Below are 72,089 nucleotides of genomic sequence, written 5' to 3' on the forward strand. Positions count from 1 at the left end.
TTAATCAAAGTATGGTCTTAATCAGGTTAAGAGTGCATTATTGTTGTCCATGTAAACACACTGATTGATCTTTGGTATATCTTTATAAGGCTACCTGTAGTCCTTTTTGATCAATGCTTTTTTGAAAGAGGTTTGTTTGTCTAGTTTAAAAAATATGAGGTTTTGAGGTTTGTTTGTCTAGTTGAACATTTATGTGAACTGCTGTTTTAAAGCCTTAATCAGTTCTCAGTCCGTTATAGAAACTGCTTGCATTTTTTGAGGGGAAAAAAACAACAATGCAATTTATTTAAATTACACCTTTCCATGCTCTACAAAGACCATACATGTTCACACATCATATTCTTACTGGAGTTGAGCAATAAATGCAATAAAACACTTTTCTATAAAAATGTCTACATTCGCTGTTACTTTCACACTGCTGTCTAGGATCCTGAAAAGGCAACATACTATACAGAATGGGCTTGTTCCAAAACCAAATTTATTTACTTAGAATTTATTCAATATTCCAGACTTTCAGATAAAAAGTAAGATATTTTAGTAACCTGGAACTGCAAGTTATAACAAATTATCAAAGAAACAAACACACAAATTAAGTGTAGATATTGTGCTCCTTTATTTTGTGTGCTATAATTGATGGTATTGTGCCGTTTGACTACTGAGCGATATGTTCTGTCTTACATCTCTGGCAAGTTCTAAATTCAGAACATCACACATTATATCTGTGTACTTGGTTTGTATAGTTTGCATTCTTTATCCAACTAGATTTAGATGCTACAAATGAAGAGCAACAAAGTTGTTACTTTGAATATTTACTATACAGTACATAGAGGTTACTGAAGTCAGAGTGTAGAAAAACAAAGAGCAGTGAGTCCAATCTTTAGCATTAAGACCGTGCTGTGCGAGGTTGATTTTTAATCACTTATCATCTAAAAGGGGCAGTAATGTAAACTATTGATACAGAATCTTACTAAAAGCTGTATCTGCACATCATCCTTGCAAGCAAAAAAAAAAAAAAAAAAGACAGTACAGAGGTTTCAGATCAACACCAATGTGACTGGCATGCAAGACTATAACACCACTTCTATAATATAACACCGATTCCAATAATACATTCAGTGCTTTACCTACGGTGAAAATGGCCAATTCAAAAAGCAACTGAAGGCACAGAGGTCAATAGGAAGTGTGTATGTAAAGGTGCACTCAAATGATTTTTCTGTTTGTTTTAACTTCTACATATACAGTCATGTGGAAAAAATAAGTACACCTCATGGAAATTGTTGGCTTTTTTTTTTTTTTTTACATATTTGGACAAGCAAACATTTGATCGTCTTTGAAACAGTGCCTATTAATAAAGTTGATACACTATCAAATGACATAAAATTGACATTTTGTAGTCATTTTCACAATTTAAATGAACAAAAACCAGATTGGTCACATGGAGAAAGTACGTACACTCCATAAAATTAGAATCAGGTGTTGAAGATTGGGTGCCAGTGATCAGAACCTGCTTAGGAAGTGCAGGTGGAACTTGTCTCATTTATACCCCTCTCATATCTAGTGTCTGGAGTTCCCTTTGCTATTGAAGTGTGTGGCGTCATCATGCCAAGAAAGAGTTCTCTAAGGCCTTCAGAAAAAAAAAAAAGGGTTGTGAATGCCTAGGAGTCTGGCATGGGATTTAAAAAGATCTCCAAATTATGTGAAATGCGTCATTCCACTGTAGGGAAATCATCTACAAGTGACACAGATTTCAAAAGACTGCCAATTTGTCCAGGACTGTCTGTGCCAGCAAATTCAGCCCAAGAGCAGACCGTCTGCTGCAAAAAGAAGTCTCCAAGAAGCCCAAACTTTCATCATAGGATCTGCTAGTGTCTTGCAACTGTTGGTGTCCAAGTGCATGCGTCTACAATCAGAAATGTACAAATTTGATCTGCATGGGAGGCGTACCAGGAAAAAGCCTTTGCTGTCTAAAAAGAACATTAAAGCAAGAATACAGTTTGTCAGTGGTTATATGTGCAAAGACGAGGTCTTTTGGAATCATGTGCTGTGGACAGACAAATCAAAGATAGAGTTGTTGGTCACAGTAACAGCAGACATGTTTGGCACAGACCAAAGACAGCTTTTCAAGAGATACCAACCGTGAAGCATGGCGGTGGAAATATTATGGTTTGGGGTTGCTTTGCTTCCTCAGGAACTGGACAGCTTGCATTCATTGATTCAACTATGAATTCTGCATCATATCAAAGAGTGCTTGAAGATAATTTGAGGCCATCTGTACAAAAGTTGAAGCTGAACCAAAAGTGGACCTTTCAACAGGATTATGATCCTAAGCACACCAGCAAGTCCACCAAGGAATGGGTTAAAAAGAAGAAATGGGGGGTTATGGAATGGCCTAGTCAAAGCCCAGATTTGAATCCCACTGAAATGTTGTGGGGGGATTTGAAACAGGCAGTACATGCAAGAAAACCCTGTTGCAACTGAAAGAATACTGCATGGGACAGTGGTCAAAAATTCCAGCAAGTCGATGTCAGAGACCAGTGGACAATTATGTAAAATGGCTACAAGAAGTTATTTCTGCTAAAGGGGGTAATACTAGCTTCTGAGGCCAAGCAAGGGTGTACTTACTTTTTCCACAGAAGAATATCAGAATGCTGTTAGATGAATGAATGAAAGCTATTTTTCCTTGTGATGTTGTTCAAGTAGATCCACTTCATTAATAGGCACTATTTCAAAGATTATCAAATGTTTGCTTGTCCAAAAAAAAAAAAAAGCCAGCAATTTCCATAGGGTGCACCTATTTTGTTCATATGACTATATTTAGATGCTTTACTGATGCTGTAAAAGTTCAGCGTGCATAATGAGTCTCTAACCTAATTTAATATGTATGGCAGACTTTAGGGTGTCCTGTTTGTTTGACTTTCACTGCATCTTTGCATACTGATCTGAGTACAACAGAATACAATCTCTCAGCTACTGCAACCCAGATCAGAGCAGCATCTAATGGTATACATCAGTGTATATCCAGTATAGGCGGCCAACACATCCATTAGCAGAAAAAAAGTTCAATTAACATTTCAGAGAAGCTCAACCATGTAAAATGACATTTGAATCCACAAAAAAAAACCCCAAAAAAAACAAAAACGTGTCATAAAGCATCAGTGCATAATGCTTTGTTAATTGGTAATTACTTATAACAAGTTCAAATGAACAATTCAGATGCCACATCTAGAAATAACAGCTATGATCAGGGTAGTGTCTAAACATGTACACTTAGTGTGAAATAATACAGCATAGTTATATCAGGTGCAAATCTCACTTTGTAACAAGTGTTACAGGCAAATAAAATAAAAATAACCGAGGCATCTTGTGCCAGCCTATATTACTGTCAGTCTTGGTCCTTTTGATGCATATGCGATATACAGTACAGTACAGTACAGTACATAGATGCTGTTTGGTTACAAATCAGATGTTCTTTCATGGGCTGTTGAATGCCATATATTTCTAGGACATCGGCAGATGCTTCTGCAGGACTCGACAAAATCTCTCACAAGATCAAGCAGCCACTCCTCTTTTTCCTCTTCCGGACTTGCAGCGCTGCCCTTGTGGCCATTTCAAACACTTCCCTCACGCCGTCCTTGGTCTTGGCTGAGCACTCCAGGTAACCGAAGGCACTAATACGGTTGGCCATGTCGCGGCCTTCCTCTGGCTTAACAGGCTCCTGCAATCAGGGCAGAACAAGTATAGGCCAGATGTTCAAGGACGTTTTTCTCCACAACATTTATAATATTTTGCGCACGGAGTGATTTTGGAAATTACCATGTTGTGGCCTGAAATGCATATAAACTTAATGCATTAAGGATCTTGTTTGAGATTGGCTACAGTATTGCTTAAACAAAATCACACACAACCAAAATTGTGTTTAATCTTTATTGTTCTGAGGGAATTGCAGCTAATATAATCTGTTGACTCATAAGATTCTTATTAGGATTATAGGCTAGGCATTGCATAGCCTAGTCAACTAAAACACTGCTGTAGGGATCTGCTGAATAGCACACGGTGGAAAAAAAACAGAAAGGCAGATGGTAAAGAAAGCAGGCTACAATGTACCTTGCTAGTCTGAAAATATTTCAGACTAGATGAAACCAGTTCTACAGTAAGACTACACAGAAGTCTTTAAAAAAAAAATTATTTTGCTTTATTGTAACTTTATCACTTTGAGATCACTTTGTATGAAGTGTAGAATGGTGTGCTACAATTTTTTTTTTTTAAATCCCACTCCTGCTTGCTCCTGAAGGAATTTCTCCTTTCTTCAGAGTTACATAAAAACCCCTTGCACTGGGTCATAGTGAACTCGGTCATGATCAGCGCTGTGCAAAAGACTGCATTCGCTATCTAAGCCCACTCAGCTAGTTTACAGACCGGTGCATACCAGGTCACCAAGGCAGCATTTAACTAGTTTTCACTATGGCAAAATGACTATTCCGCTACTTTTTGAGTTACTAGTAAAAATAAAGAAATTGTGCAACCTTGAACGTGGGCTTAATTTAGGTCTAGTGCTACAGCAGAGTAGCCAGCCACAATAAACTCTCCTGTGAAAGAAGTACATCACTGAGCAGTGTACACACTTATTGCATCAGCCACTAACTCCTAGGTTTGGCAGGCAGCCAGCAGTTCTAGTGCAATATGTGCTTGAAAGAAGTCAAACGATGTTCATGCTTCACAAAGCAACAGTAATACCATCACCTAAGTGCTTTTGAATGGGGCTACTTAAGCCATGATGAGGCCCACATGCAGGGAACCTACCTGTTTCATCTTGGCCAGCTCTCTCCGAGTGTGGTCATCATTCCGCAGGTCTTTCTTATTCCCCACCAAAATAATGGGAACATTGGGGCAAAAGTGTTTCACCTCTGGCGTCCACTTCTCTGGAATATTCTCTGAAGAAATGAACACGCGTACACGATTTATAAGCATGAGAACAATAATTCATTCATATTAAGACTTTAATGCAATTTCTGTCATGATCATTAATAGATATTAAATTATAACTACCACTATTAAAGTTTCTCATGTTTATCACACCAACAGGACATATATACTCATGGCTTCTGTGACTTATAGTACTTATGAATATGACCTGCTCTTAATATAAAAAAGCCATCTTGGCAAGTGAAAATATTTTGAATATAGTCCAATATATCTACTATAAACTATTATAAGATTACAATAAACCAAATAGATAAATAAAACTTTCTATACATTTTTCCAAGATAATAATCTTTTTATTCTGGCAGCTAAGGCTTCTAATTTTAAGCATTTATTTCTAGAAAGAAGCAAAATTAGCTGCCCATAGACTAGCCTGAAATGAACAAAAGCATCTAAATACAGGATAAGTGACATTACATTTGATTCCACAATAAGATACATTACATAAATCTGCACATATTCAAGATAGTTCACTTGCCAAGACAATTTTCTGTACATAGGGTCTTAATATGAAGCTAACAATCATGAATGTAGTGTTAAAGAAACACTAGACTTCTATGGGTACGTGCCTAAATGCAACTCCACAATGTGACGTATGGTCAGGTCCATAGGAATTTGGGCAGTGACCATTTTCATAATTTTGCCTCTACACCACCACAATGGATTTGAAATGAAGCAATCAAGATGTTATTGTGTGAAGTGTAGACTTTTAGCTTTAATTCAAGGGGTTTAACATAAACAAATATTGGATTAACTGCTCAGGATTACAGCCATTTTCGAGTAAGTGGACAAACTAACAATCAGAAATATTAGGATTATTTTTAATACTGAAATTGAATACTGAAATCTGGAACCCATGGACATCACCAAATGCTGAGTTTTTTCCCTTGAGATGCGTTGCCAGGCCTTTATTACAGTTGCCTTCAGCTGCTGTTTGTTTGTGGGTCTTTCTGCCTTCAGTTTCTGCCTTTTTCACTTACTAAGCATGCTCAACTAGGTTGAGGTCATAATACATATAATTAAGAAGCTCTTGGGTTGCTTTCACTGTATGTTTTGAATCACTATCCATCTGTACGGTGAAATGCCATCCTTTCAGTTTAGCAGCATTTGAGTGAATCCGAGTAGAAAGTATAGGTCTATACGCGTCAGAATTCATCCTGCTACTTACAGCAATCACATCAATAAACACCAGTGACCCAGTTCCACTGGCAGCCATACATGCCCATTTCATAACACCTCCTCCACATGTTTGACAGATGATGTGGTATGTTTTGGAACATGAGCCCTTCCTTTCCTTCTCCATACTCTTCTCTTCCCACTATTCTGGTACAAGTTAATCTTGCATCAGAACTGGTCAGAGTGTTTTTTTTTTAAAAGCAAAACCGAACACGGCCATTTTGTTCTTGAGCATTACCAGTGGTTTCTTTTTAAGAAATGTACCAAATTGTTGATTTGGCCATTCCTAAGGTTTCTGGTCTCTCTCAGATAGGTCTGTCTTATTTTTATCCTAATGATAGCCTCCTTCACTTGCAGCGACACCTCTTTGGACCGCATATTAAGAGTTCCCATGAACAGCTACCAAATGCAAATTTGATGCTGTCAAATTCAGTCACAATTACTTTTAAGCCTGTGAAAATGGAGGGACTCTGTATTTTTTAAAAAAAAAAAAAAAAAAAAAAAAAAAAGGCTGTAATTCCTAAATAGTTAATGCAATATTTTTGTTAAACCCCTGCTCAAAGTTTACACTTCAAATCACATCTTGATTGCTTCATTTCAAATCCATTGTGGTGGTCTACAGAGGCAAAATTAAACACTCATTGTCCAAATACTTATGGACCCAACTGTATATTCATAGTATAAACAAACAGTCACAGAACAAAATCAACACAAGGTTCAAGTATCCCACCATTTGAGGAAGAATTGGTGATGAGTAAAACCATTATTTTCCACAACAGATTTGATATAGTTTTTTTTGTTTCCAGAAAAGTCATCAGGGCTATGGTGACTCACTAAACCAAGTCAGAGCTTAGACTTCCTGCTATTCACCCAGACAGACAGAATTTGACAGATGTGTTTCAGCTCCGATAAGAGGGAGAAAATGCGTATTTAGATGATCCACGAGAGCACTTGTACAATTAAGATGTTCACCATAAATCTAGTACAGCATTAGCACACAGCCGGAACTGCCATGAAAAACCTGCACGACTCAGCTGAGGAACTTGTACATTAACCCTAGCTGAAGGGGAAAAACAAAACTCGAAGGCAGGGATTCCATACATGCCCAAAGCAGAAAACAAGAATCTGATGACCTGTATGTGAGAGACTTTTATAGATAAAACATACCTAAACTGTCAGGACTGTCGATGGAGAAGCACATAAGGATGACATCTGTATCTGGGTAGGAAAGTGGTCTCAATCGGTCATAGTCCTCCTGACCTGCTGTGTCCCACAGTGCCAGCTCCACCTGTCAGTCAAACATAAAGGAGCCATGGTGAAGACCAACAACATAGCAGAGTGATACCTGCACTGCCACGTGTTCTCTGAATTCCTTTCATTTTGATCATAGGTGGTGTTTATAATGACAGCATAATTTGGCACTCTGATAAAGACTCAAACACATACTAAGACACGAGGAAAGGTGTGACATTTCTATTATGAACAGATCCGAACGAAAGCAGCTAACTGGAAATATTTCCAAGTGCTTAGGTCTCACAGACGTCTGCCATCATACTTGCAGATAGGAAACATGTCCACTAGGGGGCAGAAAATGAAAAATAGATGAACCAAAAGCAAAAGTCAGCTATGCATGTACTGTAAGCCAAGAGCTTCTTAAGCTGTAGAAAGACAAAACTAATTGATATTCCAAAATATTTATAGATGCTGACAAGCTGAGCTCTCGACCCTTCTTTGTCCTTCCTCTCTCCCATCACTGCACATCAGCACTTTGTTTGCTTAGTGCTCATTATAACGCCAACTCAGATTTATGCTGGACCTGCAGTAAGAATAATGAGTTGTATTGAACAGAAAAGCAGTCTTTACTGTCTATTAATGCTGTGCAGGACCATGAGACACAATTTATGCAATTTATGAAAGATGGTCAATTTCAAAGTCTTAAAGTAGTTGGAAAAAAAAAAAAGTTTAGTTTCACATCATTTACAGATGACTCATTTTAATTATATTGTATTGTCTTTACCCTAACACAATTTGGGCTAGAGAGGGGGAAAAAAAAAACCGTTCACATGTCTGAAACAGCTGAAAATTTTCCATGAATTGGACCCATGACTACCCTGTACCTCCAATTTTTGAGGGGAAAAAATCCCAAAGATTTGTTTTCAAATGACACAGTTTAACTGATTTTTAATTCTTCTAGTTGTCAAGTTTGAGAATTAAAATGTTAAACACTAGTCACTTTTCATAATGTTTTTTTTGGAATTGTCACAAGCTTCTGCCAAAATGCAGTGTTAGATGCTTTGTCGTTAGAACTACATTGTTTGTAGTCATTGATGCTTTTGTGAATGCTGGTTCAGGTGCTCTTGTGAACACTGATTGCATTCATGGACTCTGTTAAGTGTTGGGACATACCAGTCCACAAACTGGTTGACTCTGCCATGTGGTTGAGACCTGGCCATAGATACACCCAGAGGTGCCACCATCTATGGTTTAGGACATGCCTGAAAACTATGCTTTTCTGTTTTCTCAGCCAAAGCAACAGTTAGACCAAATGCAAAGTGCATAGCTGTATCTTGGTTGTGTTAATAGTATTTACCTGCTTACCAAATAATAATAATAATAATAATTATTATTATTATTATTTTTAATCTAATGATGTTTGCATGTAGAAACTATCTTTGTGTTGAAAGTTCTTTGGTTTCTTCCTAACGTAATGACAAATGGACTTTATATTTGTGCAATCTTATATTTTTATCTCAGGGAAACAGGACATGGCTAAAGGCAACAAGATGTTCTAATGAAAAGTTTTTTGTTTTTTCTTGAGAATGGATGATCAGAAGAATCAAAGTGTTCCCTTGTGGGTAAAACCTTAATAGGAGCACTGAGACTTTGCATAGCTGAGTCATCCTTTGGGAGGAAACTCCTGGGACTGACATAGGAGCAGCTTCAACCATACATATCCTAATCTTATTCTTGATAAGGACAACCATAAAACTTCAGACCGTGGATGAGCTTTTTTTTTTTTTTTGGAAGGCATTGTGTATGCAAGCAGACATTGTAAGCAGGTTACTGAGACAGATATAGGACGCCTCTTTTTCTGCTATGTGCACAAGCTTCAGCACCAAACATTAAAAAGGTAGCAATAGGGAAAAGGAGCTATTTTTAGAGACAGTGTGGAGGAAGAGTATACAATGCTTCAGTTTGGCCAGAGGGATTTAGGCTGAGATCAGAGTTTGTTGGAGTTCGGGAATGTTCTAGATCTCATGTATGCTTGCTCTTAAGCAGGGTAGACTCTGTGGAGTTTGGCCACACACCAAGAATGAAAGAGGCAAAAGGAGACTCCAGTGTGCCACTCTCCTAAATGTACAGACAAAATCTTGTACAGCAGAAACAGCACTTCGAACCACAGCTCTCTCACACGCACACACAGGAAGTGAATTGACCTGTTTATCAACCCATGAGGGCCACTGGGAGGGGGAATATCCACACATCCATATTTCCAAATCAAGCCAGGAAACAAGCAAGTACAGCCATTTCCTGTTATGGCCATTCTTTGCCTGGGCTTAGCACTAGCCAGGGTAAGACTAGCAGTATCAGTGTCCACTAATGGTGGAATATGACTAATGACTTACCACTGACCAACACCTCAAGTCTGCTGGGAACTTCAAGCATTGTTCAGGATTTGCAGCTCGGTGCTATGTGCTCCAAATGCCTTTATGTAAGGATCACACTAAAATCACAAACTCCGCTCTGAGATTTGGAGAAAATTTAAAAATTGCACCAATATGAAAAAGAAAGATTTGCCATTATCTGGATGTTATGGCCTACAGAAGTCAGTTCTCATCACACCCCTCCTAATGTGCAGGATTGTTTAACCAGGTAATCTGTTTTATGGTAATCCCTGAAGTATATGAACATAAAATTAATGAGTTATAATTCAAACATTACGAACCCAGAACCATAACATAAGCTCGCCAACAATTTCAGAGGAAGTCATACATACCAAATATTTACTTATTCATTTCTGCTTCAATCTAGAACATGGCAGTGTGTCATATTGAATACTGATGGACAGATTTCAAAAAGAGAACAGTATTTGTATTTGGTTGTCCTGCTCAAGTCTTGCAGGGCCAGATGTAATCTCGAACAAGAATACACGTCTTAGTTAACCATCCTTTTAAAAGACTTGACTTGCTCGAGGTGTTGCCTCCGCAGATGTTAAAAGGGGCATGGACTAACAAGAAATCAGGGCAGTGAAGCCAGTGGGTATGGCTCGTTTTAGTTTGACCAGATGTGTATTCTTGTTCGAGATCCTGTCTAGTCCTGCAGTAGCTTTAATGACCTGCCAAAACTCACCACTACACAAAATGACAAGCTAATCCACACCAACCTGTTTGCCATCCACCTCAATGTCAGCAATGTAGTTCTCGAACACAGTTGGCACGTAGACTTCGGGGAACTGATCTTTACTGAACACTATTAGTAGACAGGTCTTTCCACATGCTCCATCTCCCACGATCACCAGCTTTTTCCTTATGGCTGCCATTCCTAGAAGGGCAAGAACAACATATTACTTGTTTGTATAAGCAGATTTCACCAGGTACAACCAAAAAATGGACAGACTTTCATTTTCCGTTCCACGTGGGAGTCCAGACGAACGTTTGGAACAGATATATACCAATATAAACCGAAGGTTGAAGCTAAAGCATTATGCAAATCACTCCCATTATAGACTACGCAGTACAATGTGCAAAATGTCCTGCCACTTAAAACTAATGATTCTCTAATGCCCGCAGTCTTTGCTGATGAGACCAGGAATCCGCGTGCAACAGAACATCTGAGCATTTCTGCACTTTCTACACACTGAAGCCTACAGTTGTATTTGTGATTCTACGGAGCATTTAAAGAACCACCTTGCCTATGTTTAAGATTGACAGCATTTTCATAAGCACTGATGTGTGTGGGAAGAAGATGCACAGTCACAATGAGCACCAGTAAAGAAACACTTAAGTCACCCACTCACTACTTCTTCCTAAGATCTGAACACATGCAAACACACACACAAAATTTAAAATCACTAGTCACTTGTGTGACCAAAATGCACTGTATACAATGCTTCATCCACCCACAAATGCAGGTTTTGTTTCCGTCCAACAGAAAGAGAGCAAGTAATGAAAATCTTCCACTCTGCACTGGAAATAAAGACAACGAAGAGGCACAGTCTCTGTACTACTGGTTCTCAGCACAGAATGCACTCCCACAGATTTAAAGTTCACAGCACAATTGGATTCAGTTTAAAATCAAAATGAGTTCCATAACATGCATTTCCTAAAAAAGAAAACGAAGTACAGACAGATTTTGAGATACTCAATAAAATGCTTGTTCTTCACCCTTGACAGCTAACCTGATAAAGCACAGGGTTATCAAGATGGACCATAAAGCATAACCTTTAAATTGAGACAGTATCAGTGTGCATCACATCAAAACATTAGCCAGATGCAGCTCTGAACCACTGTATGACTTACATCTGTCAGAAAAACAACTTGTGAATACACAGATGCTTATCAGAGCAATGAGAAAAAAAAAAAATCGCTGACAACGCCTCTTCGAAGGCTTCAACATTGAACACCCTACACGTTTCAAACCAGCAATTTTATGAAATGTGAAAAACGTGCAGCTCAGTTGACACCTGTATACAAAACAAACTCACAAACCTTGTATATACAACCCCAATTCCGAAAAAGTTGGGACAATAAAAATTTAATAATAATAAGAAGTAAATTGAAAAGTCAGTTCACCCTGTACTATATTGAAAACACATTATTTAATGTTTTACTTTGTGATTTTATTTTTGAAAATATACACTCATTTAAAATCTGATGACTGCAACACACTCCAACAAAAGTTGGGACAGTTGACTCTTTACCACTATGTAAAATCACCTTTTCTTTTAATAACACTTAACCAACTAGTGTATTCAGTGCCTGAACGCTTAAGTTTAGCAAGAGGAATTTTCATCCATTATGCATTTCTTCAGCTGCGCTGTATGGGGCTCTCGTTGCCTTATTTTGCGCTTCAGAATGCGCCACACATTCTCAATCTGAGACAGGTCAGGACTGCAGGCAGGCCATGCTAGAACCCGCACACTCTGCTTACACAACCATGTGCTTGTAATCCGGGCAGAATGTGGTTTGGTGTTGTCCTGCTCTAGATGGCAGCATATATTGCTCCAAAATATGTACAGATCTTTCTACATTAATGGTGCCCTCACAGATGTGAAAGTTACCCATGCCATGGGCACTGACACGCCCCCATACCATGACAGATGCTGGCTTTTGGACCTGACGCCGATAACAGCTTGGATGGTCTTTTTCCTCTTTGGCCCGGAGAACACGATGGCCGTTTTGTCCAAATACTATTTGAAATGTTGACTCGTCGGACCACAAAACACGATTTCACTGTGCCACCGTCCATCTCAGATGAGATCGAACCCAGAGAAGTTGGTGGCGGTTCTGGACAGTGTTGATATATGGCTTCTGCTTTGCATAGTAAAGCCTTAATTTGCATATGTGCATGCAGCAGCAAACAGTGTTGACTGAAAGGATTACCAAAGTATTCCTGAGCTCATGTCAGGATATCCATTACAGACTCATGATGGTTTTTAAGACCGTGACGTCTGAGGGATCGGAGATCACGCGCATTCAGAAGTGGTTTTTGGCCTTGTCCTTTATGCACCGAGATTTGACCGGATTCCTTGAATCTTTTAATTATTATATTGAGCACTGCAGAAGGTGAAATGCCCAAAATCCTACCGATTTGTCTTTAGGGAATGTTGTTCTCAAAGTGTTGGATATTGGCGAGCCTCGACCCATCCTTGCTCTTGAAGGACTAGGTCTTTTTTGGAGGCTCCTTATACACCATGATTAGCAGATTGCCTCACCTGTTTCACGTCACCTTCTTATTTCAACACGTCACACTGCTATTAGTCCTAAATTGCCCTAGTCCCAACTTTTTTGGAACAGGTTGCATGCATCAATTTCAAAATAAACAACAACAACAAAAACTATGCAGTTGATTAGGTAAAACATCAAATACCTTGTCTTTATACATTTTTTTTTTTTTTAAATACAAGTCAAAGTACAGTTACAAATCACTCCTCTTTGTTTTTATTAGCATTTTCCATACTGTCCCAACTTTTTCAGCATTGGGGTTGTAGATCGAAACCCCTATGCTTCCAACAGCCAATAAACGTACAGTCTGTACAATTTTGTTTCTGGAAATGATTAACCGTTTACGACCATATCCAGTTGTTGGATTGTACTAGTTTCATAAAACACTTTAGACATACGAAAATCCTGCAGTTGGTTTATCACGTCTGCTTTTGGTTTGTGAACAAGGCTAAAACAAACAAACAAAAAACATACTTTTACCATTCTTAAAATGTTTTAGTAATCCATCTTGAACTGATGTTTTATTCTTTGTTTCTTCTGCAATGCCAGATGGTATTGTAGAATTTATGATTTTTCATTAATATAGATTTGTTGCTCAAATGCGTTATGCAGGAAACAAAACAAGCACACAGATTTGGGAGTTCCCCATCATTTCCCTGAATCTGTCAAATGACAGTGTATCTGGAAATACATTCTACACAGTTCACCCACGTACGGCAGACTTTCGTTTGAGTCATTCCAAATATTTCACTTCTGTTTGACAAAAAACCTGTAAGAGATTCAGAACAAGCCAGTTATTCAGGTCTGAAAGGAAAACACAAGCCATTTTTCAAAATAACCTTGCCACATCATACTTATAGGAATCGTATTTCTGTATTGCTTTCCCTGCTGTTTAATATCAAATTAAATCATACAGTTCCCTCAAAAACTATTGGAACGGCAAGGCCAATTGTTTTTGCTGTAGACTGGACATTTAAGGTTTGAGATCAAAAGATGAACATGAGAAGAGATTAGAATTTCAGCTTTTATTTCCTTGTATGTATAAGTAGATGTAGATGTGTTAAAGGACATAGAACACAGCACAACACCCAATATATAACCCTGAGAATCTACTCTTGGTTTTAGCCTTCAGAAATCACCCGTGAAGACTGCATTTGTTGTTAGGACTTGTTCAATGTCCTGCCCATGTTGAGTTCAAAATATTAATACATTGAAATTTAATTACGTTTTACAAAATTTGCACCCATAATGGTCTATTAACAGATTCATTTTTAGTTCAGTTCAATTAGCTTTCTATAGCACATTAAAACCACAGACATGGCCACAAAAAAGCTTTTACAGTAATCAGGATGGAGCAAGACAGATGACGGTGGCAAGGAAAAACTCCCTGAAACCACACAAGGTTCCAGAGAAACCCCTCCTCTTCTTGGTGTCACTAGAGGGTGGGAATTTACAGTCGAGAGTGAAGGCACAAGTACTGGGCTAAATGTTGAAAGTATGTACAGTATGCGCACACTGAAGAAAAGTCCTGGGATGAACAAAGCATAGTCTTCATGATTTCAGCAGCAGTTCTTGGGTACAAGTCTACAGTAACCAGGTGAGATTATCCAGTGAAGTATGGGTGTGCATGGGCATAAAATGCTTTTGGGAAGTGCAAATATGTAGGGTATCCACATGGACCAGCAGGGATATTGCTTATTTCCAGCTCCAGGCAGCACACTAGAATGCCAGTTGTACAAATTTCTCAAGATTCCCCTATATTCACTGGGAGCAGACCATGTAATGGGACAAATCAATATGTCCAACTGAACACTGCAAGCAAAGCAAGCTGGATCTGTAATTATTGCGTATATGGATTTGTTGTACATAACGCTCAGACAAATTCATATTTAACAAATTAACTGTAAATTGCTTTACAAGTAAAATTTGTATTGGTTGTCTCTGCCCTGTTTCCCATGACCTAAACCTAGATACAATACAGCATTTTGGGTTTAGCTTGCCTACAGTGACACAAACAATAATCTTTATTACATGGAGCAGTTTTGAACTTTGAACATTCCCTTGTACCATAGAACAATGAGTGTCATACTGCAAAGCTTTTGGGAAACACAGCCTTGGGCTCTGGGAGGGAGATCTTTAATGATCCATTCCGATTACCTTAATTCTTCAAATGAGTTATTCTTGGACACAATAGTTTTACAACAGATCAAACGTATACAGTTGAGTCTAAATATTTGCATAACCTTGCTTTAAATATGATCAAATCATTTATAAAAGAGAAGTTAGGTTTTACATCCATTATCTGCACCACTTTTCCTACACTGGGTCATGAGGAGCCCGGAGGCTATGTCCCCTGGAACTTGGGGTACAGGGCGGGGACACCCTGGATGGGTCCAACCCATCGCAAGGCACAATCACACACAGTTACACACCCTTTCACACATTGGCAATGTGTTTACAGCACGTCTTTGGACTAGGGGAGGAACCTGGAGTGCCTGGAGGAAACTCCCGAAGCTCGGGGAGAACATGCAAGCTCTGCGCTCACAGGGCGGAGGCATGACTTGAACCCCCAACCCTGGAGGTGCGAGGCAAATGTGCTAGCCACTAAGCCACCACCTCGATGTCACTTATTATAAGTAACAAACATGATCAGAACATGCATGAAAAACACATTATGTTTCTAAAGTTTATATAAATAAGGACTCTCCCCACACCCCAATTTCTGCTTACTGCAAACAGCTTGACAGTTTAGTCTGTTGAATCTAGTATATGAAATATTATTTAAATGTATTAGACATTTCAACTGGCAGCAAAACACTTTTCAGCTTACTAATAAAAGATACCATCTGACATGAACTTAAGCCACACTATAATATGGATGTTTAAAGACAAAATCCCTTTAAATGAACATGGATTACACGTTTTACAGAAACTAGAAGTACATTGTTTTCAACTATAATTGCTAGAAATTACTTCACATGCTGTACAACGCCTACAAGAACCAGGAGTAGAGAATCACTGGAATCAACTCAATCTGGATGCTGTATAGTCATGATTTTTCTGTTGTTTTTGTCCAGACTGACCCTATCTAGACTGATACTATTTATCTAAGCTGGTCAGGGTGTGTGCATTAGATCACTGGTTCCCAACCCTGCTCATGGAGTACCCCTGCTGTGTTTATTTTGTCCCCGTCCCCCCTGCTGCTACATTTCACCTGATCCTACTATCTACCAATTAACAATGCCTTCCTGATTCAACATAGGACAGGGAAAGAAAGCACTAACAGGACTTCTGAACAAAATAGTTCACAGCTTGTCTACAGAGGCAAACCCAGGGCTGTGTCCTGACCGAGTGTGTGGATTGCTTTTCCATTGCTTCAATCTAACCACAGGTTATGGGCTAGTGATTTGAGTAAAATACTACTAAAGATTCAAACAAACAATTCTGAAGTGATACTGGAATCTCTCATTTGATGCTAAAATGCTGCCACATTTCTCTCTCAGTAAAGCATTGCAATACTTCAATATTTAGTGAAAATAAATTAAAGCAAACTTACGTAATGGCTGCCTACGTGTGCAAACAGTGAAGGGTGTGAATACTTTAATCCTTAGTATAAACACAGAAGCGCTTGCGTGAAAACTTCACCTGACACTTAAGTAGTTGTGCATTTTCTGTTGCTCTATACTCTACACTAGAATTCTACTAAAATCGTTTGTGCTAGTGGAGGAGCAATTCCAGCCGCAGGCATTAATCATGACGTCCGTGTTGCTGTGTTTTAACAATCGATGATCTAGGGTAAAGGGCAGGAGCACACTGGGAACCAATGAATAGGAGTTTCTTTACTAGGTACTTTGTAGTATTTGATTATAAAGAACCCAGAGACTGCCAAGAGTCAGATACAAGACTTGTGTAGTGGAGGGAACAGACCCTGCAATGGAAAATGTGTATTGCAATGTCTACTTGCTCGCAAGGATTTAATGATGCCACATAGCTCAATTAATGGCCACTCCAAATATTCTCAATATTCTTTGTAGTTTCAGTTTAATATCCTTTTGAGACAGAACAAATAAAAGTTAATTGTTTGACAAGATTGGCCGGGTTTTAATTACAACTGCATGACAGTAAATACAACTTGTATGTAAAAGATCCCATCTAATAAACTACTATGGATGTTGTGTGTGTGGTCCCCTCTGAAAGTATTGGAACAGCAAGGCCAATTATTTTATTTTTGCTATACATTGAAGACATTTGGGTTTGAGATCAAAAGAAGAATGAGTGATAGATCAGACTTTCAGCTTTCATTTCCTGATATTCACATCTAGACGTGTTAAACAACTTAAAACATTGCACCATTGGCGGCAGACCACCCAGTTTTTAGGTGTACAAAAGTATAGGAAGATACTCATAATGTAAATTAAAAGTAAATAACACTTAATATTGGGTTGCATATCCCTTGCTTGCAATAACTGCATCAAGCCTGCCTCATTGACATCATCAAACTGTTGCATTCTTCTTTTGTGATGCTTTTCCAGGCTTTTACTGCAACTTCTTTCAGTTATTCGTGTTGGGGGGTTTCTCCCTTCAGTCTCCTAGTCAGGAGGTGAAATGCATACTCAGCTGGGTTAAGGTCTGGTGATTGACATGGCCAGTCTAAAACCTTCCACTCCCCCCGATGAAGTCCTTAGTTGTATTGGCAGTGTGTTTTAGATCATTGTCTTGCTGTATGATAAGTTCCTCCAAATTAATTTGGATGCATATCTCTGCAAGTTGACAAAAGTTTCTGTAGATTTCTGAATTCATTCTGAGTTACATCAATGAAGAGTAGTGAGCCTGTTCCAGAAGCAGCCATACAAACCCAAGCTACGGCACTACCTCCACCATGCTTGCCTGATAAGCTTGTATGTTTTGGATCATGAGCAGATCCTTTCTTTTTCCACACTTTAGCATTTACATCACTTTGGTAGAGGTTAATCTTGGTTCCAGAACTTTTGTACCATCACCCCTGCCCTGTGGAGGTTGCTGGTGATGTCACCGACTGTTGTTCTTGGGGTTTTCTTCACAGCTCTCACAATGTTTCCATCATCAACTGCTGTTGTTTTTCTTGGCCGACCTGCTCGATGGTTTCTTGCTTTTCAGGACATTCAAAATTGCAGTACTGGCTATGCCCAATGTTTGTGCCATCTTTGATAAATTTTCTCAGATTTAAATTGGCTTGGTTTTCTCCTATAGACAACTCTTTTTTTCCTTCATGTTGGTTTATTCTTTAACAAACAAATACTGGCTTCACAGACAAAACCCAGGGTTAAATGAAGACATTCAGAGTGCTTAACTATTTAAATAATCAATCGAACATTGCACCCCTGGGTAACAAGAAACTCAGTCACATTACAATATTTTTCATAACTTGAAAAATACAAACAAAAAGGTGTCATGTTCCATGTTGTTTAACATACCCAGATGGAAATACCAGGAAATGAAAACTGTACCGCTGATCTATTGTCTCATTTATTTATTTATTTTTATAGCTCAAACCCAAATATCTTCAGGGTATAGCAAAAACAAAAGAATTGGCCTTGCTGTTCACAGTGCTTTCAGAGGGGACTATATGTCTATCACAATATACTGAGTTGAAATTAAGACTTTCAGCTAGGGCTGAAGTTAGGGCCAGTTATCATCTGTCCACGGGCCACATTTAGCCCTGGGGACAGACTTCGGAAACGCCAGGATGAAACAAACACTGATTGAAAGAGACTAAGACACAGTACTGCTCAAAGAGCTTTAGGCTTCTGTGGATGTTTGCGAACTTATTTCACTTGCTATTTTCATCCAAGCTCAACAGGTCCTTGTGTGTTCCCAATACGTGTCCAGCATTCATAAATAAGGACATATTTCACGATTCCTTGTCTGGAACTGGCTCCAGGTTAGAGTTACATAATTATTCCACAGTGCAGGGCTTGGAGGACAGCTCCATGAAAATAAACTGCTCTGAGCCAAGGAGTGTTATTGAAAATTAGGACTTCAAACTAAACACAGCCAAACAGAATTTAACAACATCTGGCTGTCAGGTCAATAGTAAATTAGGAGCTCTTATCAGGTCAATAGTTTGGAAGTTGACCTAGTTTTTCCTCTTCCTCATGGCTTAGGGAGCTAGCTGGTTGTGTGGCCTACTCCTCTACAACGACAAAAACAAACAAACACTCTATTCAGTGTTTCCAGTTCAGTGACCGCCCATGTTTCAAACTGATTCATAACATATCATTCTCAAATCTTTGTTTTATTGCAGTGGGGGAGCTATCATCTTCTCGGGTACTTGTGTGACTCGACGCAAGTTAGTTGTTAGAGGCAGTCCAAAACAACGCCCTGTGACTGCGACAGGTTAGACCACGTTTGCAGTAAACAAACCCTCTCCTAACTACATTGTGCCGGAAAAAAACATCTACTCAAAGCGAATGTTTGTTTAGACTACACCCACAATCGACAGCAATGGCATTGTAAATGATTAAAAGTACATTTGCTAGGTTAAGATCAAACAAGCAGATCCTTGTTTAAGGCACAGGGACGAGGCGGTAACGTTAAACTCCCAAACTGTCTCTCCACGCTGTGGTTTTAGGTGAAGTTGTTTTCCCTTACCTCACCCTGAAACATTAGCGTCCAGGGTAATTGACTGGTAGAATGAACAGGTGGTACAGAATTAACAGGTTAACACGATATCGCCCAACTCTACTCATTACCAAAGACTAATTACAGCGAAAAGAGAATAGACGGACGGACGGACGGACGGACGAAGCAACCAATGAGCTTTCAGATGACCAAAGGACACTTTCAGATCAGCGCGCGATCACATAGCTACTTCCACATACCACCGCCTTTCCAAAAAAAAAAACCTTATTCCCAAACAACATCCCCAAGTTCCATAGATATTTTAAATCTGGTTCCTCAAACTCATAAAAGTGAATAAAAAAGAAGTACCTTATATCTGCCGTTTCGTGATGTTCTACTGTACGATTACACTTCCCCCTACCCAAGTTTCGTCGCAGAGGACCACTGAATATCTGGACTCTGCTCTATTGCTAAGAAACGAAGCTGACAAACACTTGCCCCGCCCACATCATGAAAAAAAGGACTTACTTGTCTTAAATCCCTATTGGCTGAGGAGGCGGTTCAGCCGTTAGGAATTTTTCAGCCCCGCCTCCTCGGCCGCTGATAATAATGACATCATTCCTTACCGAAGGCAAGATGAAGCTTCCTGAAGTAATGAAGCTTTCATTTGCAACTGTTTCGGAAAAGCTTTTCAGCACAGTGCAAGCTAGTGGCATCTGGTGGCAAAAAGATGGAGTGCACATAGTAATTTACTGCATGCTAGTGAAGGCTGAAACGGGTGTTTTTTGGTGTTCCATCTAACAAATGTGTACTAATGCTAGGAAAGCACTTTAAAATAAACAAATAAATAAATAAAAATATATAACTGGTATCACTGAATAATGCTTTGTAAAGAAAAAACGATGTACTTCAGCGTACTTTTATTATAGGTTACATCTATTTATAGTGACTAAAACACACGTAAACCTATTCATTTTTATTTAACCCAGCCCTAGCCCATACCTTATAACTTCATAAGTGAGGGTTTAACTGAACTGTTTGGCATGAGGGATTGTGCGTGTTGATTTTGTCAGTGAGATTATTAATACCAGGTGCAATGTGGTTTAGTGGTTAGCCTCACACCTCCAGGCTTGGGGGTTCGCTTACCGTCGAGGTAACCTTACATGTTCTCCTTGTCCTATGAGGGTTTCCTCCGGGTACTCCGGTTTCCTCCCCCAGTCCAAGGACATGCATGGTAGTCTGATTGGCATGTCCAAAGTGTCTGTAGTGTATGAATGGGTGTGTGATTGTGCCCTGCGATGATTTTGTACCCCGTCCTGCGCCCTGATGCTCCCTGGGATAGGCTTCAGGTTCCCCGTGACCCTGTAGGATAAGCAGTATAGAAGATGGATGGATGGATGGATGGATGGATGGATTATTACTACCTCTTCGTTATTAATTCCTATACATAGACAGCCATGAGAGTTTTTTCCCCCTGAACTTCAGAACACTTTCTCTTTTCAGGTTCCATAACTATAAAACATCTTTATATCAGTAATTCAATCAAAACGCTACTTCCGTTTCCAAAGTAGTCATGTGGTTATGTGCCGACATGAAGCTTCTGTCGTCACTGGTCAAGTGTTTATGGCAGTTTGACTCTAGCTGATACGTGTTTTGATGCTCTTATTTCTGAGGAAACTGAGAATTAAACAGGAGGCCAGACCAAAAGATTAAACAGACCACACACAGATGTATACTTCACTAATAGACACCAATGCTCCCCCCCTTAAAAAACAAAACAAAACAAAACAAACACCAGTCTTTTTAACTTTTTAACTGGAAATAGGTTAAAAAAAACACATGAATAGTGTTCATTTTCCCCAGTGAGTAGGATTTTTAAAAAAAATTCAGAAGGAAATGGACCAAAGAAAGCTCAACATGCTGTCACTGTTAGCTATTGAGTCAGAGCTTGTTACAGAGCTGAACTTTGCACAGATTTTCAGCATTAATTTGAGGGTATTTACATCCAAATTGGTGTAGGAATCACATTTGACATGTGGTCTCCCACTTTTTAAGAGACCAGAAGTAATTGGACAAAAAATTATTGGAATAAATTAAATAGTCATTTTTAATACTTGGTTGCAAATTCTTTGTAGTCAATGACTGCCTGAAGTCTGGACCCTATAGACATCACCAGGCTCTGGGTTTCTTCCCTGATATTCCTCTACCAGATCTTTACTGCCTTAAGTTCCTGGTTGTTCTTGAGAATTTTGCCCTCAGTTTTTCCTGATGCCAAAATGCATGTTCAGTTGGATTCCTGATCAGTTCAGTTGGATTCAGGTCAGGTGACTGACTTGACCATTGCAGAACATTCCACTTCTTTTATATAAAAAAAAGTCTTGAGTTGCTTCAGGTCATTGTCCATCTGCACTATGAAGCACCATCCAGTGAGTTTTTGGTTGAAGTATTGGCTGAATCTGAGAAGATAATATAGCCCTATACAATTCAGAATTCTTCATGCTGCCTTTGTCATCAGTCCCATCATCAATAACTACAAGGGAACCTGTTGTACTGGCCGCCATACATGCCCACGCCATAAGATGAGGTGGTATGCTTTGGATCATGAGCAGTTCCTTCCCTTCTCTTACATATCTCTTGAAATCAGCTCTAAACATTTTATCTGCTTACTTGTAAGTGAAATAATGAAGGAATAAGAAATAGAACTAGACTACATTTCCCATGCTTGTAAACACAATAGTAAACTCCAGAGGCCATGGCTTCAGCTCCCACCAAATACAGAAGGGACAAAGTGGAAGATCTGCTGCCCACCAGAATAACTCACCAAAGGTTGCAGTTTAGAACTGTGATCAGAGCATTTAAAGTAAACAACCTGTTAGTATGAGGTTCAGTGAATGACTGAAGCACTGCTTCTTTTTCACCATTTCAAACTGGACATGTTAGGTCATTAACCTCAGTCTCCTGGAAAGAAAAAAATTAAGAATACTTTTCCCCTTTTTTTGTTGTCAGATTGCAATGATGAATAACATAAATGTAACCGTTTAACCCTCCTATTATGTTATGGGTCAATTGGACCCAATTCCATATTTGAGATGTCTGAAATACTGATTAATCTCTTTTTCTCTTTGAAATGACTTTCCTCATTTGGGGTCATGAACTTATATGCAAATATTTCTTCTTATGCCTTGTCTCGGACAAGCCATAATAAAGGTTTACTGTTTTAAGCTGTTCTTTGCTGTTTGTGTGTGTATTTAAACTGTGGAAGTCATTTTGACATAATGGATGTGACTCTCCTCCCCCCAACATAATAGGAGGGTTAAACACATGGGTTTATTTAACCTGTTGACACACGAGTTCCAACATTGTTTAGCTTGGTGTAATACAACTGGGTAGTAGGTATCCTTATGAAGTCAGCTATTGTTTGAATTGAAGTGCTGTAAACAGTCAGTAATATACTTATAAATGATTTGGGCATATGGCGGAGAATTAACGGTCTGTGCTGTTCACTACAACACAGTGTGCAGTAATTACAGTGTGTCCAATTACTTTACAGTAATTACACTCTATACCTGAATGTATAAAGTGCGTTAAACAACTATTCCTAGTGCAGAATCTTCAATATTGAATATGACAATGAGCTATCTGTTAGCATCAGCTGAATTTTAAATAGCACATTGAATCTAATTCATGGCAAAGAGACAGAAAATAATTTATTCAAAGATGGGAGATTTATTTTGAAGGAATCACAGTTGCTTAGGTGTTACAGCTTGACAAATGATAAAACAGTCAGCAAATCAACTAAACATGTTATAGCAAAAAACAAAGTTTGTTAGCAGTCAGCATCAACTCAAATGTTCAGATATATTCACAATCGGTTGTTCAAGATAATTTAAGCATGGGGTATTGAAATAAAATTCAGGATCAGGACCTTGGTTCTAATGTTGAAATGTGTTTGCATTAAAACATTATTGGTGGGAAGCTAGCTGCCACCTAAAACCCTTTTCAACCCATTTTTACAAATATGGTACCTCATGTGAAAGTTATAGTAATAATACATTATAATAATGAATTCATCATGAATGGTAGGTTTCTAGGTTCCATATAAGTGCTGATCTTGGACTAAAAGCTGCTTTAATAGGGATTCTCAATATATAATAAGCTTCTATACTTGGCTCAGAAAAAAAAGCTACAGTTTAAGTGAAAATTAGTGTGCACAAATAATGCATCTGGGTTTGATTATAATCAAAAATCCACCTCCTTGCAAGTTTTAGGTTCATTGTGAACATGGCTTTGTGGAGAGTTAGGGAACCTGGGTTTAGTCAAATGTGCAAGAGTTGAAATGATGGCCTCTATTTTCCAGAACTTTGTCAAGGTGTGGGTTACAGTAGTATATCTCATTTACATTCATGGCATTTAGCAGACACTAGAGAGACTTACATTTTATCTCATTTATACAAATTAGCAGTTGAGGGTTAAGGGCCTTGCTCATGGTCCCAGCAGTGGCAGCTTGGCAGTAGGGATTTGAATTCACGACCTTCAAATCAGCAGAGTTGGGTATAACGTGTTACTTTGTAGGCCTATTCGTGTGATTTTTTTCTGATAACACTGTAATGTAACGCACATTGTACATTTCAAATATATGTAATTTGATTACAGTTACTGATGACAATAAAATTACGTTACTTGCATTAAAAAATTTGTTAAGAAAACAATATTAAGCAAAATGCATTTTTAAAATAAATCATGTTTTGCATGGCTGCCAGGGGCGTAACCTGGCCTGGGCTGTAGCCCCGAAGATTTTTTCCTTAGCCCCGATTAATTCTCCACTTGGAGTGGTTTGTCACTACATAACTGAATGTCATTAAAAGAAGACAGCGGTGTTGTAATTTTATATCTTCAGTGAATGGAGGCAAGACCAATTAGACGTGGAAATATGTGGAAATAGTCGAGTCTTATTGGCTGACAGTCTCTCAATTCTTCCAAACGCTAGCTCACAATGGATATATGCTGATTTTATTTTATTTTTTTAAACCAGTAAAGGGGTTGACATTGAAGCAGTAACATCCTCTCATGCTGAGCAGGAAAGCAAGGTGTGTAAATGTCTGTATGAGTTCCAGTTTACATGAACATGATATGAGCAGAGCATAAGGAAAGGTAATGTACTTTGCATGGCACCGTAGCAGCTAAACCCATAGCTTAGTTGTGCCCTTGGCTAGCGACACCAAACTAGCCTAGTTTGAAAAGTTTTATATTTTATCGGTCTGTTAGTCCTAAAAACAGTGACAACACCCAAGGCATGTTTTATGATGAATCCAACTTTTTCTGATCATTTCATACATTCACACACGCTAAAATTACTGAAAGAACTACGAGTTACACATTGTAGTGTATTTTTTAGGTTTGATAGGTTTTGAAAGTAACTTGAAAGTAAAGTAATTAGTAATCTGATTACCTTTTACATGCAGTAATCAGTAATGTAATCAAATTACAATTTTAAAGTAGTAATTAGTAATCTGTAGTGGATTACTTATTTTTTTTGGAGTAACTTACCCAACACTGCAAATCAGTAGTACAACGTCTTAACCACTGAGCTACCACTGCCCACAAGTGCCACAAGACAATTCTACACAATGGCCTCAATCACAATAATATTATTCCTTTTCCAAAGGAGAAGTGTTTGACCCTGTCATTGTCAGGACTAATGAGAAAATTGTGCTTCCCTTCTTTTCTTGGTGATCATTAGTTTCTAAATAAAGCTACTGCAAAGTCACTGAAATGCATGTGTTCAAATAGACACATTCTTTGGAGACATTTAGGGGAGCTGCGGGAAATGGATTAATTTGCTAAGTTTTAATTACAGGTTGATAAGTTTAAGCTTAAAGATAAAGTGCTTACATCTATACATTCTCAACCATCACGATTTCATCTCATATCACCAATGCTCCATTCCTCTGTTTTCTTCGGGTCATGTATAAAAGACCCTGTTTATTTACCTGGCACTAATCTCTCTTCTTCTCTATCTCTCCAAATAGACTTACAGAGTATATGTTTATATCACAGCGGCTTTGTGTGTTCTGAAGTCTTTCACAGTAAATCTGTGAGAAATGTTGAATGAGAAGAGTGGCACTTAATGATGATGTTATCCCAGGCTTGATAAGAAGAGGTAAGAGTCGACACGATTCCTCTGAAAAGTCAGAGGAAGAGGAGCAATGCATATGTCTTTCCCTTCAGCTCAATTTAGCATGGATTTTTTGGTATTGCACCCCTTCCTCAGCCGGCACGAATTAGCGCCGTGTCCTGATTTGCTCACCAGAGAAGAACTGAGCTGCCTTGTCATGTCTCTGACTCTGCCCCAGCCAATGGGATGACAAACACTGTTATGTCATCACCTGATCCCAGTCTGTCATTGGGCAGCCTCCAACCCCGCTCTTTCAGAACACCACGAGACCTCATTAGGAGATCCTGAGCCGCCAAAGTATACCTTTCACAAAGAGAAAATAAGAATATATAAAGTAGGAATATATATATATATATACAAAATATATAAAAATAAGAATATATTTTCAATATATAAATTTGATAATGGGAAATGATGTTAAATGGAGAAATGAAAACCACTGACAGCTACTGATGCATCACACCCACTCAACTGTGCTTTTAGTCTTTGCAAATGCGGGGTTTGATTTTATGCCTCCACCACTGAATGGTGAAGGCATTACTTTTTTCGGGTTGTCTATCTGTCTGAGATTATTGTTAGCGTAATATCTCCAGAACGAGTGGTTTTATGTTTGCAGTGTTTATATGAAATCATCATTGGAATCAGCAGATGAACTGATTAGATTTTGGTATTGAGCCAAACAAGGTAAAGGTCACAGCAAGGTCAAATGTCTGAAATTGTTTTTTTCAGTAGCTTCTTTCATGTTTGAATTACACTGTATGATCAAATGTATGTGCACCCTTTGCTAACCGGTGCATAAAATCAAGCACATAGCCATGCAATCTCTATAGACAAACAGTGGCATGAATGGGTCATACTGAAGCACTCAGTGACTATAACATAGCACTGTTATAGGATGTCATCTTTGCCACAAGTCAGTTTGTGAAATTTCTGGCCTGTTAGATCCACCCCAATCATCTGTATGTGCTATTATTGTGACATTGAAGTGTCTAGGAGAAACAATAGCTCAGACACAAAGTGGTAGACCATGCAAAGTCACAGAGTTAGGCCACAGAGTGCCACAGAGTGCCAAAGCACATAAAATTCACCTGTTCTCACTCACTACAGAGTTTCAAACTGCCTCTGGAAGCAACATCATCACAAGATCTGTGTGTGAGGAGCTTCATGAAATGGGTTTCCATGGCTGAGCAGCTGCACACAAGCCTAAGATCACTATGCACCATGCCTAGCATCAGCTGGAGTGGTGTAAAGCACACTACCACTGGATTCTGCAGCAATGGAAACTGGAGATACTGGAGTGATGAGTGGAAGAACTCCGGTGGTCCAGAGTCCTGACCTCAACCCAAATGAACACCTCTGGGATGAACTGAAATGCTGATTGTTAGCTAGTCCTTCTTCTGACCAAATGGGCACAAATTCCCATAGACACGCTCCAGAATTTTGTAGAAAGTCTTTGTAGAGTAGTGGAGACTTTTATAGTCACAAAGTTTACTCTCTGACATAGTAAACACCTGTCTCTCCCTCTCTGTCCTCATTATGCAGTAGGCTGTGCTATTGCATATTATTTCAGTTTGAAAAGTGTATTACTTTTCTGAAGGAGTATAACATGTTGTAAAGGTTTATTTCTCATGTGTCACCTGCTCAGTGGTGTGGTCAATTAATTTTGAATTCACAATGAATGAATATTTAACGAAGTCAGGCTTAAAATAAAAATAGTTCAATCTTTATCTTGCTTATACATGTATGTATGCAGTTTAGGAAAAAGAGCTGAAAGGTTAAAAGTACCTCATTGGGTCATTAGGCTCACAGCAGGACAGAAATTTTGTCACTGCATCTGCTACTTCTCTGTCAGAAGTCACGTCCCACAATCCATCAGTGCCCATAATAAGGACGTCATCAGGGCCATGCTTGTGCTCTGAAATATTGTATACTTTCACCTGAACATACAACAAGAGAGCAAAAGAGGAAATTAGTACAAAGCTAACACAATCTTTGCCTTGACTGAGCATGTAAGATGTTGTGTTACATATTTTAAAAATCCTAAAAACCTTTGATTTAAATCATCCTGAGTCAATAGATTCTCAAAATTAATTAACAGAAGAGACCAAAAGATGGCACAAGTGGATAAAGTCAGTGCCAAACACTAAATGATAACTTTACAACCACAATTATAACCTACCTCTGGACAGCAGGATAGGAATGGTTTGATATGAATGTTTGAATTGTAAACTTTCAGATCATGGTCTCCTAAACCACGTGTTACTCCAATTGTGGCCATGACTCGGGCCTATGAACACACACACACACACACACACACACACACACACACACACACTTATATTAAAAAAACACAGTATGGTAAACATCTCAGGAGGAAATTGACAAGTAAAACTGAATGAGCAACGGAACAAATATAAAAGTGCAGCTGCAATAACTCTATATAATTTCCTTTAGTTTGTGTTCTTATAAGATATGAAGCACATTAAACTAATAAAGGTTATTACAGATTGAGTATATAGCTCCTTTAGATTGATTACCTTTTTCCCCTCTCCATAAATGAGGGGGAACTTGAGGTCATCTTCAACAATTGTTTTATATGCCCTGTAATCAAGAAATTAAAATGCATCATCACTAACACAGATGTGGAATATTTGACCATAATCTCACATATTGATTTAGTAAAAATGCTTGGATTGTCTACAGATAATCAGCTAAAGTTGTACAACCTCACACACTCAGACATACTTACCACCCAGTCATGGTGTGGTCTCTAAATAACATCTTCTTGCCTAGCTCACTGTGCTGAATGCGTCGGGGAAACTCAATGTGTGTGAACTCGTTCCCAAGCAGGTCTGGTTTAAGGAATCCCTATAAACACCGTAAAGATCATGAAGCAGTTTGTTATTATAAGGATTTTGAAAAAGTAATCAAACATTTTCAGAGAGGAAGATATCTACATGAAGACCTTAGCCTGGTGAGCATACACTCTTGTTCAACATCTTCCAGACACAGGCCTGCAGTGATTCTTGACTTTTGAAAATTATCATTCCTCAGTACATTTTTTTTTTTTTTGCCACTCACTGACTATCAAAACATCAGGTTGGAATAAATCATGATATCATCTTAAATTCAGCTTTGGTAAAAAATGCACATGTTAGTATGGTTCTATTTGCGATAACATTTCCATTTAAAAAAAATGAATTTGTTTTGTTTTCATTCAAAATTACCAGTGAACTGATCTGTGCACTTGTGGTACTGCAGGTGAGAAACTCACCAGGTACTGCAGCCGTTGTCTCTCACTCTCTGGTGTGAACTCATTAGACATGGGAATAATCTCATCATTGCGAACAATTATGGCTCTAAAATACAAAGAGTAGATCCTTAATGCCTAGAAGTGTATAGTTCTTTCAACAAATATTATAGAAATAGGACTTTTGTCAATTGCATCCCAGTAAATTACAAAACAATGTTATAGTTTAATTAGATAATTATTTTAAAGACTGTAAATATTTGTAATATTTTAGTGTCGGTTCATTCTGTAATCTTCTTACCTGCTGTCACCTGCATTTGCTACGTAGAGTTTCCCTAACAAATGCACAGCAGTCAAGGCACAACATCCTCCAGAAATGCTGTAAGATGCCTTCTCCTTTTCAATGAGGTCGTCCTTCGTAGAAAACACAGCAGAATATTATTCTAACCAAAAATACACAGTGCTGTCTGTAAGTAATCGTGCCAAGCCTTTTGGTTTTGGCTCTGTACTGCTGCTCTGTGTGACATGGACTCATTAGAACATTTCAAATAAAACAATTACTCTAAAGAAGAATGAAGTAATGAAAAAGGCACACAGTGTGAGATTTTATTAGAGGACATAGCCATATCAAGTATTATAGGCTTTTTTTTTTCTTCTTTTTTTTTTTTTTTTTTAAAGATGGCACTCCCATTTTAGATGGCAGGACGTACAAAAAACTGCCTATGTGTTGCCATATCCTTAATGAATGTACAAGAGAGCTAAGAAAATGACTGGAATGAAGTGGCATTTCCACCTTAATCCTGCTTCTGTCTCTCATTGTGTCAGCCATATAATTGTCACTGACACTAAAGCAGCCCGTCATGACACTGCTTTAATTAATCACATTGACAATGTGAAAAAAATACTGCCAAAAATAATAAGTGAAAATGAACTGTTTAGAATATTGCTAAAAAGTGCCCAGATCTACATGGGTGCTTTTTAGCAATATTCTAAACAGTTCATTTTCAGTTAAAATGATAAACCAAAATACTGTATATCAACTCAAATATGAAATATGGTGTCATGGCCATGCAGTATCTCCCAGTTAAACTGCATTACTTATCAATGTGAATGTGACTGGTGTTGGAGCCAAAAAGAACCTGTGTTACATACCTGGTAAAACATCACCAGAGAACATAACTATATTTCAGCAATGGATTTACTAACAAGTACTAATTGTGATGATTTTGTGATGTAATTATAATTGAAGTATAACTGAAGTAGATATTCTGCACTTTCACCTCATGTGTCTAATCTAATCTAATCTGTTAAACTGCAGAGACAAATTTTTGCTTTCCAGATCAAAATTTATGTCACTGTCCAATTATGTTGACTAGGCTGTAAAACAAACATTTACGGCGTTCACAGAGATCAATATAGCTTGTCACAGTGAACACAAATTGGCTAAATAGTGGAGCAGATATTTGATTAACCCTATTAGACCAGCTAATCTGATATAATTCACTGACGTCTTGTGAGCATCACCACGTCATAGTTATTTATGTGAGAGAAGAAGGTTTTTGTCCAGATAAAACTAAAGATACTGTATTTGGATAACTACACAACTCATTTTTCTCCTTTTTACAGACTAAAAAAATCTAACTGGTTAAAAAAAAGGCATGAAGTTTATTATGCTGGATTGTGGACTGCTTGCTTCATCACTGAGTATCGATCAGGGTTTTTTTTTTGGTTTTTTTTAGATGTTTTTGAAATCTTTTGTCTCTGGAAAGTTGCACCAGAGTGAATTGAAGTATCTTATTAAGAAGACTAAAAAGTGCACGTATATAGTATTGGCTGTTTGAGATGTGCCATGATGAATTGGAATGTTTGGCTGACAAGAGTAACTGGTCTGGCTGGTTATGTATATCTATGTACAACCTATGCAAAGTTTCATGACATTAATGTAGGCCTGAAAGGGTTAAACTGATTACGCTCACTAGTTCAGTACTGGTTGTATATTTGTGATCAATATTTGACTCAGTGTCAAATATTTTAAGGCCTGGAACATCATGGTCTCACCATCTGTTTGAAGGCATTCTCTATGATTCCCATAACCAGGCTTTCCAGACTGACAACCTTCTCCATGTGGAATCGAGCAATGGGATCTGCAGGACCATCCTGGTCTTCTGCATCCATGCAGGATCCCTTCTTTTGCTCAGCCTGATAGGGACTCCCATTTTTAGCTAGGCAGATGGGTGGTGGGCTGCTCTGATTCTCCAAAAGATGGGCTACTTCACACAAACGATCTCGGATGAGACGATGGAGGAGTTTGGAGGCCATGAGGGCAGCTCCAGAGCCAGCATGACCATCAAATACACCCCAGAAATGCATGGGGATACCTGTGGTGTCCTGTAGACAGAGAGAGAGAAAGATGGGTGGTGGTGTGAAAGGAAAGGAGAATAGGTACACAGTCAGAAAAAAGGTGTGATTTTATGATAAATGTGGTTGTGAAAGGAGTTGTCACAGGGTTCAAAGGTTCATCTTACTAATAGTTACAATAAGCAACACAACTGTAGAAAAGCATACATGAGGTTAATTATTGGATCTTAAAAGCAGTGTTGTACCTCTGATCTGTGTAAATTGTTATTATTTCGTCTTCTGGGAAACATGTAAATATCTTATGTAGCATCTGAAGTGCAGTACTAAATGAAAAAATAAGATCTTTAAAGAAAATAATAACAAATTACACCAATCATCCTGTTTAAAAGTTGACATTCCCCTGGCTCTTACTGTAGTGTGTTGCCTTCTTGAGAATCAGTGAATGTGTGCACCTTTTGTAATAGTTGTGTACGAGTCCCTCAGTTGTCCTAAGTGTGAAAAGATGGATCTCAACATCATACAGACACTGTTGGAAAGGGGTTAAATATGCAGAAGATGCTGGAAAAGCTAATAATGTGCAGGACCTGGAGAATTTTTCTGAAGAACAGTGGGCAGTTTAACTGCTCAGGACAAACAAGGGACTCATGATCAACTATCACAAAACATAAAAACAGACATTGGTCATCCAGGTAACAACACACAGTATTAATAATCAAGCATATGTAAACATTTGAACTGGTTCATTTGTGCAAATTCAGTTATTATTGTGTGCTGTGGACTATATTTAAACATCTCTCATGTGAAATACCTTATTTAGGGCAGAATTAAACATTTAGCAGATTCTGCATAGGGTATGTAAATTTATTAGCACAACTGTATCTGCACTGCCCCTTCCTATATAGTGGCAAACATGCTACATTACAAAATTCAAGACTTCCTGATGTAACTTGAAGGAATTAATGGTGCATTCAAGCCACGTCAGAAAGATCGTATTAATGAGTTGAACGCACATGAATGCCGCCACAAAGTCGTAATTACGAGTGGGAAACTTGAGTTGGGGGCGTGTCAGTAAGAAAACATGGTGGACTCAATGGATGCAATGTCTGTAGTTGACGGTAAATTTGTTGAAATTGAATGCTTACAATAAATCAAGCTAACTGCCTGCACAAAATACGATAGCATTGTACAATTACAATATAATATGTAACGCTAAAGTGTACAGTGGCTTCATAAATTGATTTAAAAAAAAAGTAAAACACACCTGATGCACATTCTTTGTTCTTCATTTTCTAGACGTATAGTTTAAAAAGCTTGCGGTATTATTTTCTGTAGTTAATTAAGAGAAGGTACACCAACTCTGAAATACAAACTTCTCAGGAGGACTTGAACAAACAGCAACTCAGGAGATTAAAACCTTTTTTAGTCTTTCTTAGGCTTGGAAAAGCAGACATGAAGCTAGTAGTAAGACCCAAAACCACAAATCCACAAATCAATGGCTACCATTGCAATGGAAAATACAGTGTATGTGTGTGTTGAAGTGGTCTAAGTGTTAAGTTTTAATATATATATAATAAATCATATTATATATAAAACCTGAACACAAGGTTTGTGTGGAAGGTGGAGGACAACTACATCTGTGTGTGTGTGTGTGTGTGTGTGTGTATTAAGTATAGGTTATACATAACAATGTTGATTTATTTGATTGACAATACAAATAAATAAAAGCACAAAAGAACAAATAACTGTCTGCCTGTGTTCTCTGAGCACTGTACTGCCAAGATTATTATACACATACAGTATTATTGGTTACAAACTATTTTGGAAGTTGAACTGCAAGATAAAATTGCAGTCCAAATGTGAGAAACTGAATGAGGAACCTGAACCTGAAACTGAGATGAACTTGCTTTCTGTGGCCAAACTGTGTTGGTCTGAGAGCTAGTAAATCTTACCCCACTGTCCTCTAGAAGCACGGAGGCACGCTGCTGTTTGCTTGTCAGCTTCTTCACGTATAGCACGTCACATGAGGCCTGGTCCTCATTCAACATACTCTTTCCTGCATTTATCACCCTAAGATAAATGGAGAGAGAAAGTTTATTTGTGTAGTCAAATTCTTCACATCATCATATCAATGTTTCAGCTACATATCCTCAGGTAGCCTTGCTAAAACTTTATAATACATTGGAAATAAAATCAAGTTGAACAGAACGGAGCATTAGGGCATTGATATATTCAGAAAACTACACATTGAAAGATTGTTAAAAGCAATAAAAATGACCACACTGAGAACTCGTCATATAAAGCACATTAGCAGAGACAGTGTGCATTGAAAAACCTGATCCCTGCCTAACAGCAACTGGATCTGATAGTGATTAAAAATATTAATCTGAAAAGGTCTCATTTACATACCATACTGAAAAAAGTATTTCAAATAGGCTGTATTAATAACTTTTTTTCTTTTTTTTTTATGAACTGCATTAAATAGTAATTTCTCTGTATGTGGCTTTGGATCCCTGAATGAATCCTTATTGATATGCAAATTTACTTGGCCTCTTCTTAATATCCTTCACTGCTGCATTCATAAACTCTTTGCAGGTCTTCATGTATTACTATAGTGAGTGTAAGTTCTTATGTAAAGCTTACTTCCTTTTTATGAGTAAACAGATGTAACACCGTCTCAAAAAGCTCTCAGCTGCTTACATACTTTTCAGGAAATAGCATCTCTGCACTCAATGCCGAAGGAATGAGGAAACCCCTTCAGATTATGACATTTTTAGACATCTTTCACATCTTATATATATAGATCTAAAAAGTATAGACTTTCTCGAAATGACATGCGCTTCTCTTTTTTCAAGTATTTCAACCACAAGTAATGTTATAGCATTTTAAAGTCTTTTTCGTCCCAAAAGTAAAAAGGGAAAAAAATGCATTTGATTTCCATTCTAACAGCCAGTATCAGTATACAAACTGAATTGGTTAGGATTATGTTCATTTCACTACAGCCTTAATCTACCTTAATCAAAGTGTGACGTTCACCGCATATGGAAATTTAAGGTTGTAGACATCTGTACACAGATCGACTGCATTTAAAGCTATGTTCGTTAACACAGTTGGCTCAGTGTGATCATTGCCGGAAGGTAGCTGAGGCAAAATTTAAAAAATAAAGTAATTTTGGTGAAATATGGTTTCTTAAAGTTGGTGTCAAATTATATATATATATTTTTTTGGGGGGGGGGGGGCTTTGTACAAGTAAAAGGGAAAAAAAATATCTCTAACACACATTTTAATGACAATCATTAAAAATAATCTGAAGTCCGTTTTACTCTGTGCAATTACATTAGTCTTGTCACACTGTAGATACACACCCAATACAATCTCGGCTAAATTCTATAACACACTGTGCGATATATGATCTATATCTATCGTTATCGTATCTATCCTCTAAAGGCAGAGCTGTGATGAAAGAAAACTACTATGTTCTGCTTATGTCATCAATCAACATGGGACTAAACTAAACAGAAACATTCCTCAAAGTGAGTATGAGATAATACAGTTATTTTCCCCAGCCATTAACGTGTACTCACTTATTTTGACACTAGCAATAGTCACAATTCATCTACCCTATCACAGACATACTATACAAATTCACATGTCTAGATTCATCCATCCATCCATCTTCTATACCACTTATCCTTTTCAGGGTCATGGGGAACGTGGAGCCTATCCCAGGGAACATCGGGCACAAGGCAGGGTATACCCCAGAGAGGGTGCCAATCCATTGCAGGACACAATCACACACACATTCACACACCCATTCATACACTACGGACACTTTAGACATGCAAATCAGCCTACCATGCATGTCTTTGGACTGGGGAAGGAAACCAGAGTACCCGTTGTACTCCGCACAACCAGGGCCACGGTGGGAGTCAATCCCCCAACCCTGGCGGTGTGAGGCAAACGTGCTAACCACCGTGCGCCCCATGTCTAGATCATCCATGTTATTTTGTCATACTTTGATGATAATCCACTCTAGTTTAACCAGAAGGGAAATGAAAAAGACTGCTTAAAGATTACAGAACACAACTCAACTCAAACTAAACAGAGACAATACCTGTGGCTTCTGCTTCAAACTTTGACATTGACATAGACCAACATGTCAATCATTATATAATATCATAAAGTACATTTTGTGAGGATTGTATCAGGAATTTCTTATATAGCAATTAATTTGGTCCCCAGTTAACCTTATGCGAGCTGCTCTCAAATGAGGAAGTAGAACCGCTGTCTACAAGTTCCTCTTCTGAGGTCACAAGTGCTAACAACACTATTTCTGAAACCAGGGTTTCCGCTTCAACATTATTTTTCTTTAGACAACAGCCCAGTACAAGTGCTCAATTTATTGGCTTTCATCTGCACAATAAAGGCAGAACATTTGGGGGCTTGAAATGTTGGGTATTATTGTCTAAAGGAAGTCTGATAAGCCACATTTTAATCCACCATTTATTTAAAATGAATCACAAAACAGTGAGTATCATTAGAAATATATCATATGATAAATTTGATAAGTCCTGATAATTGTACCAAAAATATAAATAAAACATTACAAATAATATAATATAAACAAAACATTATGAGTCCACAAATAAGTATTCTGCAATAAAAGGTATCTTCTAAGAGGTGACGAAACTCTTCTAAGAGGTGACAAAACTCGAATAAGTGTTTCCTGTTTTAGATGACTTCAAATGTAAGTAGTCAGTGTTTTCTTAAGAAAAGTGTATAAGAATCTGCACATCACAATTGAGTACTTAAATATAGTATTTTAGGAAACTAGAAAGTAGTGTAGTCAAGAACCCTTGGCGCAAATGGCTCACAGAATTGCTATTTAGTGTAGGATGCTCAGCGATGACATCAAGCACCACTCCCGTTCCTGTTAGGCTGACAGTAAATGGAGATAGGGAGAACTGAAGATAATGTTGTATAGATGTCTTCTGATCTAGACAATAGCCTACAAATTAATGTATCATGTTGCAGATCAATGATTTAACTCTCTACAGGACAAACAGTAAGTGCTCCATTAACACAATGTGACTGATAGCTACAGAATCACATCATTCGAGCCACTATTAGAAAGCCTCACATGCTTAGTGTGTAGTGTAGTGTGTTCTGTAGGTCGGGTGGTAGTTATGCTTTGGGTCTGAATATGTTTGGAACAGAACACTGGAAGAAATACAGCTACAATGCAACGTGATAAGACATGATACATAGTACTTTGACCACACACAATGTTTTAGCAAAACACTGATTTCAGATTTGAAGCGTAAAGCACAAAGAAAGATCACATTCATTAATGTGAATATAAACAATGTACAGTGATACATTTACAGTGTTTATTCAAAATTCATCCTTAGTAACTGCCTGGTTAAGGTTACAGTGGTTTAAATCAGGGAACTAGTTTGTTTTAGGCCTATATTATGGGGAATATAGTCAACTAAATTAATTAGAAAATGTCATGGGGCAGGTAAAAAAACTGTACTAGCAGAATTTTTTAAATAGTCCTGCACATATCTCTATAAAACAAAACAAAACAAAATCCTTCTGCTTTATGCTACACCCACTTTGGTTTTAAATCTGAAAACAGACACAGGTATGAATATCTGGAGCTATACAGATACGGACAGTGCCATTGCATTAAACTCCTACTATATATGGGGACCAAGGTTCAATCCTATGTGGAGATTTGAATGTTCGGTGATTGCATGAATTTTCTTTGCTAGGTGTGAATGTGTGTGTGATGCCCTGTGATTTTTTTTCTTTATAACTAAGCAAGCTTCGTCATTCATTAGGGCTTCACACATAATCAGAATATGACAGTGGAATCTGCCAATTTCAGTTTCCAATGGGTGGTATCATCATTTCGAAGTTCACAGATTTTAGTTGTAATCAGTCCTGCCTGTGTTGATTGTGCCATTCATGAAATTCAGAAACTACGTGTTCTTCTCATTTCCGAACTTGCTCTTGCTCATTTTTCTTCCTTGCTTCCCTAAACACTTCTTGGCTCCCTTACCATAAGGATGCCATGAAAGGATTCAAGAGAAGGAAATAAGGACAGATGAAATCAGTGTTATTATTTGCAAATGTTAATATTATTTATAAATGAGATGCCCTTACTCACTGAAGTGTCACTTTAAAGTGTTATGACTTATTGATATTTAATTATTTATTTATTTTTAGCTGTAATTTCTGTTCCTGGGCATAGGAAATGCATGTACACAACATGCTGTGATAACACACTTAATTAAAAAATAAATACCAATTTAAGTATTAGGTAGCAAGCGAGGTCAATGAAAAGCATAAATTAAAGTTTTGCAATGGCATGGGGAGGACAGCCAGAATTGGTTTCGGCTTTGCTGGGGAAAACAAGGATATAATTAATAATGCAGGTCAGTGCTACTGCCTTGAGTCATCTGTGAGATACGCTGCTTTTTTTTTTTTTAGATTCCTATGTAGTCTCATATATATTTTCTTAGAGGTCAATAGCTAAAAGTGGGTTTACTCACCTGACGTGGCATAATAAAAAGCCTATAAAAAGACTATTTCTCTTTAGAATAGTCTTAAAACATTTAATTCTATTTCTCACTTAACTCCATATTTAAAAAGAGAAACAGACAGTCAGTTCAGTAATAGTTCTAAAAACTGTCATAATATAAAACTCTACTTTAGCTCTGCTCCCTCAGGCCAGTGATGCCATTTTTCCAGGGCCAGTTTTACTGCTAACAGATTCCTGTTTCCAGATTACCAGTAGTAGTAGTTGTGTTCAACTAGTGAAGGTTTACAGGAAAGGAAAAATACACGGTAACGGCATCAACATCAACATTGTATATGAGTGAAGCATCAGGATCAGGATTGGAGCAGTGGAAAAAGCTTCCTTGATTTACTGGAACTCTTGGTCATCTTGAGAATTCCAAGAGAGTTTTGTAACCAAGGAATTTGCAAGCCAACGGAATTTTTAAGGGTCATTGATGGTTTTGGGGTTTGGCCAATCAATTATGGCTTTGCCAATCCCCAAAACCATTACAAGCTACATGCTGTCTTCCACTGGTCCTCAACCTAGAATCTGGATCAATTTATATCCATCTCCTGAGATTTAGTGAAGATACTGGCAGATTTCAGTTGTCTGAATGCTGATGGGCCCCCTGTAATCAAAGCATGGGTGAATATTTTGAACAAAAACAAATAAAGAGATGCAGGTAAGGTAGACATATTTGAGGGCCATGGTGATGTATTCATCCATAGTCTTTCTCTGAGTTCTGCAGGTGGAAACACCTCGTCAATGAAAGACTCTCCGAGGAGAATGGCCAGACTGGTTTAAACGTGCAGGAAGGCTACAGTAACTCAAACAGCCATATACATATTACATATGTGGTGAGCTGAAAATGCACATTTCAAACCTTGAGGAAGATTAACTAAATCATTGGTTGAAAAACATTGTTTCATTTGTAGTCTATACTGATTTAAGACTACATAAAGGTGCACCTGTGATAACCTAATAGCATCAAACTTTATGATACATCACATAATTTTGCAATCTTCATAATCATGGGTAAGGTTTCACAAACTAATATTGTGTAAAAATAATAATAATAAAAAATGTACACAAATATATGGCAGGTTTTCAGTCTGGTCTGATGGGTCCATGCAGTTCATGTCTATTTCAGACCTTGTTTTCTGGCTTTAAAATATGAAGTGGCAGAGGTAATCAAAGGATGGGCTGAAAACCACTGCTAGTCTCAGAGGAAAATGCCTATTTTCTTCATACAAATATATCCCGTGTATCCTAACTGTGGACATTAAGAGGATTGCAGAAATAAAACTCATTGCTAATGAAAAAGGTACAGTTCTAACATGGTGGCCTTGTCTCATCACAGCATACTATAGAAAATAGTTCTATTGCTATTTTGAAGAAAACAACAACTAATGACAAAAACGCAGGGACCCAATGACACTATTTGATTAAGGCATGTTAATCCTAATGAATCTTCTCATACATGTCTATGCGTAATCTCCACTAGCCTGTTTAACCCCTATCAACAGGACTACTGTTGTAACAGCGTGCAGAACATCTTTTTATCCTAAATGATATTGCAACAGGTGGCACATTCATTCATTCATAATCAATAAAAGGGGAAAAAATAGCTTGCTTTGCTTTTGGACCCTGAATAAGCAGCTTTTCAGTCTGCACCCTGATCACGTGACTTGATTCTGTCTTTTCATGTTTTCATGTTTTGAGTTGAAGCAAAGAGGATGTGGTGTGTGCGCTTACTGGCAGATAGACCACGGTGTTCGTACACTGTCTAGAGGTGTAAAAAGCCTGCATATGCCGCAGTTTACTTTAGGCTGCTGAACGCCTCAGATCACCATGCAGCCAAGCCTGCTGTCGATCGCAGCCTACGTCATCATTACACACAGAGAGATGGCGCACGGGGCTTAGAGCATAACGTTCGCTATACAAAAAAAAACAACAACAAAAAAAAACAGTGTTGAATGAATACCTACGCTGGTTATATGGGTCCCGATTAATTTAAATGAAGATCGTAGACGTTAATTTAACACTGTACCCAAGACGCGTACCGCTGCGCAGTTGCATTACACCGCACTGAGCTGAGGTTTGCCCTTGGATGTGATGTATGTGCCTCACAGCATCACCGACCCGAACCCTAAAACACATTCAGTCCACTCGCACTGAATGAGTGACCCATAACGGAAGGTGCATGAGCAAGAACCATAAATAATCTCCGACTCACTCTGCATATCCGGTGCGCCAGGGCATCTTGGCGTCTCTCCGGAGTGTGATGACGGGCCGGGATGCGTGCTCGGCCGCGTACTGCACCAACTCATTGCTCAGCTCCAGAAAGTCGGGCCGCGCGTACGGGAAACGCGGGGGCAGAGAGTCCGCTCCGCTGAGCTGCTGCTGCTGTTGAGGATGATGATGGTGGTGGTGGCCGTGCGGAACAATGCCGCCTACCAGCGAAGACATGGCATTTTTCACTTTGCTAATCATTGCGGCGGTACAGCGCGCGGAACTCGGGGGAAAGCTAAAAGCGAAAACGGAGCGGCGCAGCGGGCGAGACGCGGTGCAGGAAGCCAGCGCTCCTGAGCTCGTATGACGTCCGAACACACGATGGTATCCTCATAGCGGGGGAAAAAACCCCCAACCTCACCCGATCGAGTGTGGATCATCCAAGAGGCTCTGAGGAGGCACAGAAGTTCTGCATGTCAGTCTGGTCGCTGTAAGGAGAATGTATTTACAGCGTGTGCAAAAATCAGGGGGGGGACCTGGAGAGTGAGGCAGTGACGCCGCGACGTAACCACAACGACCGTGCCACTGATATACTCTAACCAGATCACTCTTCTTCTTCTTCTTCTTCTTCTTCTTCTTCTTCTTCTTAATAACAACAATAACAACAACAACAACAACAACAACAATACTAACAGGCCTAGTAATGCTAATACTGCCACTGATACTCTAACCATATCACTATTCTTCTTTTTCTTCTTCTTCTTCTTCTTCTTAATAATAATAATAATGATAATAATAACAATGCTAATAGGCCTACTAATGCTACTACTGCCACTGATACTCTAACTTTATCACTATTGTTATTCTTAATAATAATAATAATAATAATAATAATAATAACAACAACAACAACAACAACAATAATACCAATAGGCCTAGTAATGCTAATACTGCCACTGATACTCTAACCATATCACTATTCTTCTTCTTCTTCTTCTTCTTATTAATAATAATGATGATAATAATAATAATAATAATAATAATAATAATGACAATACTAATAGGCCTACTAATGCTACTACTGCCACTGATACTCTAACTTTATCACTATTGTTATTCTTAATAACAATAATAATAATAATAATACACTGAGTTCAATGTATTAGCTAGATACTAGTTCACTTTAGCCTGCCTAATAAACATATGAACATCCTTACACAGTGTTTTAAACCCCCGGCTACGCTGCAGCTCTTGATACACTGGTATCAGCACCATCACACACAGTCATTGCCACTGCAGTTTCAGTTGTTGCGCAAATAGAATTTGGTCAGTGGTGGTGGGCCTGTGTACAGTAATCCCTTTTCACTGACGAGATAGACCATGTCTTGCAAATTGGGCATAAAGGGCACCTACATGGTAGGTGTATCTCATAAAATGGCCAATGAGTGTAGCTATAAGGGGTAGCTAATAAACTCGTAACTGAGTGCACACAGCATGCACAGAGTTGTGTAGGCATTATATTGTAATATAATATAATATAAAATAATATAAAAATTTGAGTTGAATGTATTAGTTACCAGAATGCTACCTAATAAACTGTCAACTAGGTTAAGCATATAAACATACTACATATACAGTAGGTCCTACACAGCATTTAAAAACCCCAGCTACACTGGAACACATGATACATATGATACACATGATACAAATGATGCACCACACACACTATCATACCACTTTGTGATATGTGAGTGGTTCACTACTCAAATGGTCAGTGGTGGTCCTATGTAGTCACTTTCCACTGATGGGATAGTTAGAAAGTATACCTAATAAACTGGTAACTCAGTATACAGCAGGTGTGTCTCCAGTCTTATCCACAAAGGGCTGTTGTGGCTGCAGGTTTTCATTCCAGCCAAGCAGGATCCACACCTAATAGTTGTTTGGAGACAAAAATGCACTGATTAAGCTTGTGGAATCAGGTGTGGCTCCTGCTGGGTTGGAATGAAAACCTGCAACCACAGTGAACCTTTACAGGTAATACTGGGCACCCCTGCTATGTAATATACATGGAGTTGGGCAGTTCACCTAGATATCTAGCAATGGAGTAACATAATAATAATAATAATAATAATAATAATAATAATAATAATAATTAGTGCCTTAGTGGTTAGCACATTTGCCTCATGGCCCAGTCAATCACCTGACGTGAATCCAACTGAACAAGATTTAAAGACAATATGTTTAGAAGAATGGGCCAAAATCACACCTGAATACTGCGGCCGATTCATTTCTTCACACAGGAAGTGTCTTGAAGCTGTCATTACAAACAAAGGCTTCTCCACTAAGTATTAAATAAATTTCAGTTAGCGTGTTCAATACTTTTTCCTGTGCCATTCCTCTTTATTACACATAACTTAATTTATGGACTTTAATGTTTGGATTTCTTTATATGTGTGGATTTCTTGAGTTAATACTGATGTCTGGTGAAAATTTCATGTGAATAACCTTATTGGAAATATATTTACTGAAAAAAATGTTGACGTGTTCAATACTTGTTCCCCCACTGTATTTCAGTTCAAACTGTAATTCTATGTATGATTGAGTGGAATGAAACTGAACGTGTTATGCCATATGCAGAAGTGTAGGGCAGTAAATACCTACCTCATCAAATTATTGTATTACTTGCTAGAATGGCTGCCTTTAAGCTGAAATATATTTTCCTTCCAAAAATTCCTTTGCTGTGTCAGCTGTACACATTATTGCTTCTTGTAATCACAACAATGCAATGTGAATATGCTGAGTTGCCATTTTATTAGATAATAGATTAGAATAGTGAAATAAACATGTTCAGGAAATAAGGGCCACACATATTTGAGCATGCAAGACACTAACAATTGAAAATTTGTATTATCTGGTGTTACAACTGAAGGTTTTATATATATATGTATATATATATATATATATATATATATATATATATATATATATATATATATATATATATATATACACAGTGAAGGAAAAAAGTATTTGATCCCCTGCTGATTTTGTACGTTTGCCCACTGACAAAGAAATGATCAGTCTATAATTTTAATGGTAGATTTATTTGAACAGTGAGAGACAGAATAACAACAAAAAAATCCAGAAAAACACATGTCAAAAATGTTATAAATTGATTTGCATTTTAATGAGGGAAATATGTATTTGACCCCTCTGCAAAACATGACTTAGTACTTGGTGGCATAACCCTTGTTGGCAATCACAGAGGTCAGACGTTTCTTGTAGTTGGCCACCAGGTTTGCACACATCTCAGAAGGGATTTTGTCCTACTCCTCTTTGCAGATCTTCTCCAAGTCATTAAGGTTTCGAGGCTGACGTTTGGCAACTCGAACCTTCAGCTCCCTCCACAGATTTTCTATGGAATTAAGTCCTGGAGACTGGCTAGGCCACTCCAGGACCTTAATGTGCTTCTTCTTGAGCCACTCCTTTGTTGCCTTGGCCGTGTGTTTTGGGTCATTGTCATGGTGGAATACCCATCCATGACCCATTTTCAATGCTCTGGCTGAGGGAAGGAGGTTCTCACCCAAGATTTGACGGTACATGGCCCCGTCCATCGTCCCTTTGATGTGGTGAAGTTGTCCTGTCCCCTTAGCAGAAAAACACCCCCAAAGCATAATGTTTCCACCTCCATGTTGGACGGTGGGGATGGTGTTCTTGGGGTCATAGGCAGCATTCCTCCTCCTCCAAACACGGCGAGTTGAGTTGATGGCAAAGAGCTCCATTTTGGTCTCATCTGACCACAACACTTTCACCCAGTTGTCCTCTGAATCATTCAGATGTTCATTGGCAAAGTTCAGACGGGCATGTATATGTGCTTTCTTGAGCAGGGGGACCTTGCGGGCGCTGCAGGATTTCAGTCCTTCATGGCGTAGTGTGTTACCAATTGTTTTCTTGGTGACTATGGTCCCAACTGCCTTGAGATCATTGACAAGATCCTCCTGTGTAGTTCTGGGCTGATTCCTCACTGTTCTCATGATCATTGCAACTCCACGAGGTGAGATCTTGCATGGTGCCCCAGGCCGAGGGAGATTGACAGTTCTTTTGTGTTTCTTCCATTTGCGAATAATCGCACCAACTGTTGTCGCCTTCTCACCAAGCTGCTTGGCAATGGTCTTGTAGCCCATTCCATACTTGTGTAGGTCTACAATCTTGTCCCTAACATCCTTGGAGAGCTCTTTGGTCTTGGCCATGGTGGAGAGTTTGGAATCTGATTGATTGATTGCTTCTGTGGACAGGTGTCTTTTATACAGGTAACAAGCTGAGATTAGGAGCACTCCCTTTAAGAGTGTGCTCCTAATCTCAGCTCGTTACCTGTATAAAAGACACCTGGGAGCCAGAAATCTTTCTGATTGTGAGGGGGTCAAATACTTATTTCCCTCATTAAAATGCAAATCAATTTATAACATTTTTGACATGCGTTTTTCTGGATTTTTTTGTTGTTATTCTGTCTCTCACTGTTCAAATAAACCTACCATTAAAATTATAGACTGATCATTTCTTTGTCAGTGGGAAAACGTACAAAATCAGCAGGGGATCAAATACTTTTTTCCCTCACTGTATATTGAAAAAGAAATGTTCAGCAGAAATATTCAGCAGAAATGTTCACTAGAAATGTTCAGCAGAAATGTTCACTAGAAATGTTCAGTAGAAATGTTCAGCAGACATGTTCAGCAGAAATGTTCAGTAGAAATGTTCAGCAGGAATGTTCAGTAGAAATGTTCAGCAGAAATGTTCAGCAGGAATGTTCAGTAGAAATGTTCAGCAGGAATGTTCAGCAGAAATATGCAGTAGAAATGTTCAGCAGAAATGAAACTGGAGATTGTTTGAGCTGAAATAAAAAAAAAAAGAAAAGGGGGAAAAAAAGAGAAAAGGGTTTTTTTTCACATTGACTTTGAACAGAGGGTTATCAACTCTAGCACAATAGTCTAATGAGAAGGAGAATGAAAGATAAACTATTTTAGCATTAATGGTGAAAGAACAGGAAGAGAACACAACAAATTAATCATTTAAGGTCCAAGTGATTTTTTTTGTGGATAGTGGTTTTATCTCCAAAGTGCAGCTGAAATTTCTGTCCAAGACAGGCCATTTTATGACCAATTACAACCCAATTCAAGACCTAATGTATCAGAGTCATTGTTACTCTAGACCTAGATGTGTGAGGTGTTTTCCTTTAGTGTGGACATAACTGTTGCTTGAAAGCTTATGGTACAGGACTAAAAGCTTTTGGAATGGCCCCCACAGGCCTCCTAATTTAAACATTATTGAAAAAGTAGGTAGATCTTAAACATGCTATGCATGCAAAATGGCCTAAAATATTGCAGAACTATAAGCATTCTGCAATGAAGAAGTGGTGAAATTTCCTGACACAAGAAAGACTCCTAGCTACAAAAAGCATTTACAAGCTGTGATATCTGCCAAAGTGGAGTGTTACTAAATTAGTAACTTGGTATGGTAAGTATGGTAACTTAGTAAGACTTAATAGGGTGTCCAAACTTTTACACATGCCACAGTTGCTATTTTTTTTCTTCTGTTTTCACATCAAATATAAAGTAACTGTGAAATAATATTTGAAGAAAGTGTACTGTTTTTAAATTAGTCTGTTGAAGTGCAAGAGGTGTTTATTTCTTTTCACTTCAAAAATCAACAAACTAAGTAATTTATCCAGGGGTACCCAAACATGTGCATACATCTGTAGGTATATAAACTAGCATCTCACTGTCATTTTATTAGGTATGCTGATCCTGTAGGTAATAATGTAACATAAATAATGTAACTCACTGTCTGTACACCATATATTACACTCAAGGTGGTATTTCTCTGGGGAGGTTAGTGAAAGACATTACAAATAGCTAAAGAATTAAGAATACTGGAACCATTTACACACATCATGCCATTTTCATGCCTATATTCCATTTGCTCTGTTGATACCATGCCTTTTGCACATGTCACTTGCACTTTAATGGCAGTCTACCTCTTTGCCTCTTTGCACTTTACACCTAATGCGACTTCCTGCTTTGCTACTTGCTGGCTTTGTACTTGTACTCTGCCCAATAACTATGTTTACACGCACATCAAATTCTATTTAAAGTCTATATTCGGATTGCGATCATATTCCCAATACGATGTTTATATGCATACAGGCATCAGAATGTTCCTGTATACATGGTTGCTGTAAATTTGCCTACAGTCTAGAGCTAAGCATCAGTTATCACCCACAATTCCTTGAGGACTGAGTATGCGCATATATCTCCTTTTAGTGGATTTTCTGAGTAAGGTGTTTACATGCAACAAATTTCCGATTAACACTGGCATATTCCAGGGTGGGAATGAGAATGTGGGGAATCAGAATATTGTCTTAATCTGAATCAGGCAAACAGATTATGGTGTTTACATGATTCAGTACTAATTAGAATATTGCAATTCTAATTAATATCGGAATATTGATGTGCATTATTGTCAATGACAATAAACTTGAATCTAACCTAATTAATATATGTACACTCATTTATTGGGTTGTCACATTTGTATAGCATTGTATACTGGCAAGTCAATGCATATACATTATTACATATAACATACAGTTTATTACAAAAGAATCTAGCAACTTAGTGTAGAAGTAAATATCCTTGATTCCAAAATGAACATTATGCATTTTTTTTTTTATTTTTTACCTCCATCATTGTTCCATTTCAAAACAATCAATATGTCAAAGCAAACCCAATGAACCCCATGTTGCTGTGCACATATACTGTATATATTGTCCACCAGAAGAGGGAGGCAGTGCATAACAGATGAAAGTAAAATGCTCTTGAGCTAGGGCCTTTACACCACAGCGCTCTGTCTCCTGTCTCTCTTTCTCTCAAACAACTACTTGCAATACTCCAACAATACCATACAATAACCCATGAGTGTGATCATTGTAATGATTATAATTTCAGTGATACTCAGAACTGCATGTTGCTTAGCAACTCAGTAATGTTGATTGCACATTATAACCGTCTCACTAGAACTAATACTTTACTTGGGGTTTAGTAAATAGAACTCAATTATGAAAACATATCCCATACACAGTACTGAGCAAACGTCTAAGGCACCCTAATCTTTTTAAATACAAATTTTGTCTTAAATGTTTATTTTATGACTTCTACATTATTGAGTCAATACAATTTTTTATTCTAAACATTACATTCCCAACAAAAAAAAATCAAATTTTACAGGAAAATGTTTGTATGTCAGTAAAGAAAGAAACATATTACCAAATACACGACTTTTCAGACAAAATATCATAATAAGGTCTGCCCGGGTTTATTTGCAAAAACAGAAACAACTATGACAGTCAGAATCTCCAGAAGAACTGCGCCAGATTCTCCAAGATTTTCAGAAAAAGTTGTATGTATGTAAAGTTGATTGAGTAATTTTGTTATTTAACTGAGTAATGGGGTCTCTCAAAACTTGTATATTTAATTTCACTTAACTTGGTGTTCATTTCAAGCGTACTTAACTACATGGTGTCCCAAAAGTCTCCATACATAGGGGAAATTAACACTTTTGAGCAAGAAGTAACTTTATTTACAAAACCTCCTCTACATGATTGCTATTTCTTTTGTAAACACACATGGAGTCGTCTCTCCTACTCATGATGAACTCTTGAATTTCACTATACAGTACCAGCAACAGATAAGATTATCTATTATCTACCAGTCAGTGCATTAGTTCACGTGTTGCTAGGCAGAACTCCTTGCATGGCCAATCACATCAAAGAATGACCAGCAAACTATTTTCATAAATCATGATTTTGAGTTCATAACACTTGAAATCTTAAGTTAATGTATTTTGTAGGCAAAGTTAAACAAACTTAGATTTTTGATTTATCGGTCCTAAAAGTAATGTTTAGTCATGATTATTGATAGTTTAAGTAAAGACAACATTAGGGTTTACAGTGTAATTTCCTTATAATACTGCATAAAGTGTACCTGTGACGACTGATGCATTTAAAAAAAATTGACTTTGTTTAGTTTATTTTTGTTTATGTACAAATGTTTGATTTGATCATTTTTGAAGGCATCTTTGCTTTATAGCATTTCTTTGCATGTGCCTTTTGCAGAGACTTTTGAACAGTACTGTATATTGGATTGAGGAAATGGATCTCTGACAGTTTATCACACAGCTCTCACACAGGGATTGTTATTTCAATCTAACATGTAATGTTATATTTTTAATGTTTAATATGATTTTCATTGGTGATTTAACATGAACCGACACCAAAGCCTGGGAGAATTATGGCTTTTTGTTTCCTCATTTCTCGTGTAGGCCTAATTATAGCAAACTCTACAGCTGCAATCAAAATTATTCAACCCCCATTGCAAATCAGGTATATTGTCAAAATTTACAGACGTTCAGCTGTTTGCAATGAACAAATCAAACAAAAGCAACTGAAATAGTTCAACACAACAAATGCTTCAAGTGGTTTCCCCAAATTCAACTGAAAATGCAACTTATAATGATTTCTCCAGTTTCATAATTATTCAAGCATGTTTGCACTTAGTAGAGCACACTTTTGCTGTTATGGCCTGCTGCAAATGAGATGTATAGATTCTGGTAGTGTTCCTGAGGAATGTTATCCCATTCCTCATGAGCAATGGCCTCCATTTCAGTAATATTATTGGGTTTGCATGCTGCAACCGCCTTCTTCAAATCCCACCAGAGATTTTCTATGGGGTTCAAGTCAGGTGACTGTGATGGCCCTGTAGAATCTTCCAGGACTTCTTTTGCAACCAAGCCTTGGTGGAATTTGAGGTACGCTTCTGATCATTGTCCCGTTGGAAGGTCCAATGACGTCCAAGATTCAGCTTCCTCACAGACAGCATGACATTTTCTCCTAGGATTTCCTGATACTTCAATGAATCCATCTTGCCTTCCACATGCTGCAGGTTTCCAGTGTCAGAGGATGCAAAGCAGCCCCAGAGTACCACCGAGCCCTGACCATGCTTGACTGTGGACAGAGTGTTCTTTCTTGTTCCTCCAGACATACAGCTGATCCATCGTGCCAAAAAGTTCCAGTATTGTTTCATTGCGCCACAGAACAGAATCCCAAAACTTCTCAGGCTTATTTATATGATTCTGAGCCGACTTTTCTCGTGCTTTTGGGTCAGTAGTGGTGTACATCTTGGAGTTCTGGCATGGAAACCTTCTGTGTTTAGTATGCGTTTTACTGTGCTCACTGAAACCTCGGTGCCTGTTGCCAGCAAGTTTTGCTGCAGGTCTTTTGCAGTCACTCGAGGGTTTTTCACAACTTGCCTTCTCAGAAATCTGGTTGCAGCCATTGATAGCTTCCTTTTTCTGCCCTGCCCATGTATTTGATGCATTTTCTACCCCTAGCCAGTTCAAGTGTTCCAGCTGAAGCATACCTGGTGCAACTAATGAAGTCCTTGATTAGTTGCATCAGGTGTGCTTGAGACAACACCTGTTTTGCATATTTGTGTTGTTGTGAGGGATTCTGCTCAGGGGGTTGAATAATTTTGAAACTGGAGAAGCCATTACAAGTTGCATTTTTCAGTTGACTTTGGGGAAACCACCTGAAGCATTCATTGTTTTGAACTATTTCAATTGCTTTTGTTTGATTTTTTCATTGCAAACAGCTGAAAGTTGGTACATTTTGACAATTAAACCGGATTTGCACTGTATACGCTACTGTGAATGTTTTAGTATACAGTATATCTTCACACTCTTGCAGTGGTGTCGCCCAGCCTGCCTACTATACGTCATCTACATTAATTTATTCAGCCCTGACATTTCCCTTGACATTGTTGCTTCACACCTCTATAAGAAACCATCTATGCCTCTCCATCCTGCCTTAATCTTCAGCAAAGCTGGAATGGAGTCGTGCGATTAACCACTTGACCCTGAAACTGATGGATCCTCAAAAATCACTGGAAGCTTATTGCAAACTGTTCCACAATCACTCCAGCGCTATCTGTCCTGTCCCGGGCTGCTATGCCTTCTAAGATATGTGTGTTTGTGCAAGGTCAATCTTTTTTTTGCACTAAACAGTGTGACAAGTGGAGACGAAGCACCTTTAGAGGAAGGGTTACATAGTATAACTACACAGACAGTCATCCATCATTGGAAAATCAGGACAGATAAGAACGACCTCCTCCCATTCATCTTCCTGTACTGTCCTACATCTCCAGAAAGAGTTTATACTAGGTAAAGGATCATCATGCTAGAAGGTACACTTGACAGTTACAGACCATTATAGGGGTTATAGGAATTCACCAGTGGTAAACTATATTCCAAATGAAGTACAGCTCAAAAGAGGTAAGTGGATCAATGCTTTACTTATAGAATCATCAAGAAACACAGTTTACATTCAAACTCCAGACTCCAGTGTATCTAATATTCTAAAACCTTTGTGCATATATAGCTCAACATTTTTTGTTATTAATTTCCTCAATGTTCAAAAAAACACCACAAACAAACAAATAGGCAGACAAATTTGGATTTGAATGTGGTGTTGCTCAGTTTGGCTGTGGAGAAAGAATGTAATAACAGAGGAAATATGGAAGAATTTATGATGCCAAAGTGTTAATTTCCTCTTGTCATTAAAGTTGACCACTTTTGTGTATACCATCAGTGAGCTCAGGCAATCTCAGGCACTATTGATTGCTCCCCTTTGCCTTATGGAAGCAAAAAGGCAGAGGCTAAGAGATAGTCTAATGATATTACCAGAATGGAAACGTTTTTACAGTGCAAGTTAATGGCCTGTGCCCAGGTGAAGAGAAGAGCTTGGCAACAAGGAAAATAACAGCACTCCCTGCATTCATGTTGCAGCTGAGTTGCGGCAAAAATGCCAGGACATTATTCTTAAATGATAATGGCAAATGCATTGCAAGCTTAGTTTCTAAAAACATGAAACTCTGAAATATGATGCAACCTGTTCTTTTAACAGTTCATATATATATATATATATATATATACACACATATATAGATAGATAATGCATGTGCAACACCATTTGAGGCAGCACCTTTTGTTCTTCCTAATTAAAAAAAAAGTGTTTCAAGTCAGCAATCATGCTGTGTTCTGAATAGCAAGCATGGTAAAGAGAAGTGCCGTTCTTGCCATTAATCAGAACTCTTGATCAAACCAAGGGACACCTTTGGCACTTTTTGTAATGTGTACTTTGACTGGATGATGTGTGCTTAATCTATTTACTTCTAGTTTCACTTCCAAAGGCATTTTTGAAAAAAACTAAACAAAACACAAAACACTGGGGGTATTTCACTCTGTACAAACACTTGACATGACTGTCAAAGCCAGCAACAATGGCTGTGGGAAAGAAAGAAATCAGCCCCAGCCTGTACTTCATATGGTGGTGCTGTTGATTTTGGTTCCACCAAAGTATAAGACAATGTGGATGGAAAAAAAAATAGATATATATTATATAAGCATATATATATATATATATATATATATATATATATATATATATATATATATATATATATATATATATATAAGTATTACAGCAAAAATGCTTTTCAAAATTGTTATATATTTAATTTTTATCATCTGTCCCTTGTAGTGGACATTAGGTCTTGTTTGATCACAGAATATAATGATATTGCATTCATTTACATGTGGATTTCTGTTAAAATTTATTTTCTTTTCATGAACATTAAATACAGTTAGGTGAAGGAAACACATCTGAACACTAAAGCATAATTTTAAGAAATAACACCTCATAGTGGAACTTTTTGATTAAACTGCACTCTGCACAATTGCTAAAGCGTGGTTGTTGTCTCCCAGAGACCTGGTGGTCTGACCTGTACTCAATCCAGCTGTTTGTGGCCGCCAGGTCAAAGAAATGCAGGACCGTACGGATGGTCCATTTTCTTGTGCGGCTTGACATCAGGAAAAAAATAGCTGATCATACGGTCACACAAATCAACTCCACCCTTGTTTTTGTTGTACTCAGCCACAACAGCAGGTCTAGTCAAGTAACATGGTGCTTCTCTTTCACTGATTATCTCAGACAGCTGGTCTGGGGCTCTATGCCATGGACACTGGAGGCCATCAGAACTGCCTTATTGTCCTGCCACTTCATCATTGCAACCTCTGATGGTTTTCTGACAACCATTTCGAATGCACCTTTTCCTTGTTTTTGTAGTTTGGTGTCATCTGACATCTCTGACTTTTTCTCTGCAAGTATTCTATTTTTCATAATGGTCACTGTTCCCAGGAGACCATTTGCTTTCAACATATCCAGTACTTTGACCGAGGTGAAATACCTGTCTAAGTACAGGTGTGTTCCTCTTCGAAGAGACTGCACCATCTGAGTGACTGCATTCCCTCCGATTCTCAGCTGCTGGTCAGAAAGTACTACCATTCAGGGTGTGTGTCCACTTCATGCCCAGTATTCCCAGGATAGGATCTTGATCCACTGAGACCCTGACCAGGATAAGGCAGTTACTGAAGATCAATTAATGAATACCTACAGCTCTCACACATGTTCTAACTGAATGATCAGTGATCAAGCACTGCATGGGAGTAGGTAAAACTTCCAACTGTATAGTACAGTGAACTTTCTGCTCTGCACAATTAACCAGCAGGAAGGTGCAATCAGTAGGCCAAAGTAAAGCAGTTCAATGGCCATTTATATTTAATTCACTTGAGTGACACTTTTATGCAAAGCAACTTTCAACTGAGAGAGAGGACACAACAGAGCATTTCCTCCAGGGCTCAACAGTGGCAGCTTGGTGGTGCTGGGATTTGAATACATCAAATCAAGTCAAGACAAGTCGAGTGGATTTAGCTATATATAGCTAGTATACATTGGCATGAAATGTCAATTCTCCAGGACCATGTGACACAGAACAATACAGTAGTACAGTATATAAGATTTAAAAAATGCAAATACACAACAGTGTGAGAGAAGTACCAACACCGTAATCCAAGTAATACACCGTAATCCACCGTAATTCATGTTACGCATTTTCTCCCTAGTAGAAAACCGTTATAAAGAAAACACTTAACCTGGCTTAATGTATGTATTCAAAGACCAAATTCAGCATACACCTTATTAATAAAACATACTATGTACAGGCAAGCAGATGAACCCAGAATATGAATGCAACGTGCAAAGTTTCACATTATAACAGGATTCTATGGGAGGAAAATGCTTAACATGAAACTTTGCACATTGTATTCATATTCTGGATTCCTGTATGCCTGTTTGTACAGTAGTATGTATCATCAATAAGACGTATACTGAATTTGATCTTTTAATACAACTGTCCTAATACATTAAGCCACGATAAGCTTTTTATCTATAACGGTTTTCCATGGGGAGAAAATTCGAAATGGCTGCTATTTTATTCAGTTAACAGTGTATCTTCTCAAGACTCTTAAACATTTTTACTACATTATGCTACATTTTCAGTATGTGTGTGCATGATGCCCTGCCATGGACTTGTGTATGGGACACAGAGTGTGTTCCTACCTCAGGCCCAGTGTTCCAGATCCACCTTGTTCAAGCAGTTGGTGAAGATGAATGAATGAATGAATGAATGTATGAAAGTAATGCAGCATTCCGTTTATAGTGCATAACTTATATGATGGTTTGTCTTGGATGGCTTAATCTTTGTGGTGCCAGTGATTCATAGATTAAATAATACCTTAAGCCACATCTATGGGGTAGAAAATGCTTAACATGAAAATATTGTCTTTGTACTTGGATTATGTTGCATTAGCAATAGATAGTTAAAGCGCACCTATTATGGTTTTGAAAAGTTTCATACAATAGGTTTACATGGATCCAAGGTCAAAAAACACTATAATGTGCTCATAATTTAAACTGCAGCATTACCTTTTTTTCCCCCAAGTATCACCAATGACTCGTTTAATGATCCTTCTATAGGATTCATTCGAAACTCTTCTGATTGGCCAGATGTCCAGGTCTGTTGTGATTGGGTTGGGGAAAAGGAAATGTCCACTACCATATCCAGTCGGTAACACGAGCAGCCAATGAAGACCAGAGGCGGGGCTTTTTGTTACAAACCTATGTAGGTTTGTACAGGAAGTAAGTCTGGAATTACTAACGCTGTTCAGAATCGGTTCCTTCTTTTGGGAGTCAAGAACTCCATTTGTCGTGCGCTTTGATTTTTGAAACTCTGCAGACGTTTTTACATTCACAAACACCTATATAACACACTACATGAAAAGTCCCATCCATCCATCCATCCATCTTCTATACCACTTAATCCTTTTCAGGGTCACAGACTACATGAAAAGTAATATTTGAACACCATAATAGGTGCACTTTAAGCCACGTTAAGAATGTCCCATAGCACATGTCTTACACACATGCTCTCCCAAGCAGTATACCACTCTCCTGAGCTATCACTACCCACTAGCCATATCATTAAAGCAACAAATAATACATATAAAAAAAGTTAAAGCAGAGTCTTGAGAAGATCCATTGTTAACTGAATGAAAAAAGCGGCTATTTGTAATTCCAGTCTACGCTTCCGTGTCTGACTGTGAAGGTGAACCACAGGGTAGCGCCATTTTGCTGCACACAGATCAGAAGCGCCGAGTTGATTCCTCTGGCGGCTCCGCGCGCGCCTCATCTACAGTACACAACACTTCAGAGGCGAGATCCCCCTGTTCCGGACGGAACTCCGGCCTCCGCGCTTTCCCAGCGCATCGTTTCCGCAAACTGAACCCGGTACCGGATGAAAGGACGAAAATGAATGGAGGGATGTTTTTTCTTCTTCTTCTACAGTTGAAGACTTCACGTAATTGGGACTGAACAGCTCTGCGTAATTGGCCAGCGGAAGTTTGTGAGCCAGCGCGCGCTGTCCAAGCAACTTTGCCAAGGCACAGGCGCGGGAGTTTCGCGGAGCGTGGAGGTCTATTTTTAGACACGTTTAGTGTTTATTATTATTATTATTTTTTTTAAAAAAAATCCAGGCTAGTGAAATACAGGTACAGAAGAAGAAAGTGCATTAGACATACTGGTCAATATTTATCCGTAGGTGATGCTTTTTCTCGGGAACGTTTTAGCGCAAAGCAAAAGATCCGCCTTTGACGCCGGGGGTTTTATTTCTGCCAATGGAGCGCAAATGAGACGGCTATTTGCACTGTTTGATTGACAGCTCGACGACAGGTAAACAGGTTCACTGATTTATTATTTGGTTTATGCTTTGTTTCATATGAAATATGTAAAAAATATTATCCTAGAATCTGTGGATATTTTGCGTGCACCTTATCCGTATCCAATTGATTATTATTATTATTATTATTATTATTATTATTATTATTATTATCATTTGCAAATAGGCTACATAATGCATCTTAGGTCAGTTTATTATACTGGAGGATTGTGTGCCTAGTGGAGGAAGTTTGAATTTGAATTACGTGTATATTGTGCTGGAACGTTAAAAGAACTGATTGCAGTTAATCAGTAGAACAGACAGCACTGACTTTCAATTCAGAAAACACTGAATGGAGGTCTAATATCACACAGCAGGTGCAAAGGAACTAATTATTAATGCAGCTGCGTTAGACAGTTACTGCATATTTATAGGTTGCTGGAAAACCATAGAGCTGTATGGACTGATAATGCTAGAAGAGTGACCACAGAGGTTGAAGGTGAAGGTGAAGGTGGTGCTGATTTGGAGGATGCTTATGGTGTTGACTGCAGTGCTTCAGTGATGAAAGCATTGCCTGTGTAGTATAGTAGGAATGGATGAGGTACCTGCGTGTCCATGCCCCTCTATGCCCTATTGACTAGCTTTGGGGTCAGTAACACCTCTAATCTTCATTAACTAACAAAAATAACTTATTTATTTTAGGTACACAGCTAAACTCTCTCTTCCAGTGTTTATATGCACTAATATACATTGTTTAGCCAGTATATTAGGTATATTAATTCATAGTCTGGCCATTCATTGAAGTCATACTATGTCGTAAGGTTTGTTATAGGGGCTTAGTGAGTATTCGAAGTTTTCTATGTGTTATAGTTAAGAATTCATTCAACACTGGGATATTGCGGTGTATTTTATAGTTAATCTTTGTAATCTCATAGTCCTCATGGGGGAAAAAACATAAACAAATCTGATCCAATGCACAAGAAAAATTGCATTTAAGAGAAAAAGGGAAGAAAATAGCCTGCTGTTGAGGAGGGGAACAGTGCTCAATCTTGTTAGAGGGTTTAGTCATGGTTTCACCTTGGCATTTCATGCTCCTTCTCTTCCTCTAGCACCCCTGTCTCTGTTCTTGCACTCTCTCCACTGCCCTCCCTTTCCAGCTTTTAGGGTGTCACAGACACTCAGCTCTGGTCCGCAATTAGCGCCATCATGGTGCCCCGTCCTGCTTCGCTAATAAAACCTTCGTTGGCTCTTGTTGCTCGTTGTGATTAATTGCTGCCCTGAGAGGAGCCGTACATCTTCCCTTTCACACCCCGGTGACATGCAGTGTTGCAGTGTTTTATAGATCACCGTCAGCAGCACTGAAACCAGCCGGTGGGCCTCTGGCTGATCAGCTTTATTGTGCACCATGTTATTTGTGGCAATTGCTGACGGGGTAGGGCAGAGTCCCACCACACCATTCAGCTTTGCTCTTAGACGAGCACATTAAGCGGATGTTCCAAATCAAAAGCTCAAATTCTGCTTTGTACACAGAGTTCCCAGGGTCATGCTTCGAATAATGACTCAGGTTATGGAATGAGCACGATAAATATCAGTCTGTATTGTGTAGTTATTGCATATTTTGCATAATAACAGTGGGTTATCTGTATCACTGGCTTTAGGGCATGATCTGTATTATGCGTATGAATGATGCATATATAAATGATGTAAGTAATATATAAGGGTGGCATCATGGTGCAGTAGGTAGTGTTGCCCCCTCACAGCTTTAGGGTCTCCAGTTTGAACCTGTCTCTGTGGGTTTCTTCCCACCTCCCAAAAACATGCCAGTAGGCAGATAGCCTATGCTAAATTTTCAGTATGGTGCCCTGCGATGGGCCTGTGTATGGGACATAGGGTGTGTTCCTACCTCATGCCCAGTGTTCCAGATCCACCTTGTTCAAGCAGCTAGTGAAAATGAATGAATGAATGTATGAAAGTAATGCAGTATTCTGGTTATAGTGTATAACCTATATGATGTTTTGTCTTGGATGACTTAATCTTTGTGGTGCCAGTGATTAATAGATTAAAATCTAAATATGAATAGATTTGAATTGTTTATTTAATGAGACAAATCTCCAAATGAATTTACATATGTAGGCGTCATACTAAATTTGTAGAATCATTGTAATGACTGGTGCGCTATAGTTCTTCTGAAGCGAAATGCATTAACTTAAACTGGTTAGCCAATTTGTCTGTAGCTTTAGCAAGGTTTAGGACCAGTGTGTGATAAAGTGGCCACAGAATAAGTAGGATAAAAACTAGATATATGGCTGCGTAATATGCAAGAGGATCCCTTCTGTCAGCTTGCCAAGACAGGTCATTAACGATAATGAGAGAAGTGATTTTTGCAGCTATTTAAACTGGTAATGATACAAGACTTAACATTTTGCTTTTAAGTTCAGCATATCAAGCAAAGACTAAGACTAATAGTGTACACTAAGACTAATAGTGTATCTGCAGATGGAGCGAATGTGGTAGTGTTTGGGACCATATGACTCACAACTGTCATTACAGAAATTACATGTGGAATGAAGCAGGTGTTGATAGAGTTTATCCCTAGTTGCTTAGCAGTTCTATTTCTCTCATAAAAGTCTTACTTGTGTTTTCATTGCACAGGTAGAATTTTGGATCAAAGCTCAAGGCAACTTTAGCTTGCCGCGAGTGTCGTCTAGAATTACTTTACATGCATGAGATGGCAGATGATTTATTGCAGAGGTGAGAGGAGATGAAGCCAAGGTGCGAGAGCCTTGTTTTGTTTCCAGCGGAACAACACGGCACTGGCGTCCTTAGCCTCAAGACCACTATTGAATTTGAGAGGCAGTAATTCGGGAATATTGCTTTGCATGCTTGTGTCAGTATGTGAGACCAAAACTAGATGGGTTTGCCATTATCTCTGAACTTCAAAACTATAGCTCAGCTGTTTTCAATTTGGGCCAGCACTATGTCAAATTTAAATCAGAACAGCCTGTAAAGAAAGAGCGAAAGAAAACTCGGCATCAGATTGCCTGTATTGAGATACACACAAACCAGATTGGAATAAAGGTTACTCCTGAATAATAATAGGGGATCATTTTTTTTTCATTTAAAATTATATTTTTAGCACAAACACAAAACACCTCATTGTTCACTTCTGGCACAAGTATAGGGATAAAAAAAAGTATAGGATATCATCTAGTATATACTAAATGACGGTTTATTTGTTACTAATATAATGACAATTCAGTGCAAGCATGAAGCAGTAATTTAAAATCCCATGTAACTCGGCATTTCCAAATATGCAAATAGCATCCATGATGTTGTACCACACTTAGAAAAGGAAATATCGTACCATAAATAATGTGCCCACACCTATCGGCTGTAGCGGCTGCCAATTGCGCGAGCCGTGACAGCTCATAAGAGTGGAGGCTTATCCTTTTCTCAGTGTTGAACAAACAACAACAGTGGCTCCCCCACATCACAATATGATGTTGAATACAGCAGCATGAGCCATCTGGATGAGAGCAGTGGAGTGAAGCGACAGGCTAGCTCACGGCTTTCAGGCAGATGAAGGTTTATGACACCAAAGCAGTTTTGGGTTAGCATGAATTGCTGATGGAGGATGGCCGACACATTGGTTTGAGAATGGTTCTAGCATTATAATGTTTATAAATGAATTGTTTCAATGGATGTATTTTTATGGCATATGTAGGGCTTTCAGTAAGATGCAAATGACTCACCTTTTGCCCTGTGGGACAGGGTGATTTCATTTACATTTACATTTATGGCATTCGGAAGATGCCCTTCCAGAGCAACTTACATTTATCTCGTTTATACAACTGAGCAGTTGAGGGTTAGGGGCCTTGCTCAAGGGACCAGCAATGTGTGCTTGGTGGTGCTGGGATTTTAACTCACAACCTTTTGATCAGAAGTCCAATGTCTTACCCATTGTGCTACCACTACCCGATTTTATTATACAGTTATGCAGAAATTCACATTAGACACATAGTTACTGAATGCTTCCCACCAGAATCTTGAAAGCAGAACCAGGTAATGACTAAAACTGGGTAATTTTAGCCATTGTCAAAGCAGATCTTGTAAATATGAGAACTTTCTTGAAAATATTTGTCATAATGGTGGGATTTACCATATGTTGTATTAGACTGCAATTACTTTGATGACAAATATTCATGCGGGGTGTCTCTTTAGGTCCAGAAAATGTATGAAATTGTCTGAAGCCTCGAATTGTCTTAAATGTCAGTTTAAATGGTCTTACATTTTAGGCGACAAACACTCCAGTTTACTCCACTAACCCGGTGTCATTAAATTTCCTCTCTCTTATGTAATCTGATTAGTTTTGAAAACACTGGACACTGGATAAGATGAAGTCATTTGCTCTAAAAAGGGGCACACGGTAAACCGAGGATAATGTTAGCTGTTGAGTTGATGTACACAGAGACATGTGAGGAAATGTAAAATTGGACTGAGAACAACAAAACAAAGAATGGCTTCTTATCTGTACATTATTTTAAAGAGTGTGCTTATTTGCTATATCATTACTGTAACTGTGGTCTTAAATTACATTTGAAATAGCAAAAAGAAGTATTACATTGAACTTAAGCATAATGGTAGACATGCTGTTTGCAGCTTTCTTTTAAATTGTCATTTGGCAGGAACACCATCTGTTATCAGTGCACATACACTTTGTTCATTATACACTCTTATACAGCAGTATTATGGAATAGTTTGTAAGTTTGTGTCCTGTAAAGAAGCAGCATGAAAGCTATGACAGAAAACTTTCCTTTCATCATGCACAAAATATAGAAAAAACTTTAGAAAAAACAAATCGTCTTACTCATTATAAGACTAAATTTCTCAGTGAGCAGGATGGCTGTGGAGAGATCATGAGTAGAAGCTTTTGCATCAAGACATAATACCAGAAAGATGTGAAGAGAGAGAGAGAGAGAGAGAGAGAGAGAGAACGAAGAGGACAGGGGAACCAGGGGAACAAAACGTGAAGACAATAAACAAGCAAATCAGGGAGCAAGAGAACACTCAGTATAATGTGGATCTCAGGAATCAGATTGGCAAATCATGCTTCTGCCAAACGTTTCTCTCCTTCTTTCCTCCTTGCGCAGGTAGTCGGGTTGTATATACTGTTGTATTACACTTTTGCCATCACACTGTTGTCCACCACACTACCCTTGCTGCTCTTCTACTTGCCTCACAATGCCTCCGAGCCCATCACACTGAGACTATGAGGCACTGTTGTGAATCGCTTTGCAAACACACAGTGTAATTCCTCAGGGGTGGATATCTCTTGCTACTCAATTTTGCTCCTGCTGGACCTATTTTCAGTGTGCCACTCAAAAAAGCCAGCCATATTACAATGCGCCTTCTTCATTCAGCGTGGCTATGCAGGAATTGATTGCTTTCACTCTTTCCACATATCCTTCAGCTTTCATATTTCATACAAAGATGGTATTTGAGCCAACTGGAGTGATAGAGATGTTTTCTTACACAGCTAAATCCCTAGCATTGAATGAGCTCTTCCCGTGTCTGTGTCCAGATGGACTTATACATTCAGCAGTGGGATGTTTGCTGTGCAGAATTAGAATATCTATTATACGCCAATACAGAGTCTCCCACAGGTCTGAAGGAAACCTGGAAGGAGGACAGTGTGTGATGATTGAGCAGTGGTTTGAATGATAATCGGAACATTGGAGGTGGTTGGGGATGTGTCTTTTTTGTTTTATTTTTTGTGAGATTTATCATTCATTATAATTTCTCTGGTCAGGATCCGGAGATCCGGAGCCTATCCTGGTAACACTGTACACAAGGATGTCAGTCCATTGTAGGGCACCATATACATACACATTCTCACAAACAGTCACACTTAAGGGTAATTTAGCATAGCCAGGCAACCGATCAGCATATTTTGTGATCAAACAAGAGAACCCTTAGGAAATCTACTAAGACATGAGAAAAACATGATAAACTCCACAAAGTTGGTAACCCAAGCTCAGGATTGAGCTGAGACTCTGGAGGTGACAATGCTACCTGCTTTGCTGCCCTGTGATCTAGTTAGTTTTTTATAACCACTAGCTACTGACCAAATGCGAAGAGTATTTAACATCAAACCATTAGCACTGAAAGATGAGCTATACCAGGTCCTTCATGTTCATTTCTCAATTCATTGGGTTCTGTTCTGTTAAGCAACTCTGCTCTCTGCACTGCACTCTCCCCTATTTCTCTCTCTGCTAGTTTTGAGCTTGAGCTTCGCAACCAAAATGCAAAACGTTTTGAAATGGTAAAAAATATACCTTTATGGCTATAAACATAGTCGGCCTCAATGTGTAATATGTTACAATCTGTATGGTCAATGTACAAGGAGAACGAAATTGAATATTACACATAATAAATACATTATACATCGAGGCCATGTATGAAATGCATTAAAGAAATGCAAAAGGTATTTGATTTTACAGGATTTCAAAGTTTCTAATTTATTTATGGAACCATCTACAACATATGAGTTTGTTGTTATTACTCAAAAATAAACTGGCAACTCAGAGTATACATTTATACATTGACTTGAAAGTTTATTGGATATACCAGTCTAGTAACTAATAAAATGGCAAGTCATTGTACGATCGCAAAGAATACAAATTGACCATTTCTCATAGGATTTAAAAATGTAACAGGTCAGGAGCAGTACATATTTAATTAGATCATTCCAAATGACTTTTTAGATGGGTCACAATTCATAATGGAGCTGGGCCTATATTTCTTTTCATGGTAGACCATATATAATGCTACCACATTATAAGCTTTAAGCTAAGTGCTTGATTCCATGGCAAAAAATGATCCTTTTTTTGACAGAGACAAAGTGCTGTCAAAGCTAAGAGAGAACAAAAACACAGCACTTCCTCACCTCAGAGTATCAGAAAGCATGTGCTTTAGCTGCTCCTCATAATCTGACTCTCAGGTGCAGAAGTAAGCAGTGGAGCTACTTTTCTACGCCATTCATTGTAGCATACTGTCGTTTTGTTTAGTTGCCATTGTACCTGCTGTTGAATGCATGTACGGTTGTAGACCATGCTCTCATTTGCACAAATCTTTCTTACACCGTTTCTATTTCCTGTGAGGTTCAAGGCTATATAAATTTCTAAAGGCTTTTTTCTCTACAATTCACATTTTACACTACAGAATTGTGGCCTTTCCATTCTTTCTGATTGTGGGTGTCACTTGTTCTCTGACTGAAAAAAAGAGAGCATTCATTGCAATGTTCTCTCTCCCTGCCCTTGTCTTTTTTTGTATCTTACTTGCTCTCGCTTCTTTTTCTTCCCTATTTCTTTCTGGCATTGTTTCAACATCTCATTCACTTGTGTCGAGCTCCGCCTCATTCAATCATGAGGCCATAATTTCAGGCTGAAAATTACAATTACAGGCTGCAGTAGTATTTTTCTTTTTCTTTTTTTTCTTGTGCTGCCTGTTATTCTTTGTGAGCAAAGCATGGCAACAGATCGCCTCTGCTCTGATTGTAATTAGGGGACTAAGAGGCAATAACACGCACAATTATGCTAAAGGTTCTGTATCTGCATTTGACAGCCCACAAGTTCGGTGTGGGAATAGTAGAAGCAAAAAAAAAATGGATCAAAAAGAGTGCCCATGGAAATTTTTGACCCTCTCATGTCTAATAAATATACTGGCAGGGGAAAAGGCAAGAGCCCCCCCCGCCCCCCCACCTCATATGCAAGGGCTCTTTTTCTGACCTAACAGAAAAAGTCTTCAACTTACTCGTTGTGAGATGATTCTTTGAAAGAGCTGCAGGGACTTCAAAGCGAGCATGTCATCAAAAGAAGAGAGGCCCTGTGCATCGATAAATTCATTGTACAGAGGCTTTTCTAATCCCTAGATCGCGACAGAACTGGAATATGAAACGGATGTGAAGATACATTCTTTCGATATATGCGCTGAATCAGAGATTGGCTACAGGCCAACTTTATGCACTTTGCTGTTTGATCTAGCCTGTCTTTTATGCTAGTTAGACGTAAAGATTAGAGTAGACGTGCTGCAGATGAAGTATAATCATCAGGCAAAATCCACAATATGGAGAAAGCCTAAAAAAATAGAAATGACAAATTGAACTACAGACAAACCAACTGTTGTTTGAAGGATACAAATGTTCTGTAGTTCCCGAAGCCAATCAGTTACAACAGACGACCGTTTTTTTCCTTTAGCCACAATGCCTTTGTACTGAGGATTTATAGCTGAACCGTCATGCATAGACAGAAAGTCAAATGCAGCCTTGACACTTTAAATTCCATCTGTCAACTATTCACACCTCCCCCCCCCCTCCCCCATCAGAACAAACTGAAATGTGAAAATTAGTTTGAAGACTACACAGACAGCATATGCACAGTTTAACCTCTCTCTTACCTCTTAAAAAGCCAGGCATATTTCTGGATATATCATATTTCTGAATACAAAAATTATTGCTTTTTGTTATAAACCACAGGGGTGGCTGCTTTCGTAGGCACCAGCAATTCTCAGAGCCTGTGTAGAATCATAAGTCAGGAGGGAGAAAGGAGCGTGGCATAGGATCCAACTGTCTGCATAAGTGGAAGGGACTAATTTCTCCTGGGCTTTGGTCCTTCGCTGAGGGTGTGAGAGGAAAAATGGGGGAGAGGAAATGACAACAAGACAGAGAGAGGGGTAGATGAGTTTTGCTGAAATTCTCCCAGGAATGGTCAAAGCTGTCCACATCACTAAAACTTACAATGCTCTATTCTCTCCTTCTTCTCTGTCTATCTTCCTGTCTCTGTCTCTCTCCCTCTCTCCCTCTCCCCCCCTCCCTCTCTCCCTGTGGCCTGCTGTCTGGCAGGTTGATCTGTGTTTACTTCTTCGCTTCAGGAAGTACTGACAAATCATGAACGCCTACAAATACGTCCACCTCTTTGCCCCCTCTTTCTCTCTCTCTCTATCTCTTTTTCTCTCCCTCTCTCTCTCCCTTCCTCAACACAAACTCAGTAAGAATAGTCTACCCTGATGTTTTCTCTTTTTCGCATGTGCTTTCACTTTCGCAGTTATGTGTCAAGGGGCCAGAAAAGACCAGTCAATCAACTCTGGAGCTCACACGTCCACATGAGCTGGAGAACACACACATTTCTGGCTACACATCTACACACCATATATTCAACTGTCACTGATCGACCATGTCTGCAGACAAGCAGTCGGCAGTCGTAGTAGAGCTGGTCATTTTAGATTGATTGCAAAGTCTCACAGGCCTGTCTCAGTCTCAGTCAAACACAATGACTGTTTTTTTTTTTGGGTCAAAACTGCATTCAGATTGCACTCCAGCTTACAATCATGCTTAATCTGGCATGCGAAGCTGCCACTTTATTCAGATGCAGGCTTTTCTAGACTAATTTCTAATCAGTTATCTTCACAGCAGCAGAATAATTGATTCAGATGAATGTGACGAAAAGCTGCACTCCTACCGTACACGACATCTTGCTTGGAGATGTTTCTGACTAAAAATTAGGATATGAGGCATATCACTTAAATAGCATTAATAAGTGGGCAATTTTCTTCTGCAGTATTTAAGCTTTTATACTACAGCTACAGGGTGCCGGACTGCAACATGCTTAGTTCCATTCATAGAACACATTTTAGGGGTGACATAATGACCACATTTTAGGGGTGCTTTTCTCACTGTTTATCTTCCATCACCTCTTATCGTCCTTGTCTCCCTTTCTTTATCTCTCTCTGTCTCACTGGTCCACACACACACTCTTATTCATTCATTTAGTAAAAGCCTCAATCTTATTTTTTTTCGCTCAGCTACCCTCTGTGTATTACAACGAAGCAGACAGTCCAAGCATCTGGTGATGACAGCAAGAGAGTGTGTGTGGACAGACAGCCTGTTTTTGGCCTCTCATTAACGGTAGCCGGAGTGCACACGAATGCACTAATGCACTCTCTTACCTTGTTCTCTTGCCTCGTCTTCCCCTCCATGACAGGAAACCCTGGCTCTCAGCTCAGGTATGATGTTCAACGGCTGATTTCTTGGTCAGGTTTTTTTATTTTTTATTTCCTTAGTGCCTTTCTGCCTTTCTGTAACCTTTGCTCTTGCTTCCATTGCTCTTCATTGGATCCAAAAGAACAGTAACCTTGCAAGGGAAAAGGTTAAAAGTGTAGGGCAGAGAGTAAATAGAAGAATGTCTGCAATATGTATGCTTCATGATTAATTTTCCTCTTATCTTCTTCCTCTTTATGATATTCTTCTTTTATTCTTCGTCTTCTTTCAAGCAGCTTTTTCAGCAGCTGTCCTGGTTTCTGGCTCTCCAGAGTCAGGGCCTATATTCAGTCTCCCTCTCTCTCTGTTGGCTTAATCACTATCCAGCAGGGTGGTGAAACAGCAGCAAGCTGATGAAAAGAGACAGAGGGAGGAATTCACAATACACACGTAATGCACAGACGCATAACGTTGACCAGTTTGGACTCAGGGAGGTAAGATGCTGTAAATTATGGATGTCGTAGGTTCTTCCAAAAACATGCACAAAGGTTATAGCAGTATCTGGGCTCCTCATGCCGTACGATTCCCAAGCTGCATGATTATAAAGATAAAAATAAAAGAAATGCAGCCTCATACTGAAGAAGTTCTCTAACACTGTCACTGCTTCTTCTGAGTAGCCAGCTGAACATATTATAATATTAAAAGCTTATGATAGTAAACAAATTTGTCTGCCTAGCCAGAAATGCAGCTAAAATTATTAAACCAATATACATGAATTTCAAATCCAAAGGTTCCTTTGCAAGTCTAGATTTAGACAGAGGGGGGCATGGTGGCTTAGTGTTCAGCATGTTTGCCTCACACCTCTGGGGTTGGGGGTTCAATTCCTGTCTCCGTGTCTGCTCTTGCATGTTCTCCTCTGGGTACTCTGGTTTCCTTCTCAATCCAAAGACATTTGTTGTGGGCTGATTGGCATCTCTATATTGTGTGAGTGTGTGCACAATTGTGCCACAATTGGTTGGCACCAGGATGTCCCTGAGTTCCCTGGGATAGGCTCCAGGCTCCTTGCGACCCTGTATAAAATAAGCGGTACAGGAAATGAGTGGATGTTTACAAACACCAAGTCATATCAATAGCATAGTGCAAGTTGTTCACGGAGGATGAGTATGAACACAGAAACAATAAACACTGCAGTGCAACAACCACACACAGCCTGTGTAGTGTTTCATTGATTTAAGCCAGTGGCCACCAATTCCCAGTGAATCAATTTGAAAGTACTCACAAAATTGATATAAACAAGCATTTATTAAATGTGTTTGCACACAAAACACACCCAGTAATGAGACTCAGAATTAGCTGAGCTTATACTACCCCCCCCCCCCCCCCACAATTGTATGAAGATGGAAGAAAACAAAGGCCAACTGACTTTGCAATGAGCACTGTATTAGATGTGCACACCAAAATCAATTTGAAAAATATAGAGGCAATTATTTAGTCCTCGACACAGCCTGACAAAATAACTGTCAAGTGAAGCTAGGGGGAGAAATAAATAATGAAAAAGACAGAATAAGAGAAAGAACTGTGCAGGATTGAGTCAGAAATACAGAAACCCATATTCACACAAATACATACATAAGCAGATGGCAAAAACATTGCAGATGCAAGCACACACACACATGCACACACACACACACAGAGTTATTAAGCCTGGACCATTTTGTTCTCATACATAATGCAGTTAGGGCAGCCATCATCGACCAGCCACTGTGCGGGAATCAGCAGATGTCAACTATACATTATTCCATAATTAAATTTGTTCACTTGCTAAAGCTTGTTCAGGTGTGTGTGTGTGTGTGTGTGTGTGTGTGTCTGGCATGTGTACTGGAGTGAGTGTATCTGTGTTTTGACAGAACTTTTTTTTCAGTTATACATCAGCCAATAGTAGAAGTGCCTTATTCGTTTATTCTTCTTCAGTAACTGCATTATCCTGGTTAGGGTCACAGTGAATCTGGAACCTATCATGACAACTCAAAAGAAAACCAAATAGGGCACCGAAAGAATGTGAAAACTCCAACCTGACATTAACAGGAACTCATGATCAAACTCTGGACCCTGTAAGTGTGAGGCACCACCCCTACCTGACGCATGAATCCCATTAAAGGTAGTTCCAGTGAAATTAGCATCTTTTCATCTCCATCTGACGAGCTTTCATATTTTAACTCAAAAGTTATATTCCTGAAAAGTATCTTTGCCATGTGTGCTGATGATGTCACTAATACTACTGTAGTAACAGGTTCAAACTAGGAAGTGGAATTTTATGTGGCGAACACAGAAAAGCAGAGTGGTACACACAGTGAAAATGTCCCAGTGCTTTAATGTAAGGGATAGTTGACGGCTAGGTGTGAATTACACTATTTAAATGTACAATGTGGAGTGCATTAAAATCGTGTAATGCACACCTAGCTGTGGATGATCCCACTTATACCATGGTTAAAGCTGTCAATGATGTTTGCAGTGCAAAATTTGACTGAAAGGATAAAAATAATGGTTAATTTTCATTAGTTAGATCTAGAATTTTGCCCCCTCTAAATCATACACAGAGATAAAGTAGTGTGATAAGATTACATTTATTTGGATGAATTATAATACATAGTTATTAGAGAGTGAGCGAGAGAGAGAGAGAGAGAGAGAGATGTGCGTGTGTGAATTACCCGTGTCTGTGTCTCGTTTTCAAAAGTAAAACATAAATTTTTGAGTTGAAATAAAGGTTATGTTCAAGTTGCGTTTACTCACGTTTTTAAAGCGGCAGGTGAACTAACGTTTCTAAGATTAACCACCTGAAATGTTTTACAGTGTATAAATTAAATATAAGCACTCTTGGAACGCTGCCCGACCAGAACTAACTGTTATAGATTAAAGGAAAAACCAACATAAAGTGTCTAAGTAAGTAATTGTACTGTCAAAAGCCACTAGAACAGGTTCAGTGCACTATGGCACCATGGCAAATTCGACAAGTCTGTGCAACTGTACTAGAGGGATGAACAGCATTCTCCCAAAAGATATTCCCCCAGTTGTTGTTTTGAGCTGTTTGAGATCTGGTGACTGTGAAGGCAATAGCATATTATGTACATAACTTTCATACCCATCAAATCATTCAGTGACTCCTCATGCCCCTTGTGCCCTGTGGACGGGGAGATCAGCCTGGAAGAGACCACTTCCAGTAGGGTAGAAATGTTTCATCATAGGATATCAGTCAGAATAACTTCTTCAAAGTGGGAAAGTGGTGCATGTTATCACCATGGCCTATAGATGGGTTGGACTCCCAGTGCCTAATGTGACATCCTACACAAAAAGAAGTTCCTCATGGGCATTATTTACTGGTGTTATGAACTTGCATTAGTGTCCTGAGCTTGCAGATGTTTGCATGAGTTGAAGAACATTTATATCAAGTATGAGGTAAAAGGGCTTGCAAGTTCCATTTTCCCACTGGAACGCTGTCACCATTGTACTGTCACCACGCTTTCCCATTCTTTCCAAGAATAAAGTTATATAACCATGCATAGTTTAACTGTTTCACTATTTCCAGACTGGACCAATAATCCAATCAATATGTCCCCCAGAATAGAACCAATATCAAATTTCAGGCTTAAAAATGTATATTTAGCAAAACAGTATGTAAGGTTTAAGAGAACAAGATTGCTCAATTTTGGCAGCTGCCACCTTAAACAAGTGGTGAACTATGCAGTTTGTTCTAGGGCTTCAGTATGCTCTTTGTTATTAAGAAGTCGCTGGGTGTATTCTAATGGCCAGTTGTTGCCATGATTAGCTCACTTTTGCAAATTTAGCGTGATTTCCAATACTTTGTTCATTAGTGAACAGCAGGCACTCAAAGCAGTATAGTCTTTTGTTATAAGCAGATCCTGATATTCACATTCACTTACCTGAAAGACACATGCAAACATGGCTACCTATGATTGTTGATATACACTTTACAGCCAAAAGTTTATGGACACCTGACCATCACACTCATATGTGGGCCTTCCCAAAACTGCTGCAAAAAAGGTGGAAGCACACAGTTGTGTAGAATTTCCCTTCACTGGAACTAACAGGCCCAAACATGTTCCAGAATGACAATGCCCCTGTGCACAAAGTGAGGTCCATGAAGACATGGTTTACCAAGGTTGGAGTGGAAGAATTCAAGTGGCCTGAACAGAGCCCTGACCTCCACCCCACTGAACTTCTTTGGGATGAACTGGAACACCGACTCCACCCTAGACCTCCTCACTGGCCAGTACCTGACCTCAGAAATGCTCTTGTCTAACTGCAAACACGTGTGAATGCATAAAACAAGGCCAGCTAGAAATGTTCATGTGGCAATATCTTACCATGAAATCTGATTGGCTAAAATCTACTTTTCTCACAATTCGATTTATTGACGAAGATTGCATATAGAAACAGAATGGGAAGTGGAACACCATCTGGAGCATACAAACACACATAGTAGATAAGAATAAATAAAAAAATAAACATAAATTAGTGCATTTTTTTCTTTATATAAAACATTTTTAGGCTAGCAGAGAATAAATTCTTGGCCCTGTGAGTTAGCTAGTGGTATAAATTGTTCATAGTTAATGATTTGCATGGCTGTGTAAATTCTCATATGTAAATCTGATAAGACACAAAATCAGATTAATCACATATGAACAAATGAATGAATATGGAATGTTCATAAAGGTTTTTAAAATTACAATAAACCTTCTGTCTACCACTGGTGGTTCACATAAGATTCCTTCACCCATCCATATTCTGTCTCTCTAATTGGCCTTACTAAGGATGTTTGATTGTCCCACCCCATACCAAACACCCCCCTCCCCTCACCCTCCCACCCCCACAACACACCTACACACAGAATGCTACTGAACCACAGACAACAGACACACAAGCAAACACCACATATTCTCACACATCACTTGGAGGAACAGATAGGCTTTTAGAAGCATGACTATAGCTACTCTAATGAACTTGTGCCCCATAGTGGGGTGATGAATGCATGACTTGGCTGAAGGATCTGCCCAAGGCATTCCTGTTTGCACAGTTTCTTTCTTATGCCCCCTTTCATTCTGTCTTTCACTTTCTCCTGGATAAGCTGATGTAACCACACGACAGAATCGTGCAAATCGAAGAAAGGAGCCCAACTGGATGGAGCGATGAATCAGTCGGAGGAAGAGTGGGCGTCTGGGAGAACGAGTAGACAGCTTGTGGGAAGGTCACTATTTCACGTGTAGGGAGCAGATCATGAGGGACAAAACTTCTGTGCCCATTACACAGCTTTCTTGTTTCTTGCGGACAAGTGTATTAGCATTCTGGACGCCACTGGTGGTCAGATATGGGGTGCATTTCCAAGGCATTCAGTGTCTCTTTCAGACATGTGCAATGAGGGTATACTTAAAACACAAACACTTTTGAGTGGGAAAGTGGATTTTCTGATGAGGCCTATCATTTAGTTTGAGAGGCAATGTGATTTGCAATGTTCATGTTTAGTGTAATAACAGGTTGGAGAGGTGGAGAAGGAGCAAGTGCATCCTTGTGGCAGTTGATGCAGGGGAAAAGAAATCATCTGATGTCCTTTTTCTTAACAGACTACAGGTGTATGTACACATTTGTGATGAATAAGTGCAGAATATTTGCGTGGCCAACATGGTATCATCTGCTATATTTGAGTGCACTGGCAAGATGTAACAGTGTATGTTGCATGTGTGTCTATTTGCATAAACATGTGTGTGCTTCCTGCATGCTGTTGCTTTGTGGGTACATCCGTGGGTGTGTGGGAGTGTGTGTGTGCAGCAAAGAGCAATAGACCCTCTGTGTTTTGGGGAACTCTGCTTTGGCTGTCTCCCTGTGGACAGGAAAGTGCCATTCAGAGAAGAATGAGAGACTGTGAGAGTGGAACCTCACACAGAATGTAACGTAATGAATGGACTCATTTTAATAACCTCTCTGCTGCAACTGTAATCTGTCTCTACCTCTATTCCTTCCTTTTCACTTAAAAAAAAAACATTCCTTGTTTCTCAGGTGTTGGGGCAGTAAGCTTGTGCATGACTCACTTCATTCTTTATGATTGAGTGTCACGTCAATGAAATAATCACATGGGCACAATATTCAGAGTTGAGTTAAGCATACACAACTCTATAGTTATGTGAGAGATGTAGAGAAAGCATGTTTTAATTTATTCATGATTCAGACTTTGCAGTTTAAGAGCATTCTTGTTGCATGATATTCACTCTGACTATGAGCTATATTAAGTCCAGTATTAATTTCTAACTAATTATTCAACCAATATGCAACCTTGAAATATATGTTTTGGCTAATAACCTTCCTATTATGTTATGGGTCAATTTGACCCATTTCCACATCTGAGATGTCTGAAATACTGGTTAATCTCTCTTTTTCTCTTTGAAAGTTTTTGACTTTCCTCATTTAGGGTCATGAACTTATACGCAAATATTCCTTCTTATGGCTTGTCTCGGACAAGCCATAATAAAGGTTTACTGTTAAACCTTAACA

The 72,089-nt window shown here is 38.7% G+C and overlaps 2 protein-coding genes across 2 annotated transcripts; both read right to left on the reverse strand.

The window, feature by feature from the left end:
• Nucleotides 1-460: 460 nt before the first annotated feature.
• Nucleotides 461-20,207, reverse strand: rhoca (ras homolog family member Ca). Its single transcript, XM_053635878.1, has 5 exons — nt 20,070-20,207; nt 10,541-10,698; nt 7,324-7,444; nt 4,801-4,931; nt 461-3,715 (listed from the first exon to the last, which is right to left on the reverse strand). The coding sequence occupies exons 2-5, from the start codon at nt 10,694-10,696 to the stop codon at nt 3,542-3,544; spliced, it is 582 nt and encodes a 193-aa protein (XP_053491853.1). The 5' UTR covers nt 10,697-10,698; nt 20,070-20,207; the 3' UTR covers nt 461-3,541.
• A 1,893-nt stretch (nt 20,208-22,100) lies between these two features.
• Nucleotides 22,101-40,723, reverse strand: ppm1j (protein phosphatase, Mg2+/Mn2+ dependent, 1J). Its single transcript, XM_053636758.1, has 10 exons — nt 40,285-40,723; nt 33,433-33,550; nt 31,184-31,513; nt 29,427-29,539; nt 29,150-29,234; nt 28,625-28,743; nt 28,413-28,476; nt 28,055-28,162; nt 27,661-27,812; nt 22,101-26,178 (listed from the first exon to the last, which is right to left on the reverse strand). The coding sequence occupies exons 1-10, from the start codon at nt 40,539-40,541 to the stop codon at nt 26,031-26,033; spliced, it is 1,494 nt and encodes a 497-aa protein (XP_053492733.1). The 5' UTR covers nt 40,542-40,723; the 3' UTR covers nt 22,101-26,030.
• Between the last annotated feature and the right edge of the window lie 31,366 nt (nt 40,724-72,089).

Source organism: Ictalurus furcatus, chromosome 11 (genome assembly GCF_023375685.1).
Source record: "Ictalurus furcatus strain D&B chromosome 11, Billie_1.0, whole genome shotgun sequence".
Taxonomy (NCBI): Eukaryota; Metazoa; Chordata; class Actinopteri; order Siluriformes; family Ictaluridae; genus Ictalurus; species Ictalurus furcatus.

Bases quoted from the DNA above. Each gene is read 5' to 3' on its own strand.
- ppm1j (XM_053636758.1), bottom strand. From the start codon at position 40,541: ATGATTAGCAAAGTGAAAAATGCCATGTCTTCGCTGGTAGGCGGCATT. The intron at 29,540-31,183 runs GTGAGACCATGA...TTTTCTACGAAG, and splicing joins AGAATGCCTTCAAACAGATG to GACGACCTCATTGAAAAGGA. The intron at 28,744-29,149 runs GTGAGTTTCTCA...CGGTGTTTATAG, and splicing joins GACAACGGCTGCAGTACCTG to GGATTCCTTAAACCAGACCT.
- rhoca (XM_053635878.1), bottom strand. From the start codon at position 10,696: ATGGCAGCCATAAGGAAAAAGCTGGTGATCGTGGGAGATGGAGCATGT. The intron at 7,445-10,540 runs GTTGGTGTGGAT...TTTGACTGACAG, and splicing joins TTGAGGTGGATGGCAAACAG to GTGGAGCTGGCACTGTGGGA. The intron at 3,716-4,800 runs GTAGGTTCCCTG...CCCTGATTGCAG, and splicing joins AGCTGGCCAAGATGAAACAG to GAGCCTGTTAAGCCAGAGGA.